This window comes from Glycine soja, chromosome 6 (genome assembly GCF_004193775.1).
Source record: "Glycine soja cultivar W05 chromosome 6, ASM419377v2, whole genome shotgun sequence".
NCBI classification, from domain to species: domain Eukaryota; kingdom Viridiplantae; phylum Streptophyta; class Magnoliopsida; order Fabales; family Fabaceae; genus Glycine; species Glycine soja.
Window position 1 is genome coordinate 34018216 of NC_041007.1, and position 72089 is coordinate 34090304.

A 72089-nucleotide genomic window follows, 5' to 3' on the forward strand; every position below is an offset into this window, starting at 1 on the left:
GGTGAACTCTAGAGGTGATGGCGGTGCGTTTGTTGCCCGCTGCTGGCCATCCCCAGGCTGCTGTTTTATTTCGCCCTGCGCCTGCCTGGAGACGCAGTACTTCTTGATGAAAGCTCGATTAGTAGGGGCCTGATGCCCTTGCTGGAGGTGACAGGCACTTCGTAGAACTGACAGAGACCCGTAATTAGAGCTTGACAATTCTAAGACCCTGTTGGACTTCTTCGGGTCCACTTGGTGTTTTGCAGGCACGATCCCTGCAAACAATAGATGAAATCAGAAATCAGTCAAGCGATGTGCATACTTACCTATGATGACGTGACCTTGCCGGGGGGAACGGGCACCCTGTAGGACTACAGAGGCCCGTAACCAGAGCTGGAAACCCCAGGGCCCTGTTGGACTTCTCCGGGTCCACTGGGTGTCTTTGTGGGTGCGATTCCTGCAAACAATAGATGGTATCAGAAATCAGTTGAACCATTTGTATACTTACCTATGTCACGATGGCATGGCCTCGCTGGGGGAACGGGCACCCTGTAGGACTGAGAGGGGCCCGTAACCAGAGCTGGAAACCCCAGGGCCCTGTTGGACTTCTTCGGGCCCATTGGGCTTGTGAGCGCGATCCCTGCAAACAATAGATGACATCAGAAATCAATTGAACCATGTGCATACTTACCTATGTCATGACGGCCCAGACCAACCGATACATCTGCAGGGGGAGATTGGCATTGTGGTCGTCGGGTAGAATGTTACTAAATAGCAATGTCATCCATATCCATGTAAAAGTGGTCATGTTGGTGCGCATGATCCACACTCGTCTTTTTGCAGCGGCACGGGTGAAATCTTGCCCCAGTATGCATAGTAGATGCGTGATAGCCTCCCTCTCTGGATGTGCTCGCACAGTTGGTCGCCCTCTAATATCAGGGGGTGGCCCAGGAACTGATAAAAGGAAACTACTGGCCCCTTAACCGGGAGCGCAAGTCTCGGTTAAGCATCTAAGGGCAAAGGACCTTATATTCTCTTAAGGTGTGGATATGGAGCACACTGAAAATGAGGACGCGTAGCCCTCTAAAGGCGAGGGCGTACAGCCTTCTGCAGACGAGGACATATAGTCCTCTAAAGGTGATAGGTACTAGTACCCAAGGGTCCACCTTTATGAGAAAATAAGAGGTCGGCCCATCGAGAGGGCCGGTCATCCAACAAGATTGGACACGAGATGTAGGAAATCTATGCAGTTAACATGATTTTTAGGGATGCAGACGCATGCAACCTTTGTTGTGAAATTTGGTAATGCTGACCGCACATGAAACAATGCAATGCAATGGAAAGTTGTACAATGTTCAGGACATTCTTTCCCTATTTTGTGATTTTGATTTTGATTTAATTTTTTTTTTTTTGGAAAACACAGATTGACTGTCCTTTTGAAAAAGGTGATAATTCATGCAACCTTATCCTATCTTTTGCAAATCTTTTCGGGAACTCCCTCAGAGTGTATGTTCTGTTTGATTTAGTCACTTGACCATTTTGGAGTGACGGCAATGGAGCCGTTTGACGTTTAATCAATCTATTGAAATTCCAGGATTTGTCTCCCCCCTTTTTTTTCTTGTTTAAAAACATCGACGGGTGAGAACTTTTGATTTGCCCCTATGTTCACTTGAGGCTCATGCACGATGTCACTCATTGCCCCAGTGTAAGGCTTTGAGGTACCAATTGTTATCTTTCGTCATGACCTTGTAGCTGGGAACCTATTGGGTGAAAACTTCTAATCTGCCCCTAGGTTCGCTTGAGGTTTTTGCATGGTGCCTTTCATTGCCCCAGTGTAAGGCTTTGAGGTACAATCGTTGTCTTTCATCATGACCTTGTAGCAAGGAACCTATGAGAACTTCTAATCTGCCCCTAGGTTCGTTTGAGGTTTATGCATGGTGCCTTTCATTGCCCCAGTGTAGGGCTTAGAGGTACCAATTGTTGTCTTTCATCATGACCTTGTAGCAAGGAACCTATGAGAACTTCTAATCTGCCCCTAGGTTCGTTTGAGGTTTATGCATGGTGCCTTTCATTGCCCCAGTGTAAGGCTTAGAGGTACCAATTGTTGTCTTGTTTTCACAACCTCATAGTGAGGAAGAATGAAAGAAGCAGTTGATTCTTGCAAAAAGAATTTTCCAAGGACGAGAAATAGTTGAAGGATTTTTCAGTTGATGGATTAAGTCAAATGACTCCTATGTAGAAGCAAGATGTTTTGATGTCTTGATGATGCTAAAGGATCAAGTGCTTCTAAGTTTTATTCAAGACAAGAATCCAAGAAAATCAAGATATATGATCAAGTTGATCTCTAGAATCTTTAGGAAGAAGTTTCCAAATTGAAAATACAAAAGGTTTGACCAAAGAATTCTATCATTTCAAATTGAGATTTTCTCTCTGGTAATCGATTACCAGCAGCTGAAAAATGTTTATAACAGTCACTAGAAATTTGAATTCAAAATTTATAACGTGTAATCGATTACACAAGTCTTGTAATTGATTACCAGAGGGAATTTTCAGAAAATAATTGCCAAGAGTCACACCTATTCAAATTTTTTATGAATGACCATCAAAGGTGACTTGGAAACACGAACTTAAAGGGAGTTTTCATTGCCCAAGAAGTTTTATCCTCTTAAAAGATTAAGAGTTTTTCTGATCTGAAATATTTTATCCTCTCAAAAAGATTCCTTGGTCAACCACTTGCATATTCAATAAGGAATTTTGATTGATCTTCATTGTACAAGCTATCTCTTTTAAGAGAGATCTCTTCCTCTCTTCTTCTTATTTCTGAAAAGGGTTTAAGAGACCGTGGGTCTCTTGTTGTAGAGGATTCCTGAACACAAGGGAAGGGTTGTCCCTGTGTGCATTGTTAATCCGAAAAGAGAGAGTGAAATTTTAATTGGGGCATAGTCTTTGTATCTTAATTCAACCCCCTTTTTCTTAAGGTAACTGAGGCCATTTGTCCAACATCCTATTCTTGATAACTCACTTCTCTCTAAAAGACAGACTTTCCGGAATGATAAAATGAGGTCACATGAACATCTTGAAAACACAGTCAATCAAATGCTTTTTTTTTTTTATTTTGAAACTTATTTGTTTTGAACTTTACACGTTGTTTTACGGAAGCCCCACCAACGTGCAAGACGAGTAATCTCTGATTGAATGGTCTTGGAAGTCCAAACTCAGGAGCACAGGTCGCTTGAGCAAACAGACCAATGGCTTGCACCCACATTCCAGTGAAAGTTGAATAAGCAAATATGCGTTTGTGAGAGGACGAGGGACAAAGATATCAACTTTATCCATTTCATTTTAGATTGTAACTGTGGTTTACAATAATGGTACAAACTTGAAAATCCTGATGAGTCATTAGAGACATCTAACAACAACTTTCAAAATTGCCCCATGTGTGGCATCTCTTGTCAATGTCAGGATTTACACACGATTCTCCTCAAATTTCAGCCAGCCCGCATCAATTAGACCTTGCACCTTACGCTTCAGGCCCCTACAATGCTCAATGGAACGCCCCGGGGCTTCTCCATGACGAGCACACGTTGCGTTCGAGTCGTATCCTCGAAAAAATGGAGATTGAGGAAACATAGCAGGGTTTATGGCTACCACTGCATTATCGAGTGGACATGGGAGCAAGTCAACATAGGACACCGGAATTTGGGTGAATTCTACAGGTTTTTTTTTTTCGCTGCAAAACTCATTTCTTGGCGAGTGTTTTTGGATTGTGCTAAAGGTGATGTTCGTCATTGGAAGTGCGGTAGACATACTTTGTGGTTGATTTAGGGATGGCCTTTGTCGATAACTGGGCGGTGGGTAAGGAGAAGGTTGGTTTATTGGCTGAGTAATGACATTGTTGGGTTGGTGGGAAACTTGGCTGTATAGGAATGGCAGTCACAGCATAGGCTTCTCCCACATTTTCACCCTCTTCATTTGCCCTAGTTTTTTTTTTTTTTTGCATTTATCAAAGCATGATGATCAGATTTGCCTCTTTTTAGACCCACTTTGATCCTTTCTTCGGTGAAGACCATATCATCAAAGCTTGAAGGTGTGTAGCCCACCATCTTTTCATAGTAGAATACTGGTAATGTGTCTACTATCATTGTCATCATTTTTTTCTCCGTCATTGAGGTGCCTCTTGAGCTGCCAGGTCTCTCCACCTTTGGGCGTATTCTTTTGAAAGATTCGTGCCCCCTTTTTGCACATGTCCTGTAGTTGCATCCTATCCGAAGACATTATACTGACACTGCCTAACGAAGGCAACCACTAGGTCCTTCCAAGAATGGACTCGGGAAGGTTCCAAGTTAGTGTACCAGGTAACAGCTACCCTAGTAAGACTTTCTTGGAAGGAATGTATCAGCAATTCCTCATCTTTTGCGTATGCCCCCATCTTCCGATAATACATCTTTAGATGATTCTTGGGGCAAGTAGTCCCCTTGTACTTGTCAAAGTCCAGCACCTCGAACTTGGGAGGGGTGATGATATTGGGTACTAGGAACAACTCTCCTAGGTTAGCAAAGGCATAATCTTCACCTCCTTCAATGGCCCTGAGCCTTTCCTCTAGATGATCCAACTTTCCCATTTCTGCCATAACATGAGGGTTTTTACTTGTCGTGGAATGCAAGAGGTGTAGCTGGGGATGATACTGAGGGCCTTCCAAAGTGTTTTCAAGGGGTATACCACCAACTGCTTGCCCTTCAATGGCATATTCGAACCAAGGCTCGAAGTCGGCTAGATTGTGATGGGGAATTTCATGTGTCTCCCCTACGGTTTAAGAGAAATGTGCATGATTAGTTCGGGGTTGTTGGCTCTCAATGGGTATAGGAGTGGAGTTATTGACATTCTTATTGGGAGTGTACACCACATTGGGTGGCGTATAGTTGAGAGGCAATCCATATGGCGGGAAGGCGTTCTCGTTTTGAATTTGCACATCATGGGGGCCGCCCGTACTTCCCAAATCTTTGCCTACCATATCTGAGGTTGGATGATTCATTTGGTTGATGTCGAATGGGGACGTCGGGTTCACCTTAGCAACAGTGCTGGTAGCGGCAATTGTAACCGCATTGACTTCCATTATCTTCTTCATGCTCATCATGGCCTCCATCATTGTGGCCATTTTCTCTTTCATGGCCTCCATGTCAGCCTTCACCTACTCTTGTACCTCCTCTGCTTTACCCATTACTCTAGCTCTAGCACGGGTTCGGTAAGGGCACCGTAAAGCATGTTTTTTTTTTATAACAATGATTAAGTTCTATTTTTTATTTTATTTTTCAAGGAAAGAATGTAATGAGCAATGCAACCAATGAAAAGTATGGATGTACGCGAATGATGCATAGTTGAAGTATTGCGAATTTTTACGCAGGACATGGGGTTGAATCAATTTAGATTTTCAACATGGTCCATGACATCTTTGTCAAAGTGAAGCTGGAAGTAACAAGGATATCAACAATCCTAAACGTGTTTGGCAGTAGACGAAGCAATGATGTAACACGATCCATCTTTTGCCCCAATTTTTGCAAGATGGTTACTTCCATGCTTCAACTTGACTCGATGAACCTTTCCGTAAAAGCGCGAGCTCGGTTCAACCCCATAACCCAAGGAATGGCAATTTTGATCGCCAATACTTCAACAACATTTCATAGGGATGAAAGACTCGAGAATATGCATGCTATGCATGAAAAATGTAATTATGAGATTGAGATGCCTGGAGAGACACCCTTTCTTAATTAACCACGCATTAGGTACCATGCTCAATCATTTTGTTTTGTTGTTTGTGTTTTTTTTTTAATTTTAGAAATGGGTTTATGATCCCAACATGGTTGGCTCATGGTACCTAACACATGCAACTAAGAATGCATCATGAATTTTCATTCTTTTTGTTTTTGTTTTGTAGAGGAAAATACAAGGATCATGTATGAGCAAACATGTAGAACAAAAAGTATGTTGAACGCATATGCATGATGATGCAATGACTCATGCAAAATGGGAATGTGATAACAGACAAATGTAGGAACGATATGTTCATTATGATGCTGAAGAGATGTTTATGCGGTACATGATATGAATGCATTTACAGACATGAGAGCCCAGAAAATTATCTCTCCTTATTGCGCATTTGGGGGGCGCAGTGCCCCATGTGTGCAGTTAAGAAGACGATATGGATCTTCCGGCTTCCCATGACAAAAGACGAGACCCACATACAACGCATGTGTGACGGTATGATGTAGATGCGCATGCATGAAACGGAAAGAAAACAACACAAAGGGGTAATTCACACATACGAGACTGCAGAGATCCAACTTTAATGCTACGTTTTGGGCATGATGGCGCCTCAACGTAGTATTAAAATGGTTACGAATTACTCTAAAGAAACCAAACATCACTAGCAAAACTATAAACTAGTGCTATTTACCAAAAAATGCATGAGAACGAATGGCACGGAGCGTGTTTGCTCTTTGCCCCTATTTGGGAACATATAGGACAATATCTAGGGGTCTCTAATAACTACTCCCCAACAATTCATAACTCACACGGCTGTTTTCTAGAGGTATCATCACTCAAGATAATAATATTGTGGCGGTATGGAATACCAGCGACAACACATTATAAAGAGAGAAAGCTCTAGATGAGGTTTCACTATTATCAAGCAAGTCGGAGACCTAGCATGATGATAGATTCACCTCCACTCCTTAAATTCCCATGAACCCGGGTATAGGGCCCATTTTTTACTCAAACCCGTGGGTGCTTAGAATGCAGTGTAAAGAATGCGAAATATACAACAATTATTTACATTTTACACAGTTCAACAAATGCACACACGAAGTTTCACAAATCCACAATTCCTTAAAATAGGCCTAACTCACAAAAATAGTCCCCAGTGGAGTCGCCAACTGTCGCAACGTGCCCTTCGCGGGCGAGCGAGGGCGAGGCTCTCGGGTGCGCTTTCCAAAGGAGGAAAGATGCGCGGAGTCGCCACCAACGTTTATTTGTGGAAAACGTCGGGAAAACCGAAGGAAACCGATCAAAATGAAAATTCTAAGTTCGGGAGTTGTATTTACGCTTGAGGAAGGTATTAGCACCTCTTACGTTTGTCTCGAAGGACAACAGCCTATTTTTTAGAATTGTGAAATTGTGTTATCTTAATTTTTATTTCTTTTTATTTTTGAGGTCGACAAAAGCGAGGCTCTTGCTCCTACGTACCCTCCACCAAAGAGGAAATCAGACCTACGTAGTTCTTTCTTATGCGTGAATCAAGTGATTCTTTTTACTTGAAGGGTGATCATTTTAAGGCGTTGGACCTTAAAAATGATCCATTTTACTTAGTAAGAAACTAAGAATGATAAACTTTCAAAACCCTATTTTTTGTGGACGAGCTTGACTAGGCGAGTTGATTTTAGCCGTAGTTTCACTTTAGTTGTTAGTCAATTCAATTAAGAATGAGAAATCCCAAAGAGAAAACGTCTGATTGATTTTTCGCTTCATTTTACTAAAAGGGTATTTTTGATTATTATATTATTATTTTACCTCTTTTTTGATTTCCAACGTGGTTACGGCACGACCGAACGGTCGGAATTCATTTTAACCAAAATTAACGGATGATACAATTCAAATGATCGGTGAAAATTTATTTTATTTTTAGATTAGGCGAGAAATGACTTAAATAAATGACTTAAGCACGTCAAAAGGAGGTATAAAAAGCAAATGAAAACGAGAATAAAAATACATGAAACAAAATGTGGACCACCACGGGTACATAGAATGAATTGAAAAGCTCGGTTTGAGGTACTTACCCGTTGAAGACTGAAGAAAACGAAGAACGAACGATGAATCTTGAAGAACGATCGAGAATCTTCGCGTAATTACTCACGAAAACTTTACGGAAGCGCCTCGGCTTGGATTTTCTTCGCGGAAATAATTTTCCTCAGCAATTTCGAGAGAGAGAGAGGTGCTAAGAAGGCTGAACCCCTTTCTTCTTCACTCCTCCCCCTATTTATAGCAAAATAGGGGAGGAGCTTGCCACCCAGCTCGCCCAGGCGAGCTCAGCTCACCCAGGCAAGCAAAGTTGCTTCCTCCAGAAGCAACAGCCTTCTGGAGGAAGGATCTGGAAGGCCCACGTGGGCCTGATTTCTATTTGTACCCCCCCTTTTTACTAAATGCACCCCCCTTCTATTTTTTGGTAATTCTTTTTCCGTAACGTTACGAAACTTCACGAATTTCGTAACGATACTTATTTTTCTTCTGCAAGGTTACGAATCCTTACGGATTATGTATTTACTCTTTTTTAGCTTTCGAAGAAGTTACGGAAACTTATGGATTGCGCAAAAACACCTCTTTTCGATTTCCGCCACATTACGGAATTTCACGGATTGCGCAAGCCTGCTTCCTTTTGATTTCCGACACGTCTCGGGACTTCAATCATTGTGCAACAAAGGACGCCAAGTGTCTCGAAGCGGCCAATCAAAGGTTGTATATCATCAAATAATAATCCCCGGACGAAATTAGGGTATGACATGGTGCATTTTGTTGTACAAATTGCAAGAAATCTTCAACTCCCTTTTGATAATCTTTGGTTATGCGAGGTGCTTTAATCCTACTTCGATCCATGTTCTTTGTTCTATGATATCGGGTACGTTATCCTATATGCATGATAAAAAGGTGTGGTCCTTTCCCATTCAGGAACTCCCTTTTTTTACGTCATTTATATGTACAAGTTAAGTACGTTAAGGTAAATTTGATTAAATTTCGGCAGCATTTCGCATTGGTCTCTAAGTGCACGAAATGAAACTGGTCACATGAATTGACCACGTTCAAGTATGCACCCGGAGAACAAAGCAATATGCAGTAAATCAAAATGTAATCAAATATAACAGAAGATACTTAACCTATAACTATGAATGAAGTAAAAAAAAACGAGTATTCCCAAATTGTCCAAACAGACAATTCAAGATCCAATACAACGATTAATCCAAACTGTCTATATTAATCACTGTATTGAATCTTGAACGGGAAACTAAGGGTCACTCAGGATGCACATAATTTTAATATTAAAGAATTTACATATATGACAAAATGTAATATCCCCATAAGTGTGATAATGACATACATACCTAGAAAGATACTTCTAACAATAACTTTGACTGCGGTGATGACAGGGAAAATTGTATGAATTTATGTTTATTCAACCAAGAACAACATAAAACCGCCTTAACTTCTTATGGCAGTGAAATAGTAGTACCTACAACCAATCCCAAATGCTATAAGTAGGTGAGATAGTAAAGCAGTGACATAAAAATTGTCCATGCATGTTATTAACAAAAATGAATACAACCTGCAAGAAAGTCAATTATGGCCTTGAGGCACGACATCTCAACTAACTAATGCTGACCATCTCACATAACAATCTATAATCTCTTGACCTCTACATAAATAAATAAGAAGGGTTTGCTAATTTTGATGTACATATTTGCACCTACTGGACAAAACTCCAAGTATTTGAACATGCATGAATGCAAACTAAGGAGACATAGTTAGACCTACATGATTCTGTAATTTGGTTTCTTCTTCTAGGAACTGATCAACTCAATTGTAATTGGTATTAAAAGAACATTTTTATTTGTTTAATTGTTTTTCACTTTGGTAAATTCTGTAACTCCCTTTAAAGGTGTCTTGATTTCTTTTACTACCAAGGTATGACTAACTGCTATACTTCCAATATTTAGCAAACTCTTATATAGTCAATTAATCAACTGTACGTTTATTTTCTACATTGCCACAGTAACTACCTTGGCACAAGTGTTTGGTTGTTTTTGTTATCATTAATTTAATGTTTAGTTAAAATTTATTTTCTTCCTCTTGTGTGAAAGCAGTAGACTACTTGATTACTTATCTAAGGTCAGGTTGTAATCCAAGTATACGGCTGATAGATCAGTCTTGTCATCATCAATTGACACAACTGTGAAAGGAATATTTGACAACCCTCACTTCCTTCTAGCTTTTTATTGCCTAAAATAAAAATCTTAATAACCCAGGACTAAGCAAAGATTCTTCATATGTCAACATTTGTTTTTAAAAGGTGAAATAAAAAATCCATTCTTTTAGTATTCTTTTCAAGATAATCCTTTAATTGTTTGACAAATATTCCTTCCATTTTGGGTGGTTTCATGATCTTCCAAATACAAATATGTCAAATATAAAAATGCCTGGAAAGGGTTCAGACACTATACTTCTAAAGCTTTTTTATATATTATCATTAATTTCTCTCACAAATATGGTGACAAATAATGTAGCAGGATCCACGGAGAACAACTCGCGATGTAGAGGCTGCAAAGTTGTGTTTAAAAAACTGTAAGTTTCGCTATAAAAATACAAGAAATGAGGTAGAAAAGACCAGGGAAAGAGTGCTATTAATTATCATACTTCACATTAGAAATATAAACACAATGTTTTAAGATTAATATTATTTCCTTTGAATGGATGTGTTAGAAGATATGATAATATATTCTGATGTTATATAGTTGTTATATCTATTAGATTTATCTTTAATCATATCTTTAGCTATTAGGTTTATCTTCAGTTTTATAGTTGTTATATCTATTAGATTTATCTTTAGCCATATCTTTAGCTTATATATCTTTAGCTTGTAATCTTGTATATAAGCGAATGATGCTTAATGAATTATTCAAGGAAACAATTTCTTTCATGGTATCAGATTGCTTAGGGAAATATTTTTGAACCTTCCTTAGCCTTCCACACACATGCCCTAGCGCTGTTCAACCCCTTTCTTCTTCTTTTTCTCCCCTTCTTCTCCATCACCATGCCTGACTCAAAACCTACCCTTCACCCTGCTCTTGCTGTATCCAATATCAAGAATCATGTCCCAATCATTCTTGAGATGGAAAATGTCCAATACGTGACATGGGCTGAACTTTTCAAAATTCACGCATGATCTCATAGATGCCAATACGCGACATGGCAAGCAAAAGGCGCCACCAACGGAGGAGGAGACAAAACTCTGGTTGACACTAGACGCCACCGTTCTACAATGGATTTATGCCACCATTTCTCATGATCTTTTACATACTATTCTTGAACCCAACACCACGAAAATGGAGGCTTGGAATAGGTTGCGTGATATATTCCAAGATAACAAACACTCTCGTGCCGTTACACTTGAGTATGATTTCACCCACACAACCATGGAGGCCTTTTCAAGTGTCTCTGCTTACTGTCAACATCTCAATTCACTATCGGATCAGCTCAAGAACATCGGCTTTCCGGTCGATAACAGTAGGTTGGTTCTGCAATTGGTGTCCGGTCTCACTGAACCTTACAAGGGAGTGGCCACACTCATCTGTCAAAGTGATCCCTTGCCTCAGTTTTATCAAGCACAGTCAATGCTTGTTCTCGAAGAATTCGATCTCAAGAAGGCGACTCAGACCTCATCCTCTGCCATGGTGGCTCGTGACTCGGGTGAATCTCAAGAGATGTCTGATCATTCATTAGCATGCCGCACAAATAATGGTGGAAAACGGTATTCAAACCATGGCAATTCTAGAAAGAATCGCAACAACACTGGTGGTCATGATAACTTAGGCACTAGTAAGGGAGGCTCTGGTGGAGGGGGTAAAGGTGGCAGTGGCAGCAATCGCGGGGGTGGACAGTAGCAGCCCCAGAACAACCCCTGGCATGCAGGACAGCAATGGCCTTAGCCATGGATGCAGTGGGCTGTTCCTCCTTGTCCTTACCCAGTTGCTCCATGGGCCAAGCTCAATTATCAGCAACCTCCGTGCCAACAGCCCGGTATTCTTGGGTCCAAACCTCAGCAAGCATACACAACCACATCTCCTACTCCAATAGACATTGAGGATGCAATGCACACCCTCGGTATTACTTCTCCGGATCCGAATTGGTATATGGACACCGGTGCCACCTCTCATATGATGTCCACCTAAGATAATCTCACGTCTTATTTTAATATGAGCAATCATCGTGGTATCACTGTTGGTAATGGTCAATCAATTCCTATTCGTGGTTATGGTCAAACTAACTTGCCTTCCCCGCATCCTCCTTTAGCCTTAAAAAATGTCCTTCATGCTCCTAAACAAATCAAAAACTTAGTGTCGGTTAGAAAATTTACCACTGATAACTATGACTATTGAATTTGATCCCTTTGGGTTTTCTGTGAAGAATTTTCAGACAGGGATGCCTCTAATGAGGTGTGAGAGTTGGGGCATGCTTTATCCTATCACCGAGTCCACCACTCCAGCCACTTCTTCCTCTACTTTTGCTTCCTTAGCTCCTTCTCTTTGGCATGAGCGGTTGGGACACCCGGGAGTATCTATCTTGCATTCTCTTAGGAAGAATAAATTTATTGAATGTAATCAAATTAGAGATTCTCGTATTTGTCATTCATGTTCTCTTGGAAAACATATTAAGTTACCTTTTGTTTTGTCACATTCTCATACTCTTATGCCATTTGATATTGTTCACACTGATCTTTGGACATCACTTGTTTTTGAGTTCCTCAGGGCACCGATATTATATCTTGTTGTTAGATGATTATTCTAAATTTTTGTGGACTTTTCCTTTGTCAAACAAATCAGATGCTTATTCCACATTCATAAATTTTAGAACTTTCATCCGAACTCAATTTGAATGGGAAGTAAAGAATATACAATGTGATAATGGTAAAGAGTTTGATAATAAACCTTTTTGGGATTTTTGTAAAGTGAATGGTATTTCTTTTCGATTGTCTTGTCCTCATACTTTTCCTCAAAATAGGAAATCCGAAAGGACAATTCATACAATTAACAATATTGTTCGTACTTCACTTGCCCATGTGTCATTACCTCCTTCCTTTTGGGACAGTTAAGCTATTTTTTGGGCATTGCTATAACTCATCATGTAGGTGGTTTGTCTTTATCTCAAAAGAAATATGCCATAGAGATTATTGATCGTGCTGGCATGTCTTCTTGTAAGTCATCACCTACCCCTGTTGATACTAAACCAAAGCTTAGTGCTACATCAAGCACTCCATTTGAGGATCTGACTCTCTACAGGATCCTTGCTAGGGTTCTACAATACCTAACTTTTACCAGACCTGACATTACATATGCAGTGCAACAGGTGTGCTTATTCATGCATGACCCAAAAGATGAGCAATTGCATGCCCTCAAGAGCATATTGCACTACATTCAGGGTACTATAGACCATGGTCTTCATCTTTATCCATCATCTACATCCACTCTTGTTTCTTATACGGATGCTGATTGGGGTGAATGCCCGAATACGAGACGGTCTACTTCTGGGTATTGTGTATTTCTTGGTGATAATTTGATCTCTTGGTCAGCTAAACGACAGGCTACTTTGTCCAGGTCTAGTGCAGAGGATAAATACCGAGGGGTTGCCAATGTAGTTTCAGAGTCATGTTGGTTGCAAAATCTGCTTTTGGAGCTTCATTGTCCGATCCAGAAGGCTACATTGGTTTATTGTGATAATGTGAGTGCGATATATCTTGCGGGTAATCCGGTTCAACATCAATGCACTAAACACATTGAGATGGATATACATTTTGTTCATGAAAAGGTTTCTCGTGGTCAAGTTCGAGTTTTACATGTCCCGTCTCGTTATTAGATTGCAGACATATTTACCAAAGGACTTCCTTTGGTGTTATTTGAGGATTTTCGAGACAGTCTCAGTGTCCGTCGTCCTCCCACTTCGACTGCGGCGGTGTGTTAGAAGATATGATAATATATTCTGATGTTATATAGTTGTTATATCTATTAGATTTATCTTTAATCATATCTTTAGCTATTAGGTTTATTTTCAGTTTTATAGTTGTTATATCTATTAGATTTATCTTTAGCCATATCTTTAGCTTATATATCTTTAGCTTATAACCTTGGGAAAAATGTAAATTATATTAAATCCAAAATGATACAACAATAAATGGGGCATACCCCGCAGCTAGTGAAAATCAAAAACCTCCCTAATACAAGAAGGCCTATATCAAGATGCTAAAACAAATGCAACAGGTGCGCTTGTCTATACAAAAGAAACTTAATCTTGCTAATAACCTCTACTACAGAAAATTGATAATCTTCAAAAATCAGCTTGTTCCTAGACAGCCAGATGCAGTAGACTGTAATTGCTATAGCCAGGCAACGAAATTTTCCTTGAACACCTGATGTGGATCTACCCCTAATTAAAGAGTCAGTAATGCGCTGCAAAGAAGTGAAGCACCTGTGCAAAGGAGCCAAATCACGAATGTGAGCCCAAACTTGGAGAGATTTCCTGCAAGAAAAGAATAAATGAGCATTTGACTCAGCCTCATTTGAACATAAAGGGCAGAGGGAACCCTTGTTCAAAAAAGCAGCTTTGTCAAGAGTAAGCAGTCGGTTCCTTTTAGCAAGCCATAGAATGAAAGACATCTTTAGCTTGTAATCTTGTATATAAGCGAATGGTGCTTAATGAATTATTCAAGGAAACAATTTCTTTTAGGATGTTCAACACCTTTTCAACAACAACAACACAAATAAAGGAGATTTAATGACTATTATATTTATTTTTGTACAAACTTGAATGGATTTCAACAAGTAATAATCAACCTATATCTAGATATTCTTTAAACTACAGGCTCCCTAATGTGTTGCATTAAGGGGGTGGCATGACATCAAGGGCTGGGGGAAGCGGCCAAGTCTCTAGCCATGGAAAGTGATAAGTGTTCATTAGATCATTCATATGCTGACATTTTCTATTTACTATTTTTATAGGAATCCTTACACTGGGAAGAATTGCATCTTATCAATGGCAAGCATATACAGCAAGAGAAATGTTAATCTCAATATCACTAGATAAAAAATATAGGATTGAAATTTTTATTTTGGTTCAGGGCCATGTAATCAATCCCAAATGGTAGCATGGAGCGGATGGCACCAAAAACATCATAGTGGGTAGCAAGAAGGCTGTCATTCCAAGGATTATAAATAATTTATACAATATATATGAACAAAAAATAAAAATATAAAAACTTCAAACACAATTTGATTATTAAAAAAGAAAAAGGGAACACTAGGTATTGAGTGGCAGAACAGAGGGTAAAACAAAGGAATAAGAATTGCAAGCTGGATAGAGGTATGTGGACAGAGTAAGCGTGTATGGTAGAGGTTGAGTAACAGGGATCAATGGCAACAAGTGGGTGACAGTAAATGCCAGGAATGGCTCGAAATAATCAGTGGCGATCAGTGAGCTCAAGCTCATGAGAACAAGGAGATAAGAGGCTTTCTTCAAAGTGAATAATGATTGGAAATGAACTAAGGAGAATAAACAATTTTCTAATAAAAAACATATGTTGAGGAAATGATGAGACATTATATAATTAGGGTTAGAAGAGGTGAAAAATGAGGCTTTAGCCATCATGAGGCAATAATGCTGTAAACAACATTGGATGGACACTGTACATGATTGATAACATTGGTTTAGGGTGTTCTATATCTCGAGTACTCAAGATCTGCTAACATTAAATGTTGTCTAAATCAGGAAGTTGGATTCATCATTAGATTTAGCCATTACAATTTATTATATATGCTTTTTTTTTATTTAAGAGCATGATTTATGAGGCACTCTTTCTCTCTTCCTCCCAGTCTTGTGGAAATCATTCTTTTCGGCTCAACATTAATTTCAGGCCAAAATAGTAGCCAAGATGAATTGTCAAACAAGTTAATGTTCAGTTACCACAAACCTGATAATTTGCTATTATCCTCTCTCTATATTCTTTATGCTTTTGTGCTTGCCAAAATAACATAGAAACTATCATATAGTAAAATAATAAAAAGCCACAAGAGTGTGGTAATAATAATGATAACAAAGATTATTTTTTCAGAAATAATCACTTATTTTTTAAAAAAATTGTTAGACAGCTAGCAAAAGTATGCATTTTTTTTAAAAATAAGTTGAACCAAATATATAGTTATTAACAGAAATGGAAAATTTTCCAAAGGCACTTTAACATCCCAGTCCATAAATATAAGAAAAGGAAAGTTACTAAACCACTACAGCATGGAAATGTTATTAAAACTTCTCATTCTCAGAATCATCCTAACCTCAATAATATTCAAATTTTCATTTTGTTTTTCACTAACATAGAACTAGAAGAGTATCTAAAACATTGATTTCATCCCCAACATTGGAAATTTGGCAGGGTTTTACACTTCGTAAAGCCATGTCCAGCTCAATAACCAGACATGGATCATTCGGTGACACTAAAGAAAAAATTACAACCAAACTGTCACAGAATAACACAAATATTTTTACTCCCCCTGAAGCTGCCTGTCTCAAACTATTTCCAGCACACAAGAATTAGAATTCCAAGCCTAAGGAACCAATAGTTGTTAACAAAAAAAATATAGAGAATTTTTATAATCATGTGATTAATATAAGAAAAAATTAACCTGATTAGAGATATTTATAATAATTAAATAAGTAGTCCAATAAGGGAACCCAAATGAATAGAATAAGTAGTCCAATAAGGGAGACAATAAACCAGCCCATTTGCTTGTGAAATCTTAAAAGACTAATGCATAGGGTTAACTTTTACTTATGTAAAAAAAAAGGCTCCATCCACAACGCTCACCAGCTTCGCATTTCCCTTTCTATTTTCACTTTCTTCCTTTCACATCTCCCTGTCTTTTCCTATTTTCACCATCTCCCTTCCATTGTTCCTCACTGTTGCTAGCAGTCAAGTCATTTACAGAGAGAAAACATGCATTATTAGAGTTTATTGTCTTCTCTATCTATTTTCAGTGTCTCCCTCCTGTACATGTTTCTTTTCTTCCTCTATCGTAGCTCTCTATGTGGCGGCAAACTTCCAACGAGGAAGTGCACGCCCTGTGTGTACCTTGAGTTATATGATATTTACCTTTTCCAAGTACTGAACCATTATCCAATATGACTCCCTGTATGTTCCATCTAAAGCAATATGGTCACTCCCATTTTAAAGATCAATGTGGAAAAAATTCTAGTGTAGTCATTTGTTCTTTTATATTTTAATTTATTAGGCAATAACTTGGTATTATGATTTGATGCTTCAAAACCAGGTGGAACCTGACAGCTAGTGGACCAACACCAAATCCTCAAGGATCATACCACTGTGGATTGATCAAACTGAGTTGAACCATCATGCTCGCAAACTCTGGCCCTTATATCAATGGCAAGCAGAGGTATGCTGTCAATGGTGTCTCCTACAATGCACCACATACCCCATTGCAACTTGCTGACTACTTCAACATCCCAGGATTTTTGTAGGTTGGAAGCATTCCTACCTATCCTAATGGGGGCAATAATGCATATCTCCAACTACATCAACATTGACAACTTTCAAAGTCGTAAAAACCTACCAACGATCTACCTATATAGGTGTTGGGTATGAAAATACAAAATCATGTAATAAATAAATTGGTCTTAAACTCACTTCCCAATTTCATTGCAGAGACAAACAAGGTGGACCATAAAGGACCTTCGGCCAGTACCAATTGTTTGCAAACATTAACCAAGTTCACTACTTACAGCAAACGAGCCATACTAATAGTAAAAAACGTGTGCACACTCCATGAAGGTACAAGGTTATAGGAAAAAATTAAAAGGGGCATGCACACCTTCGATAGAAGGGCAGGGCATGCCGGGGCGTGCGCGGCACAGGAACCACCTTTGAGATTGTGCGGCTGACTTCGGCGGGGTGGCATGGCCACGATCTCATTGACGGCACACGGCGGAGGCAGCACGGCACACGATCTCACCTTTGAGCTTGTGAGCTTCGTCTTCGAATTCAAGAACGCGTAGGCTAATGCTCAAAGGCAGTCTAACAGTGCATGCAAACAACACACGAAATTAATATTATAAAACAAAAAACATTTACAAATTAAATTATACGTACAACTTATTTTTTTCTTATTTTTCTTAATTAACAATGACGGTTTGCTTCTATAACCCATCTTTAATGAAGTCTTCAATTTACAAAAGTGTCATCGCGTCCTACCTACAAAGACGGGTGTGAGAGACCGTCGTAGTTATATTTACATTAATTACACAAATGCCACCAAGTCACATTGTAAGACAATTCCCTAGAACACCTTCTTAGAATGTGCGTCGTAAAAAAAATGTTTTTTTTAGTAGTGTCTAGATTCAATTTGAGATCATTTATATTGTAAGATATAGTAGAATAAAATACTATTGAATGAAATGTGAAAATATTTCTTGAATATTAAATTTTAATTAACGATTTTTGCACAAAAAAAATGGAAGAATAAAATGAAAATAGATAAAAGTCACCTACAAAATTTGCTTAAGGCTAAAAAATATATAGGCACGGCCCTTGACCAAAGTCATGCAAAAGTAGACAATATAAGTTGATTTCATTAAAATAAAGTGTATGCTTAAAATGTGTATACAATAAAAGTAAAATACAAAAACTACTTCCATTTCAATTAATAATTTTTTAGTATTTAAAAAATTACAATGATGGACCTTCCAATTATAAATAAATATTAAAAAATTTATTCTAATTTTATTCCTTTCAATGTTGGGTCCAAGCACATAACAAGGTTCAAAACAAACACAAACATTAGAGAACTTATTTGAATTGCCCTTGCTACCACCCATTATAAAGCAGACTACAGAGTAACTTAATATGCTTTCCAGTCAAACAAACATAGTGTCATGTGCTCCCTGTCCTTCACGCATTATAAGGCATAGTTAACTTTTTTTGCTTCAAATTGAATGCACTATCTCTGTCTTGTAGGTTTTGCTTGGTTTCTACCAGTAAATTACTACAATTGTTCTAATGGATTGTTAAATTACTTCTCATCCTAATATATGTTTTATATTCTTCTCAAGCATTTCAATGCCAACAGGGAAAACCATATCTCTTCAATAATGTGTGATTAATTTCCAATTCCAATCCATTATTGACAAATGAGTATTGAATTTCAAGTTATGATGGCGATGTATAGTAACAAAATAGCCTTGTCACTTAAGTTCTTTAGTGTTTTCATAAGCATAATTTCATACTGTTAGAAATCTGCAAATTATGATGTTCATATCTTGCAAGTTAAACCAGTTAACCAAATTGCATTTTTACATTTATTTGTAATTGTTTTTATAGGAGTATCAGATTGAGGCATTTCAACCTTTTGTACTACATATATAGAATGACAACTCTACTTCCTTGTAGTATTGCTGATTTTATGAATATATGGAAGCCATGCATGAAATACAGGGAGCACATTCCTAGAAAGATAAAAAAACCTGGTTTGAAATGATTATATATTAACAGTTCAAATAATGGGTGGTAGCAAATTTTCCCAAATTTCATGTTTTATTGCTGTGAATTCTACAACTTTAGCAACGCTTGTCTAATCATTAAGCTGAAATTTTGGGAGAAAGAAACACACACGGCCATGGACACATTAACCATCATTAGAATAGAAAATTTAAAGATCGAACACAAAAGGGAACGAACCAACATCTACGCAGCTGATGTGCCATCATTTTCTTCTATTTTCTAAACCCTTTTTGCACCATTTTATTTATTGATTGGTCTTAATTGTCAATTAATTAGGCAGTTTTATTATTTGGGCTCATTTAGCTAATTTGATGTTTTTAATCTAATTTCAGGAATTAATGAAACATTGGGCTTAATCCGGATTTTGGTTGTGGACTTGAAGAGGGCAAATAAAGTAGCGCTTATCTTAGTTAATTTCTAATTAGGAAATTTCGCAATTTTATTTTATGTTGTTCAGTGTTTATTTCGTTTTGGGCCAGAGTATTGTAATAGGGCCCAGTGACTTTGAGTGACTCTTTTTAAATAGCTGCCTTGGGATTCGTGCAGGGCATTCTATTCTGTTATGCTATTCATTATTCAGAGCTTTGTTTTAGGGTTTTCATTTTTCTGTTTTGATGCTTCTGAGTTCGTAATGCAATTTTACGTTTTCTGCTTCTAATTACAATTTCGTTCTTGCTTCTTCTTCTACTCTCATTTACGTTTCTGTTCCATTTTACATTTCTGTTCGTTTACGTTTCTGTTCATTTAGGTTTCCGTTCATTTACGTTTCTGCTTCATGTTTCAATTGCGTTTTCTGTTTGAATCCATGGAAGGCTAGATTTTCTGGTGTTGTTTCCTTTTGAGGACGAAGCCCAACTCTCTTTGAGGTTTCGCTTGTAATGTGGTTTCCTGGCAGTTCTCCCTTCACCAGTATCCCAAATTCGTGAATATTAATCAATGCACGCTTCGTGTTCGATTAATTGCCTCTGAGCCTAACTTGCGTTCATGCTTAATGGACGAAGGGCTAACTGGTGTATGTGGTGCCTAATCACGTATTGAAAACCCTAAGTTGATTTTCGCTTAGTAAATTGAAATAGGGTTGGATTAAGTGGTTGACTGTTAGGGACGAATTCTCCATAACCCAGGATAAGAGAATGGCTTCTGAATCAGAGGAAACAACCCGTTTTTAATATTAGTAGTTTCGTATTCCAGTTTACTTGTTCTGCTCTTTAATCACAAAACAAACAAACCCCCCCCCCCATCATTACTGTTACTGCAAGTATATTATGAACATTTGGCTTGTCACTGCTCGTTGGGAAACGACCTAGGATCACTTCCTAGTTACTGCATTTTCATGTTTATTTGATTCGGGTACGGCCTCGATCAAATTTGGCGTCGTTGCTGGGGAGCAGTGCCCAAAGGTTCATAATAGATAGCTAGTGTTGTGTGTTTAATCCTTTCGTGTTTTATGTTTAATTGTTAGTATTGTGTTAGTATGTGTGTTAGTGTTGTTTAGTGTCCTGGTATTTTGTTTAATGTGTGTTCTGTTTCAGTTTTCCCATTAAGCGTTTCCCCTGTTTCAGTCTTGTGTGTTTTGCTGTGAAGATTGTGCTTGAAAATAGAGTAGTAGTAGAAATCAGCTTGCGGCAAAAACAGAGTAGTAGTAGAAATCAATTAGAGACGGATTTTAGCGACCACCCATGCAGAATTATTTGAGATTTTTTGTTTTAGTAGCTAGGGTTGTTATTTTTGGCTGAATTTTTTTGTGGTAACTTCTTTTAATCCATATTTTGTGGGGAAAATAGCTAGAGCCTTTAGTTTGGTCAGATTTGAAAGTTCCAAAAAACTAGCAAATTTTGTGTTTGTCAAAACTTCAAACGGCCATAACTTTTGCTCCGGTTATCAGAATCGCAATTATTATATATGCATTTGGGGTAGAAAAAAATTTCCTATGCCATGGCAGAAGTTTTTTATTTTTCAAGTTTTATTCACTTATTTTTCTTAACTTACCATTTTTAGCTTTCATAGTTAGACTTTGAATTTTTGTCTGAAATTTTTTGTGCTATCTTCTCATCATTTTATAAGGTTGCTCACAAAATTTCAAGTCATTTGGATGTCATTTGAGGGTAGCTGTAGTTCAAACCTACACCTTTATTTACATGACAAGGCAACTAGTTGTGTGCATGCTGAATGTAGTGTATGACTAGAGGCAATCCATCTGACTTACAACCCTTTGATCCTGAGATAGATAGGACATTTCATAGATTAGTTAGGCATCATTTTATACCTTTTGATCATTCTGAGCATTCCATTACTGGTGAATCTGTGCATTCTGTTATTGGTGATTTTGAACATCCTGATCTTGAGCATTATAATTTTGAGCATTCTGATTTTGAGCATTCTGATTTTGCACATTCTGAGAACATGGCACAACCTCCACCCCGTGAGAGGACTCTAAGGGAAATGGCTGCACCTGATTTCACCTACGAAAGCTTGTGCATCCAATACCCTGATGAGGATGTCCCATATGTTCTTAAAACTGGACTGATTCATTTGCTTCCAAAGTTTCATGGCCTTGCAGGTGAAGACCCGCACAAACATTTGAAAGAATTTCACATTGTCTGCTCCACCATGAAACCCCCAGATGTCCAAGAGGATCACATATTTCTGAAGGCTTTTCCTCATTCATTAGAGGGAGTGGCAAAGGACTGGCTGTATTACCTTGCTCCAAGGTCCATCACGAGTTGGGATGACCTTAAAAGAGTATTCTTAGAAAAAATTTTCCCTGCTTCCAGGACCACAACCATCAGGAAGGATATCTCAGGTATTAGACAACTCAGTGGAGAGAGCCTGTATGAGTACTGGGAGAGATTTAAGAAACTATGTGCCAGTTGCCCCCACCATCAGATTTCAGAACAGCTTCTTCTCCAATATTTTTATGAAGGACTCAGTAATATGGAGAGAAGTATGATAGATGCTGCCAGTGGTGGAGCCCTTGGAGACATAACTCCTGCTGAAGCCAGAAATTTAATTGAGAAGATGGCTTCCAACTCCCAGCAGTTTAGCGCCAGAAATGATGCCATAGTCATTAGAGGAGTGCATGAGGTAGCTACAAACCTATCTGCATCATCTGAAACTAAGAAGCTTGAAGGCAAACTGGATGCATTGGTTAACTTGGTAACCCAGCTGGCCTTGAATCAGAAATCTGTACCTGTTGCAAGGGTTTGTGGTTTGTGCTCCTCTGTTGACCACCATACAGACCTTTGCCCTTCCATGCAGCAACCTGGAGCAATTGAGCAGCCTGAAGCTTATGCTGCAAATATTTACAATAGACCTCCTCAACCTCAGCAGCAAAATCAACCACAGCAGAACAATTATGACCTTTCCAGCAACAGATACAACCCTGGATGGAGGAATCACCCTAACCTCAGATGGTCCAGCCCTCAGCAACAACAACAGCAGCCTGCTCCTTCCTTCCAAAATGCTGCTGGCCCAAGCAGACCATACATTCCTCCACCAATCCAACAACAACAACAACCCCAGAAACAGCCAACAGTTGAGGCCCCTCCACAACCTTCCCTCGAAGAACTTGTGAGGCGAATGACTATGCAGAACATGCAGTTTCAACAAGAGACCAGAGCCTCCATTCAGAGCTTAACCAATCAGATGGGACAATTAGCTACCCAATTGAATCAACAACAGTCCCAGAATTCTGACAAGCTGCCTTCTCAAGCTGTCCAAAATCCCAAAAATGTCAGTGCCATTTCATTGAGGTCGGGAAAGCAGTGTCAAGGACCTCAACCCGTAGCACCTTCCTCATCTGCAAATGAACCTGCCAAACTTCACTCTATTCCAGAAAAAGGTGATGACAAAAATTTACCTAACAATTTCTGTGCAGGTGAATCTTCTTCCACAGGTAATTCTGATTTGCAGAAGCAGCACATTCCCCCTCTTCCATTCCCTCCAAGAGCAGTTTCCAACAAAAAAATGGAAGAGGCAGAGAAAGAGATCTTGGAAACGTTTAGAAAAGTAGAGGTAAACATACCTCTGTTGGATGCAATAAAGCAAATTCCAAGATATGCCAAATTCTTGAAGGAGCTGTGCACTAATAAGCGGAAGCTTAAAGGAAGTGAACGAATTAGCATGGGCAGAAATGTCTCCGCATTGATTGGTAAACTGATTTTGCCTGTTGATTTTTATATTTTGAATATGGAAGATGGATTTTCTCAAGGATCAGTTCCCATCATTCTAGGCAGACCCTTTATGAAAACTGCTAGAACTAAGATAGATGTTTATGCAGGCACACTGTCTATGGAATTTGGTGACATAACTGTTCATTTTAATTATCTGGATGCTATGAAATACCCATCTGAAGATCTTTCTGTATTTCGTGCTGAAATAATTGACCATGTTGTTGATGAATACATGACTGATCTTTATTGTAATTTGCATGCCTCTCACTCTTCATGCATTGAGTCTGAAATTGTACTTGATCATATGTCTGAATTTGATGCTGAGAGTGAATCTGAGAGTGATATTGATTGCATGCCTGGTGGTGGTGTTTTACCTCTTGAGATTGATTTTATAGAGTCAGATAGGACTAACCATGTTTCAGGAAGTACACATACCTCTGACTTTCTTTATGAGGTAAAGGCTGAGAAACCATCTCCTTCTACCACTGTCCAGCCGACCACACCAGAATTGAAGCCTCTGCCATCAAATTTAAAATACGCTTACTTGGATGATAGCAAGAGTTTTCCAGTGATTATATCTGCCTCCCTTGCTGATGAGCAAGAGGAGAAGTTGTTGTCAGTTCTCAAGAAGCATAAGAAGGCTATAGGCTGGACCCTGGCGGACATTCCTGGTATTAGCCCATCCACATGTATGCATCGAATAAATTTAGAGGATGGAGCTAAACCAGTAAGACAACCACAGAGAAGACTCAACCCGGTGATTCTTGATGTAGTAAAGAAGGAGATAACCAAGCTTTTGCAAGCTGGAATCATTTATCCTATCTCCGATAGCCAATGGGTGGGTCCCGTCCAGGTAGTCCCGAAGAAGACTGGCCTCACAGTGATCAGAAATGAGAAGGAGGAGTTGATTCCTACTCGGGTGCAGAACAGTTGGAGAGTCTGCATTGACTATAGGAGGCTGAACCAGGTTACCAAAAAGGACCATCTTCCCCTGCCATTCATTGACCAGATGCTTGAACGCCTGGCAGGTAAATCCCACTACTGTTTCCTTGATGGTTTTTCTGGTTATATGCAAATTACTATTGCTCCTGAGGATCAGGAAAAGACCACATTCACCTGCCCCTTCGGCACTTTTGCTTATAGGAGGATGCCTTTCGGCCTGTGCAATGCCCCTGGTATCTTCCAGCAGTGCATGATTAGTATTTTCAGTGATTTTTTAGAAAATTGCATAGAGGTGTTTATGGATGATTTCACTGTATATGGATCCTCTTTTGATGGTTGTTTGAATAGTTTGGAAAAAGTTTTGAATAGATGCATTGAAACTAACCTTGTTCTAAATTTTGAAAAATGTCATTTTATGGTTGAGCAAGGTATAGTTTTAGGCCACATTATTTCCAATAAGGGTATTGAAGTAGATCCTGCAAAAATTTCTGTTATTTCACAATTGCCTTACCCCTCTTGTGTGCGAGAGGTGCGATCTTTTCTTGGTCATGCAGGATTCTACAAGCGCTTTATAAGGGATTTTAGCAAAGTAGCCCTTCCACTGTCCAACTTGTTGCAAAAGGAGGTGGAGTTTGACTTTAATGACAGATGCAAAGAGGCTTTTGATTGCCTCAAAAGAGCGTTGACTACCACCCCCATCATCCAGGCACCTGATTGGACAGTCCCTTTTGAGCTTATGTGTGATGCATCAAATTATGCATTGGGGGCTGTCCTTGCTCAGAAAATTGATAAATTGCCCAGGGTGATATATTATGCTTCTAGGACTTTAGATGCTGCCCAAGCAAATTATACTACTACTGAGAAAGAGCTTCTAGCCATAGTTTTTGCTCTTGAAAAATTTCGATCTTATTTGCTTAGTACTCGCATTATTGTTTATACTGACCATGCAGCTCTAAAGTACTTGTTGAAGAAGGCTGATTCTAAGCCTAGGTTGATCCGATGGATGCTCTGGCTCCAAGAGTTTGACTTGGAGATCTGTGATAGGAGCGGAGCACAAAATCTAGTTGCTGATCATTTGAGTCGGATCGAACGTGTCTCTGATGCAGATTCACCTATTCGGGATGATTTCCCGGATGATCATTTGTATATATTGTATAGTATTTCTGACTCTCTTTCTACTCCCTGGTTTGCTAACATTGTCAATTATTTAGTTGCCTCTGTTTTTCCTCCTTTAGCATCTAAGGCCCAAAAAGATAAGATTAAAAGTGATGCTAAGCATTTTATTTGGGATGACCCCTACTTGTGGAAATTGTGCAGTGATCAGGTCATTTGACGGTGCATTCCAGATCATGAGACTGACTCAGTCCTGCAGTTCTGTCATTCTTCCGCACCGGGAGGTCATCTTGGTGTTCAAAGGACAGCTCGCAAAGTGCTTGATTGTGGTTTTTATTGGCCCACCATCTTTAAAGATGCGTGGAAGATCTACAGCACTTGTGAGCAGTGTCAGAGAGCAGGAAATACACTTACATGGCGACAACAAATGCCTCAGCAACCTATGCTATTCTGTGAGGTGTTTGATGTCTGGAGTATAGATTTCATGGGTCCTTTTCCTGTCTCTTTTGGTTATGTTTACATTCTCCTTGCAGTTGATTATGTTTCAAAATGGGTGGAAGCCAAGCCCACTAGAACTAATGATGCTAAAGTTGTCGCAGACTTTGTCAGGTCTAATCTGTTTTGCAGGTTTGGAGTACCTAAAGCAATTGTTAGTGATCAAGGAACCCATTTTTGCAACAGGACAATGCATGCCCTGCTTAAAAAGTATGGGGTGGTACACAGGGTATCCACACCATACCACCCCCAAACTAATGGACAGGCAGAAATTTCTAACAGGGAAATCAAGAGAATTCTATAGAAGATTGTGCAGCCAAGCAGGAAAGATTGGAGTACCAGGCTTGATGATGCTCTCTGGGCACATCGGACTGCCTACAAAGCACCCATAGGAATGTCTCCTTATCGGGTTGTCTTTGGAAAGGCATGTCATCTTCCAGTGGAAATTGAGCACAAAGCATACTGGGCACTGAAGACTTGCAACTTCTCTATGGATCAAGCTGGCGAGGAAAGGAAGTTGCAACTGAGTGAGTTAGATGAAATCCGCCTAGAAGCCTACGAGAATGCCAAGTTCTACAAAGAAAAGACCAAGAAGTTCCATGATAGCATGATAGTTAAAAAAGACTTCGTGGTTGGGCAAAAAGTGTTATTGTATAATTCTAGGCTTGGACTCATGAGTGGTAAGTTGAGGTCTAAGTGGATTGGTCCTTTTGTTGTTACTAATGTTTTTCCTTATGGTACAGTTGAGATCAAAAGCGACTCCACAAACAAGAGCTTCAAGGTCAACGGACATCGACTTAAGCCATTCCTCACGAACCCTTCTTTAGTGGACGTAGTGGTGGAAGAGACTTCCTTACTCCACCCTACTCTTCCTCCACCATGACTTAGGGAGTTTTTCTTTTCCTATCCCCTTCTTTGCTTTTATTACACTTGTCCGATTCTCTTTGATGATTTAATTGTTTTTAATCTTTTAATTGTGCTACATTGAGGACAATGTGTTTTTTAAGTATGGGGGGGAGTGTTCTTTGGTTTTGCTAGTTTTGTTGGTTTTGTTAATTTGTTAGTTGTGTTAATTTGTTAATGTTGTTAGTTTCGTCGGATTTTTAGTTTAATATTTTGGGTCAATTTTGTGTGCACGTACGACTTTGCATGTTTTTCTTTGAATTATAGGATATGTTCAAGAAATGGGTAATTGTTTTGAAAATAAAAGTTCTTGACATTTTGTGACTTGAAATCCTTGATTCTTCTCTACATGTCATGATAGTTTTGAAAGCTCAATTTGAAAGTGATGATTTTACCTTTGTGAGAATCTGAGCCATCCATCATTATAATCATTTGGTGTGTTTTGCCCCATTGATTGCTTGCACAATAGCCTTGGCTTGATTCTTGTTGATGCGTCCTAATTCACATGCATATTTGGAAATGATTAAGGCAATTTTGTTCTTATAAGCTTCTAGCCAAATGGACTTACCTTGAATTAATTCCTTTGATAGCCCTTTTGAGCCTTGTGTCCCTTTCCTTGTTTTGAAGCTCACTACAAGCCTTAAGTGAAAAACCATGATATTACCATATCCTTAAGGAATTTTGGAGCTTTGGAATTGTTTTGGGAATAAGTGTGGGGGGTTTTTGTTTCATTGGACAACTTGTTTTGTTGGCTATGCTTCATGATGTATTTTGGGCCATACTTGATGTACATTGTATATTGGTTAAATGTTGGACATGTTGAATGAAATGTTGTTTCTCAAAGGCTAAAGAGTAAAAAAAAAAAAAGAGAAAAAAAAAATTCGAAAAAAGAAAAAGAAAAGCAATAAAGTTGAGTGAATAAGATCTTAAATGGCACAAGAATGATGAAACTCTTGGTTCTACTCTTCATGTTTAATTTTTATCTTTACTTCTTTTTATTTTTTTCTTAATATGCACTTATTCCCCTTTGCTCCTCTATTCCTTTGGGATTTAGCCACTTATTCCATATTTCTCCATACCTTGTCCTTGGCCCCATTACAACCTTAAAAGACCTTTTGATCCTCATGTGCTTGTGTTTATGGGTTGATTGTCAATTTTAGAATTTTGCCAAGTTTATGTGGTGTTTGCTTTCATGGGTGCTTTGAGGGTAAATAGTAGCCTAGACACTTGAGAGATAGAGTGTATATCTTGTGAGGCTTTATCACTTTTCATTCTTGAGCTGATTAACTATTTTGCCATGATTGGGTTGCTTGGATGATTTTCATGAATGTCTTGACTTTTTGGATCTCCTTATGTTAGATGTTACCCATTCCTTTCATTCCCTGATGTTCATTGAGAAATATGTGAATGTTTTTGTTTGTCTCCCTCTGATATCCTTGGATTTTGTTCTTTGTTTCATTTTGCCCAGGAGTGCAAAAGGCTAAGTATGGGGGGTTTTGATGTGCCATCATTTTCTTCTATTTTCTAAACCCTTTTTGCACCATTTTAATTATTGATTGGTCTTAATTGTCAATTAATTAGGCAGTTTTATTATTTGGGCTCATTTAGCTAATTTGATGTTTTTAATCTAATTTCAGGAATTAATGAAACATTGGGCTTAATCCGGATTTTGGTTGTGGACTTGAAGAGGGCAAATAAAGCAGCGCTTATCTTAGTTAATTTCTAATTAGGAAATTTCGCAATTTTATTTTATGTTGTTCAGTGTTTATTTCGTTTTGGGCCAGAGTATTGTAATAGGGCCCAGTGACTTTGAGTGACTCTTTTTAAATAGCTGCCTTGGGATTCGTGCAGGGCATTCTATTCTGTTATGCTATTCATTATTCAGAGCTTTGTTTTAGGGTTTTCGTTTTTCTGTTTTGATGCTTCTGAGTTCGTACTGCAATTTTACGTTTTTCTGTTTTGCAATTTTATGAGAAGATATGAGAATTATAAAAGATTGAAAAATTATATAGCATCATTCGTTGCAGTTAGTTTTACAATGACTAGTTTTGTAATGGCTAGTTTTGCAACGATGACTTTTATGAATGACTAGTTCCATAATGAGACCAAGGTCAAAGTCAAGGACAGGTAATACATAACAACTAAATTTAAAATAAAAATACAACAATGACCTACATAACTAAAATTAACTAACAAAAGCCACAATAGCATAGACAACTGAAATTAAATAATAACAAAACCACATTGGCCTATTCATTCAAAATCCTCATTTCTGCCTAAGACAGTCACAATACTTTTCGTGGTCTTGGCATTGCTTCTCAGACATGCTAGTGTGTTGTTCACAAGGATTTCATACTCCATACGCCTTTCTTGTGCCTCATTTAACTCAATAAGTTTATCGTATTTGATGTTATTCTCCTTCATTGCACTTTCTATGCCAAACAAATCGAGATTGGGATTAAGGCTTGCAACTCCTTTTCCTTTGATCTTCCTTTTTGCTTCCTTTTGTCCTATTGGGCAGGATAGTGGTGATGTTGTGTCATATTCATCAGCTTCAATGGGCATCTCCAGGTTAGAAGATGAAGAGTATGCACCTAAAGCAAAAAGCTTGCTTCTTTTTTAAAAGTTATCCATAAATTTTACATGCCATTTTGGTTCATCTTTCAACAACAACCAAGCATGCTCAACTTCAATTTTTTTACTTGTATCCTACATGAAAATCTTACGTGCAAAATCCATAACATTCTTCTCTAAACTCCCACTTCTCTTTTGGCTGATTGCTTATTTGTAGTAGTCGATAAACTTCTGAATTATAGGGTGGATTGATTCCATTGAGGTTTTAATGATGTATCTCTCCCCTCTGAAAATTGGACATGCTTATGGTCGTTGTTATATGCCTCTTTAATTTTGGCCAATATTGGGCTAATAACAGGTTAACTCCTATGATTGCATCCTTTGACACATTAAGCCATGGTCGAATAAGAATTATGTCCTCTTGCACTGAGAATGGTTTACAACATTTTTTTCGAGTCAAATTTTCTCCTCCTTCATCTAGTTGAATAGTATATAGACCGATTGGTGATTTAGGTTCATTGTTAGGGGGCTTCACATTGGATGAAGGAGGCCTATAACACATGTTTGGGTTGGTTGGAGGTGGTGGATACATAAAAATGATGGATTTTAAGAATTTTTACCAGTAGGGGGCTCCTCATTGGATGAAGGTGGCCTATACCACATGTTGGGATTAGTTGGAAAAGGTGGATACATATAATGTTGGGGATTTTGAGAATTGCCACCGGTAGGGGGTGGTTGGTTTTGCAAAATATTGTAATAATATTAAAGATTAAGATCCATTCCAAAGATAATTTAGGGCTTAATATGAACAAGAAATAGAAGTAGGAGTTGAGTTGTAAAATGATATGAATTGAACCTACATTTATAGTGATTTTCACATGACGGTAATTTTTTTCCTTACTCTCAACGACACCAAGACATGACCATCAATACATGTTATACATCTTTTCATAGTTTCAAATGGTTGTTTGGATGGGCAATGTAACGGCCCACCTCATCACTACGATATCAAAAATTAAGAAACACAACATTTTTAGTTTTTAAGTGAAAACTCCTTTAATTTGATTATGAAAAACAAGGGTAAATTTTATTTTTCACAATATACATTCACTAAACAACGCACAAATACTTAAATAAATACACACACACACACACGCATACATATATGTATATACTAAACCATTATAATTATTCACATGACATAAAGTAATTTAGTTTATACATGTATCTAAGCATGTGATTTACATGTCCAAATTAAAAAGAATCAAGGAACAAACAATAGAGGAGTTGATAACAAAACACATCTCTCTCCTAAAATAATCATAATGTCATCATGTCGGCTTGGCAGCTCTAACAAAAGAATCTCCCTCCTCATCATCCATTGTTGTTCCTCCGCTCCCATGAACAAAGGTTCGCAATCACCACAGGTACCAACCACATGATACAAAATTGCAAGGGCTAGTTTATCATAAAAAAATCAGCAAGCATTAGATGCCAATGATCAGTAGGAAAACAATAACAATAACCATAATCATTCTCAATAATCCATCGGTTCAACATACACTTAAAAAAATAGTCATCAATTTTTCCATAATTCAAATCAATCATGCTCATAATGAGGCATGCACCTGACTCAACTCTCAAATGTAATGTGGTACCATTCGTTTGTAAATAGCCTAAGTGTGCCCACATGATACTCCCACTTAGGAAAACTAGGTAGCAAGTGTCGAGATCACCTTGTCATGCACAGGACACTTCCCCCATGGTGATTAGTCTGAGTCCCAATGAAGTTCCAAACCAAGTGACATGCCCCCAAGTACAAGTATTTTTCCTCATGAAAAACTACAAGTACTTACTAACAAAGTTTATACTATTTCCATGCAATATGAAGTATGAAACATGAGCACCATCAATGCACTAACCATGGATAGTTAAAGATTCTAAGCAATCTCTTTCCTTCTCTAGGGATGCTTAAAATTCTTAAACCACTCTATTTCTCCCTTCAGGGATATCAAACTTGGTCAGTGCACCCCCCATGTACATACACAACATACATCCATCACAATGACATTATCATCCACACCAGTATCATTTCATATCAACATTATCATGAACATCAACATCATCTCAAATCAACATTATCATAAACATCAACATCATCTCAAATCAACATTATCATAAACATCAACATCATCTCATCTATATGTCATCAATATCATAAGTAATCACATTCCACATATATACATATAAATTTCATGTCTTGGATTCACATTTCCTTAATATTTAGACAACACCAGTCTCATACAACAACAAATATCATTCACAATTTCATTCCTTAATAACTAATATATCACATCCCATTAGACAAAAACTCAGTTTTTCTTGAAAATAGCATGCACAGGGACAAACATACATCCCTATAGTTGGGTTCCCTGACCCCAACTACGGCATCAAAAGCAATAAACCAAAAATAAACTTCTCTCACTTATTGATATCTCTCTGTCAACTCCTCTCCGTGTTGCTCGGAGGTCTCTCACGTTCACATCTGTCGGTCCAATCACAGAGTTCTATATACCAAATCGAAGACAGTTTAGTATAGATTTCAAGGAAAAAGTTAATATCAACATTTGGGATCAGATACCCATTGAAATTAAAAAGGGGCTAAGGGGTGTTTCGGGGTCTACATGAAAGAGACGTCATTTTGAAATTCTGATCACACCAATGTGATCAGGGTTTAGCGAAGGTCACAAAAACAACATCAATTTTATAAAAGGATAAATTTTACAATGTCTCATTTTCTAAGGTTTTCCAAAGGAAGTATAAAACATCCTATTACGATGCCCAAGTTAAAAGAGATACTGAGAGAAGCTCAAACTAACTAAGAGAAGGCAAGGAAGTCATGGTTGCCTCGAAGAAACCACAAAGGAAGGGTTGGGAGCTCTGTTCTCTACCAAATTCTTGAGGTGGATTCTGAAGATTCCACTCCGATTAAAGTGTTCCTCTCCATGTGGTGGTCCGGTAGCAAGCAACAACAGCTCGTGATGGCCATCGGTGGTTGTGGGTGGTGGTGGAGGAGGTGTTAGGGTTTTTGGATGTAAGTTGAGAAAGAGAGATGAAAATCGTATTTTTCATGTTGAAGAACATATTTATAATATGTAGATCTTGCTTAATGAGCTTGTCTCGCTAAGTGAAACTCCGCTTTTAGCACTTAACCAACATTTCGCGCCGAGAGAATTACCTCCTCGGGTTGGAATTGTGCTTAGTGTGCTTGTCTCACTAAACAAGTTGTCTAAAGGTGTTATTTGGAAAATCCCAATGATCAAAATGTCCAGACATTAGTCATGAACCTACAATTCAAGTTTGAAGGTGATCCAACGGTTAACGAGTCCGAGATCATGGTCTTACTGAAGCAGGTTTTTGGGTCGAACTTGACATCTCACGAATCCAACACAGGTCAAACAAACTCCACATAATCTAACATCCACACCAAGCAACCATACATAGATAATTCATACAACATCTGAGCTCATCCAAATTAATCAAATAATGCAAGGAATACATCTAACATCTATTTTCAATTATCAAAATTTCAGGGCGTTACAAACAACGATTAAAAATTAGGTCAATATTGAATGAATAATTTGTATCAAATGGATGAATAATCTATCAAGGGTTAAATGCTTTTCTTCAAGAAACATGTTTTCTCGGGTTACGTTGATTTTTTTTAAAAAAAACAAAACAAAAAACCCCTCTTTGATTAAATCGTCTCCTTCTCTTTTCTCTCTCCCTTTATCACCTCCTCATCCTCTTGTTTTCTCTCTTACTTCATACCTCTCCATCTCATTTTCTCCCTCTCTTCAAAGCTCTAATTTCCTCCAAATCTCCTCGCCTCCCTCTGTCACACACTCTATTTTTCACCCAAAATTCCATTTTCATCTCCCTTTCAGTGGTTTTCCTAGATTTGCGACGGAGGTTCAATGATGAGGTGAGGTGCGACGTGGTGTGTTAGAGGTGCGACGAAGGTGAGACGACAAGGCATTATGTGTTGACGTTGTTGCTGATGCTGAATGATATGTTGTGTTGATGTTCTTCTACTTCCATTTCTATTTTTCCCTCTCTTTTTTGGGCAGCTTGTTTATTGTACTTCTAAGTAAAAAATAATCTTTTTTTTTGTCTAGGAACGGTTTCTTGCTGAAGGAACGAATCATGTGATGATGGAACTTTGGATACCACGTAGGTTTTCCCCAATGGTGAAGAAACTACAATATATGATTTCTTCGCCCATAAAATCCTCCACGATACCGTTGATCGAGTTGCTCTAAAGATCTTGGCTCAAGGTCATTATCTTGGCCATTGGAACTTTACTACTTGATATTGTACACTTAGAGCATCTCCAACCGGATGTGCTATGTGGGTTTCTTAGCCTAGGGAACGATTTCTTCTGAGTTCTTCGGCGTTAGAGCAAAGTGACATGGCATAATCGGTTTTTTCAACGAATGGTGCATTCCTTATATTAGGAACCGTTTCTTACCAATAAAAAACCATTATTTTCATAGAATTTATACTCCCTAACCATTAACTGAATTGAGAGGATAAATTTGTAGAAATGAAGCAAAGGAAAAAGATGAACAGTTCCAACAAACCAAATTAAATAGATGAAGCATATGTAGAGATGAATTTTCACAAAAAAATTTTCATTTTTTCCAAACAAATCAAATCACCCAAATGCAATCTCAGCTCAGAATAAAATACAAATCAAATTAAAGAGTATGAACAATTATCATGAATGGAGTACTTCCTCCATCGTCACCGACGGTGGTTGGGCAAGAGAGCGGCAACGGTGGCTTAAGGAGTTGTCGTGGTTGTGAGGGAGCGTCACTGGTGGATTGAGGAGTGACGACGGTTGCACTAGGGAGTGGGGTTGTCGCGGTTGCGAGGGAGTAGCACTAGTTGCTCATGAGGTAGTCATGGTTGCACGAGGGAGTGACGTTGGTGGCTCATGGGGTGGCAAGGAAAGGTGGTTGCCAAACAAGAAGAAGGAAAAGGAAGAAGAAGAAGAAGGAAACAGAGGAAGAAAAAGAAGCCAAAGGAATAAAAAAATGACGGAGCTAGGGAGTGAAAATGGAAAAGGAAGAAGAAGGAATGAAAGATGTGGAGTTTTTTTTTATGAGGGTGGGTGATTTTTTTTGTTTTTGAAACAAACATGAAGTTGCAACGTTGGAAAAGGGGAAGGAAGGTTCTGGAATTGGGTGATGTTTTTTGTTTTTAAAGATGGTAGGTGGTGGGTGGAAAATAATAATTTTTTTTAAAATATAAATTAATTATTTTATTTGAACAATAATTAATTTATAATAAAAGATATATAAATGTGTGGATTTTTTAAATTTCTTGTTGTTTCTTAGCATTGGAGTAAAATTTTATATGAATTTCTTAGGAGTGACATGACACTGTGAAAATCACAAAAAATATTGCATGGACCACAAAAAGATGATTAAGAAACTCATATAAAAAATTTATATTAAAGATGTCCCTATTTCCGGGTTGGCTTGGATTCTCTCATGTAACATTGTTTTAATGTGAAATCCTAATCTTTAATAAAAAAAGATAAAAAAAATTTTAAATCTAAAAACAAGGAGGACATATGGTTTTGATGGTGAAAATTTTTACTTGTAAGAATATAGGTGAAAATCCTCGTGCGAGGATCCATTCTCCTCTAGTCCCAAAGTAAATTTACGAAACTGATGTAAATTTCCACATCATTATTAAATAAGTGATGTAGAAAATCCAATGTAGTATCCATCTTTGCAATATTGGATTTTGATCATTAGGAAATGACTTCTTAATTATTTATGTATTTATGCAGTAAAAAAAAATATTTAGGTATTTATTTGTAGTGAAACAAGCCAAAAACTAAAATCTAATCCGCAAAACTTTTAGAATTGAATTGGTTCAAATTTAATATTATTTTTAGTTTGACCCAAACCAAATTGTAAGTTATTTTTCATAACCAAATTAAATATATCTACTATATCATTATTATGAATTTTCAAAGTTCACAATAACAATTTTTTTAAAAACAATGACTAATAACAATTTAACGAGATACTTGTCAGTGTCGTGCATATATCTTCCCCGAAATTTCCATAATAAACCCGTCTCGAATTCTCAGGAACAAACCAAGAAAATATTAAAGGAAATGAATATAAAATAAAAGATTCTCAGTAGAAACTTTAGTACATTTTTGTTGTAAAATATTAAAGGAAAGGAATATAAAATAAAAGATTCTCAGTAGAAACTTTCAAAGTAGTACATTTTTGTTGTTTATCAGTGGACATGTATGTATATATTTATATGTTTATTGTTGTTGAAAGGGAAAGGGCCTAGCCCCGACCTATGTATATCTTACCATCACAACTAAATTTTAAACTCGTGCCATGTCCAAGTTCGTTAAAATTATATACATATATATATATATATATATAGAGAGAGAGAGAGAGAGAGAGAGAGAATTTTATACGTACATAAATAATATTTAATTTTAAATATTTTGTAGCATTTTAGATATATATTATATGATTACATTAAAATTAAGAAGTTTATATTAATTGTATTTTTAATTGAGTAAATGTTGTATACACAAATTAATTAGTGGTCTTGAGGCATATCAATTTCAATTAATTATATTTATTACATCAAAATATTAAATATGCACAGACAATGGACATACACAAATTAGTCCTAATACTTTTTTACTATACTTGTTTATCCTAATTAATAATTTTAGTGCTAATTTGTGTAAACATATGTACTTTAAAAAAGAATATATTATTTTTACATTTAACAGAATTATTTGAACATATTTATTAAACCAAAAAAATGAATAAAATAACAATTTAAAAAATTTAAACATAAAAATATTTTGTATCCTTAATAAATATATAATTTTTGTATTTACTTTCTAATAGACATTCGGACAAGATGAGATAATACAAAAATAACAAAAATGAAAGAGAAAAAACTAATCACATATGCTCGCGATACTAAACTTATCAAACATACCCATTGTTGAAATCATCAAAATAACAAATCAAATATTCCTGAGACAAAATGTGCTTAGTAATGAAACTTAAACCTAAAGAGACAAACAAAAAAGATTCCATTTGTTTTAAGGTAAAAAAAATTTGTGTGCAGCAAAATGAAAAAGATTTCAATGTTATCAAAATAGAGAATATAGAAATTATAAAAGAAAAAAAATATAAACGATGAGCATGAAAGGAAATGATCGTATCACTATGGAAGAAGACAAAAATTTGAGAATGCCATAGATGAAGCTTTAGTGATGCATTATTGAATAGAGAAAATAATGTAAACTTTGAAGAGTGTCAGATTTTAAATGGAGAGTATGAGTGTTACGCAATATTAAAGTTACTAATTGAATTTAAAAGTATCATATATATTGAATACCATCTAATGCAGTTTTTGTTTAAAGAATACCATCTAATACAAGTGTGATGAAAAACACTTTTTAGCGCACACCCCGATACTATTTATTAATTGCTTTCAAATTGTACATTCACAAACTTTCCATTATCCTACAACTATGAATTAAATTAAAATTAAAAAGTATTGAATTCTATTCCTTATCTATGTATGAACATACGTTTGTCTAGTACTCACAACAAAATAATTCAACTTACGTTCCTTTTAATAAGAAAAACATACGCAACAGTGTATATATATATATATATATATATATATATATATATATATATATATATATATATATATATATATATATATATATATATATATATATATTAGCATTAAAATGATTTAATTCAAATTAATACTTTTTTCAAAGAATGATTTAATTAATATTATATGTTATTAATCAAATTAATTAAATTAAAATATTTGATACAAAACCGAAATTGACAGCCTCTAATCTTGACTACTAACCCCAGTTTTTTCTTAATTGTGGTTACTAATATATATGAATCGGAAATTTTGAAATTTCACACTACATTTTAAAACATTGTTATTATTTTAAAAATTAATCATCAAAAAGAAAAAGTAAAATGTTATTTTATAAAATTAATACTATGCTACTTTTTTTATCTCATTATTTTTCTCTATTTTAATTTAATTAATAAATAAAAGATAATAATTATATAAATAGTAACATTATTTTAAAAAATATATAATCATAAGAAAAATAAAACATAAATAAAATAGATGAAATTTTTCACTAAGTTTTGAAAAATAATAATAATAATAATAATAATAAAGATTAATCATATAAGAAAGTAAAAGTAAAAAATATATATTGAAAAAAATAAATTTTAATTTTTTAATTAATACTGCATATGTCTTATTTTATTAGACTTCTCTATTTTTATTTAATAAATATATGGTTTTATTAAATTAATTTTTCATATTTTTTTTAATACACTTACTATTGAATCATATAAATCATATGAACCACTCTAAAATTTATAGTTTCAATATGAAGGCTCTAAAATGTTAAAGGAAATGTTATATAATTAAATCAAATCAATGATTATTTAAAAGTTAAAGTTTTGGTTTAACGACTCTAAAAAGTTCAAGTAAAATCATACATTTAAATTTTGTATAATTGTTAGATTTTTTTCAAATGATACTTTGATTATTTGATTTTTTTAGTTATTAGATTATGAGTTTAATTTCTATAAATTATTAGTATAGAAAATTTTAAGCTATCAATTAATTAAAAATCCTTGTTAATAAATATGACTTTTAAAATAATACAAAAATCAACAAACTTAATTTGACAAAATTATTCTTTTGGTCCTTCTTATTAGAAAAATTGGACATATGGAAAAAATATTTTCTTAAATTGGACAGACTTAAATTGGCTAAATTTGATTCCACGTCAGTTGCATCTTGCATGTAGTTAAGATTTTGTCCTGAACCTTTTTGCTTAGCAAATCATAAGATCCAACGACTTCAACAAGTCTTATATCGACTGAAGTCAAATATTTGGATCATTCGACATCATTGATCTTGATTTAAAAATAAAATAAAACCCTATGGTCTCAAAAAAACAAAATTATATTTGTAATGCAGACTATTCCTATACATCGCTGTTTCTAATTACTTATATCAAATTTCTTGGAAACTTTTGCTTGAATCTTGGACTTTGACCCTTTAAAACTAAAAGTAGCATATGGTCAAGGAGAATATACTAGCTAACTAGTATGAAAGATTGACTTGGACCAAAAGAGAAAGCACGCGTTCTTGATTTGAAAAGTGTTCCTTAAGCAATTCAGTATTTGTATTTATATATAATGCAAGAGTGCCTGCACTAGAAATATTCTACAATAGTAAAAATGCACAAGTTCTCTTTTTTGCTTTGGTTTAGTAACATTCATGTAATTATACTTGGGATCACTGCAGCTAATGAGAGTTCTGAGGTTGAGGGCATAATAGGAGCTATTTTAGATAGTAGTTCCCGCATTGGCCAAGAGCATTCAGTGGCTATAAATCTGGCATTGGAAGACTTTAATATAAAAAACAATCTGAGTTTTGCTCTGCATGTAAGAAACTCTCAAGGAGATCCTCTTTTGGCAGCTATTGCAGGTCTATCTCTCATTCTTTTTCTCTGCAACTTATTTAAATAATGCATGATATGTCCATGCATAATCACATATGTCTCTTAAGCATATTGTTGAAATTAATGCCACTTTAATTGTGATTACCAATATTGATTGTGGCCTCTTTTGGGGCTGCCTTGGTTGCAATCTCAAGGGTGGTGTTTAATCCTGTACCGGCTAGAGATATAGGCATATATAGCTTACATAGAGTTTATAAAGATTTAGTCCCTAAAAGCCCAAATTCTAAGAAATACAATAATTTGATGAGCTTTCAAAATCATATAAGCTATTGAGTTTATCATAAAATCCATATTGCTACTGTTGAAAAGCCGTCACCTTCTCAGTCCATCATCTCTTTTAATCTTTTTCACATTTTGTCATATCTACTCTTCTCTGGTGCGATCTAGGTGCACCCACTACCACCATGTCTCCTTCCAGCGAGTCTAACCATGTAGTCATCCACCATCACCGCCACGTGGAGATTTCAATGTTTGACTGTTTTTGGCTCTTTTCACCTGCAAATTCCATTTCTGCTATCCTCCTGTTGGGTCTCCACAATTGGTTCTAAAGCTTCCAAATCTTGATTTTAAGAAGATCAGAACTTGCTTTGAACCTTCTGAGTCTGATGTGTTTTCTTGCTCTCTCTTTTTTAAGCAATATTCCCCAATTTCACCAAGATTTCTGACTTGTCTTCAAAATATTGGTTTGAAACTTCCCAATGTTGGTTTTAAGAAAGTTGGAATTTGCTTTTCTTTGGCTTATGGATATTCCAACTCTCTCTTTCTAGCAATATTCTCCGAATTCACCAACATCCCTGAGTGGTCTTTCAAACTATTGTCTTTTTCAGTGGAACTGAGTTTTATGTTTTTTATTGGGAATGAAATTTTCTTGTAATAAGCTGAGAGTTTAGTAAGCTTCAGCTTGAGGGGGGAGTGTTAAGAATCTGAAAGATATTCTAAATGATATTGTAATAAATGTAGTTTGTAGGCATATAATCCCTGATTTACAGGAAACCAAATATCCTGTATTTATGTGTAATCAATGCTATAAGCCTATATAAACATACACCTGCTGTGTACTCTAAAACAAACGGTTTCCACTCCAAATATCCCTCATTTTACAGTTCATTATTTTAGTTCCTATTGAGAACTGCAACCTTTGTTGTTCTTACCAATATTATGAATTATGAAACAAGAAAACATTGCTTAGATATGATTTTACTCATCTCGATTCTTCTTAAAATGGAATGTACTGTTTGGCAGCTAGAGATCTAATTGATAATCAGAAGGTGCAAGCAATCATTGGACCACAAACATGGGCAGAGACATCTTTAGTGGCTGAAGTATGTACCCAAAAGAGTATACCTCTGCTTTCTCAAGCAGATGCAACTCCAGAATGGGCAATGAAGAAGTGGCCCTTCCTGCTGCAATCCTCACCTAGCCAAATTATGCAGATGAAAGCTATTGCTGAAATTGTGAAGTCTTGGAAACTCTATAATATTACCATGATATGTGAAGATGGAGACTCATCATCTATTGAAGTTTTGTCTCAGCTCTCTGGAGCTCTTAAAGAAGTTGGGACAGAATTAAGCAATGTTATAGCAATTCTGCCTCTAGTTTCTTCTTCGTTGTCTCAACAACTTGAGAAGCTAAGAGAAGGACAATGCAGAGTCCTTATTGTCCATTTGTCCTTTCCTTTGGCACTACACCTGTTTGAAACTGCAAAAAGAATGGATATGATGGGGGAAGGTAATGTATGGATTACTACTGGTACCTTTACAAGCCTTGTTTATTCCTTGAATGCATCCACTATCTCCAATATGCAAGGGATTATTGGAGTCAAGAGCTATATCCAAAGTCTCTGGTACCAAAATGCAAACTTCTACCATAGATTTCGGAAAAATTTTAGCTCAGAGAATTTTGAAGAGTTTAATTATGAGCCTGGGATCTTTGCAGCCCAGGCTTATGATGTTGCATGGATTGTTGTTGATGCAATGAGGAAAACCAACCAAAAAGGGGGTCAACTTTTGCTAGATAAGATATTACTTAGTAATTTTACTGGCTTAAGTGGAACAATTCAGTTCACTGACAATAAATTAACTCCAGCACATACTTTTCAAATAATTAATGTGATAGGGAGGAGCTACAGGGAAATTGGGTTCTGGTCAGATGGACTTGGTTTCTCAAAATCTTTGGAACAAAATGCCTTTTACAGTTCAACAGTGAAGGAATTAGGAAAAGTAGTCAATCCAACATGTGCCATACGACTAAGAATTGGTGTCCCCTCCACATCAACATTCAAACAGTATGTCAATGTTATTCAAGAAGATTCTGGAAATGACACTTCCTTCAAGTTCGAGGGATTTGCTATAGATCTTTTCGAGGAAACAGTAAAAAAATTGCAAGGGATTTACCATGTGGAATATGACTATTTACCCTTTAATGGCACCACATATGATGAACTGGTGAAGAAAGTTTATTGGAAGGTAAGTGATTTATATATTACCCTTTTATGCTGTTTCTCACTTCATTCTTGCAAATCATTGATAATATACCGTTAAGAAGGAAAGACACTTTTAAATATGATGTAGCAGTGTTTGATATGTATCTATGAGACTATGTCAGCATTTATGTGCCACTTTGAATACTTCTAGCTGCATTTCTAAAAGGTTTAATTAATCATTTGGTTCTTATACCTGTACGGCTGTACAAACTTTTCATTTTAATTCCTATACCTAAAAATTTTACATTTTAGTCCCTATACAATCAATTTTTTTACATTTTAGTCATTACGTGGAGGTTTTACACTGCCAAAAAACTAACAGAGACTAAAACATAAAATATTGCTTGTACAGGGACTAAAACATAGAGCTTTTAGCTATAGGAACTATATAAAGAAGTTGACGTTGGTATATGAATCAAATGATTAATTAAACTTTTTTATAATTTTTTGTATTTCTACTTTTTAAACTTGTCTACCCATACAAATTAGAATACTGTAGTATTTAAAAATTAAATTAACTTCAATGATTTTTTGCGCATACAATAACTCAATCTTATACATTGTATTATAAAACTTTGATGTCCCTGTGATGTTAAAAATTTGTTGTATTCTTGTGTATGTGTCCTATCTTATCTGTATCCAGTATCGTATCCAACACTTGTGCCTCCAAGGACCTGGTTATACTGATACACAACCTAAGATAATAACCTTCGTGAGCTATTTTCTGTAACAGCTAATTTTAATATGGCTTAAATAACTTTTAGATCCATGATATATACTCGATTTCTGTTTTGAGTCCATCATAATTTTTTTCGTTGTTCTGAATCTCTAATATATAACTATTTTATTTCATGTCTTTGTCGCTAGTTAAGTGATAACGAGTTAAGTGATGACGTGACATCATCCTAATGATTGATACATATTGAAAAAGTCCATTAGATAATGTCACATCATCACTTAACACATGGACTCAAAATAAAAGATTTAATTTAATATATAACGGACTCAAAATAACAAAAGAATTTATCAAAAACTCAAAACAAAAATTGAATATATATTAGGAATCTCAAACTTATTTAAACCTTTCAATATTTTATCTTTTACACCATAGCTCTACCTTCATTCCCAAATATATTATATGGTGTGAATCTATCTGGTCCATGTCTACCATGCAGTAAATGGTAGCGCCTAGAAACTTATTAGTCTAATCACATTTGCGTTGCACATCTGGAATGATCTATACTTGATGCAGGAATATGATGCAGTTGTTGGTGATGTCGCAATAGTGTCCACGCGTTATGAATATGTTTCATTCACTCAGCCCTATACTGATCCAGGAGTGGTGATGATTGTTCCTGTTAAATCAAAAACAGGCAACAGAGCATGGCTATTTTTGAAGCCTTTCACGAAGCTCATGTGGGTTCTAATATTGGTCATCATTGTCTACAATGGTTTTGTTGTATGGTTGATTGAAAGAAACCACTGCGCTGAACTTAAGGGCCCTATTCTGCACCAAACCACAACTATGTTGTGGTTGGCTTTCTGTTCTTTGTTCTCTGTGAATGGTAGGTAATTTCTTTCTGCCTTATTCATCTGCTACATCCATCTCATTTCAATATTTTAGGGTCTCTCTCTAAGTTCTATTTGCAATTCAGTTGAGACTTGAAACATGATGTAGCTAATATTACTTAACAAGAACTAACTATTCCGAAAGTCCTAGAAGGTGAGAAGGGTTTTTACAAAGATCATTTAAACTCATAAAAATAACAACTTAAATATGTTGAAGATCCTTAAAATATACCTGAATTTCACAACTAATCCCTAAATATTTTTTGTTTCTCATTGGGTCCATGAAACTTTAAAAATTTTCTGGGAGATCCCTGTCGTTAGTCTCCGTCCAAAATGTGATGTGTGTCTGTTAGTTGGACACGTTTGCAATACACATATGAAGCCACATCAGATGTCCAAACGTGTGAACTGCATCGTCATCTACGATGATAACACGCGTTTTGGATGAAGACATGTCCAACTAACAACAAGTTACCACGTGTTTTGGATGAAGACTAATGACAGGGATCTCTCACAAAACTTTTGAAATTTCAAGGATTCAACGATAAGTAAAAAAATTTCAGGAATCAACTGCGAATTTCAAGTATATTTTAGGGATCTCCAACATATTTAAGCCAAAAATAACTTTGGATTTTCGATGTTTTTTAACATTTTTTTTTTAATAAGCTGCATAAGATACTTGGTAAAATAAGTCTTTTTTTTTTAACTTATTTCAATAAGTTTCGCTCTTGAACTTATGAATAACCTCTCAAGTGTTTAACTAAGTTGTATGCCCAAATGTAGCATTGATTCATATCATGTTGCCTCACACAAGTCATTTGAGCTTAAAGCATCCAAAGAAAACTAGTCAGCACTATATTGTGTGCTAAAATTCAATTTAAATAAGCTATTGCCTATTAGCAATGGGCAAGGGATTATTGAATTGGGTAATCTGCAGAAAGTCATAGATTCAAACCTTTATGAAATAATTTTATCAAGGAAAATATCAATTGAATTAAGAATAGGGACAACAATAATCAAATTTCTGAGAATTTGGTGATTGTGATTAACTAACAAACAAGTAACACTAACAACTATCTCCAGTAACATAGTTTTTGCTTAATCTGCTGACACAGGGGACAGATTACATAGCAATTTATCAAGGGTGGCAACGGTGGTCTGGCTTTTTGTGGCTCTAATCATTACACAGACTTACACTGCTAGCCTTGCCAGCATGTTGACTGTTGAACAGTTTGAACCAACTGTAGACAGCATTCAGCAGCTAAAGAACAGCAATGCCATGGTAGGATATGATAGAGGATCCTACTTGAAAATATATCTCCAGGATGTATTGGGCATCAAAGCTGAAAACATAAAACAATTTGACTCACAGAAGAGCTATGCTGATGCCCTAAGAAACAAAGAAATAGCAGCTGCCTTCCTTGATATCCCTGAGGCCAAAATTTTCCTTGCAAAGAACTGTAAAGGGTTTGTTCAAGCAGGACCTACATACAAAATTGGAGGATATGGATTTGTATTGCTTCAACATTTCTTTCACTTTTTCCCTGTATTTGTTGCTGAGTAATTCTATTGCTATATGCACAACCAGACAAAAGATTAAGATAACATCAAAATAATTTCACCAAGAACATCAGCACAAAACTTTTAGGACAAAACTTAATTCCCATTCCTTAGATGATTTGGGTCCTATTCTCTAATCAAAATTGGTAGTTTTACCTCCGTAATATGCAAAATAAAGATTTACAATACAGATCAGTATAAATTATCAAAGGTGAAACTTCAATTCTAATTGAAGAGCAACACCAAAAGCACCTAAGGAAGTGTATCTCAGTTTTGTCCATTATTAACATGTTATCTTGAGTTTTTAATTGGTTGTTTCTGTAGGCATTGTGTCATGCAAGGACTAGTCGCATTTTCTAGCCCCTCAACTAGAACCATGTTTATGCTTACTCAGTTGCAATATCTTTGCAGGTATTTCCAAAGGGTTCTCCGTTGCTTCATAGTGTAAACCAAGCCCTACTGAACATATCTGAAAATGGCACACTACGTAATCTAGAAAACAATATGCTTGCATCAGAGGAATGTGAAGACATAACTGACCCAAATGTAGAAACTACTAGTCTTAGCCCAGCAAGCTTCATGGTACTCTTCATCTTAACTGGAGGCACTTCAACAATTGTTCTATTAATTTACATATTCTCTGTAAATCATATATACCCTGGACAGAGAACAATGTGGAGTCTAATGATGGCTGTGATTCAAAGTTGGAGATCTCAAAAGAGACTGTTTTCAAGAAGAGTTCACAATGTTGCAGAAAGTCCTTTAAACTCTTCCAACATTTCTAATTTGCCAGCTTTAGCTTAAACGAGAGGGTTAAGTAGCATTGTACAGCTAGGAATTAGAGCAACAAATAACTGAAATAAGTAAGTGTTGGACATTTTAGTGTAATTGATCTCTTTATTATGTTAAAATAAGAGTGCACGCTTGTTTTAATGTAATAACGAGATGTTCGGTTTAGGCAAAGGTTGGAATTTACATGGAAGTTACTAAAACTTCCATCAACGGTTGGAAGTTACATGGAAGTTACTAAAACTTCCATTAACGGCAATTTTTAAAAATAAATAACTTTCATCAACCGCCAAAAACCACCTGTTCTTTGATTATAAATAATCATCCTGGTTCAGAAAGCATAACATGTGAAAAACTCACAAGACCAAAACAAAACTCTTGAATTATAATCTTCTGATTTTATCCGATTGAACAATTTTGGTTGAACCCCGAAATTTGATTCAATCTGAAAGTGTTTATACACGACTTCAGATTTATCCAGGATTATCTCGATTTTCAAAATTAACCAACAAAAGATTGAATCAAATCTTTCGAGATGACGAACGATAGTTCGAAGATGACAAGCAAGTTTGCGAAGTTGGACAAGTTTGAAGGGCAGGATTTCAGAAGATGGCAGAAGAAGATGCACTTTCTCTTGACAACATTGAATGTGGTGTATGTGCTGAGTACACCAATGCCGGTGTATATGGAAGGCGAAACTCTGGATCAAACAAGGAAGCGTTCGAAATGGGAGAACGACGATTACATTTGTCGTGGACACATTCTGAACGGTATGTCTGACTCTCTCTTTGATATTTATCAAAATGTTGAGTCTGCTAAGGAATTATGGGACTCTCTTGAATCCAAGTATATGGCAGAAGATGCCTCAAGTAACAAATTCTTAGTTAGTAATTTCTTTAATTACAAAATGATTGATTCGAGGCCTGTTATGGAGCAATATAATGAACTGCTGTGGATTTTGGGTCAGTTTACTCAACATGATTTGAAAATGGATGAATCCATTGCAGTTTCATCTATAATTGATAAACTGCCTTCTTCTTGGAAAGACTTCAAGCATACCTTGAAACATAAGAAGGAAGAGTTGACTCTGGTTCAACTCGGTAGTCATTTCATGATTGAGGAGTCGCTGAGGGCTTAGGAAATTGACAAAGTCAATGATAAAATCGTAGCAGGTTCCTCTTCCGTTAATATGGTAGAGGAAAGTGGAACAGTTAAGCAAAATTACAATGCTAAAGGTAACAAACGAAAATTTCAAGGAAATAAGAACAAAGGTCCAAACAAACAGACAAAATTGTCATGTTGGAAGTGTGGGAAACCTGGTCATTTAAAGAGGGATTGTCGGGTGTTCAAAGGAAAGAACAAGGCTGGTCCAAGTGGGTCTAATGATCCTGAAAAGCAACAAGGTCAGATTGTTGTGAATAATTTTAATTCGAATACGAATTCAAATTATGTATCACTAATATCTGATGCATTCTATGTGCAGGATGATGACGTTGCTTGGTGGTTTGATTCGGGAGCAACAAGTCATGTGTGCAAAGATCGTCGTTGGTTCAAGGAATTTAGACCAATCGATGATGGCTCTATTGTGAAGATGGGCAATGTTGCAACTGAACCAATCCTAGGATTAGGTTGTGTGAATTTAGTTTTTACTTCTGGAAAAAGTTTGTATTTGGATAATGTCTTATTTGTACCTGGTATTCGTAAGAACTTATTGTCTGGTATGGTTTTAAATAATTGTGGTTTCAAGCAAGTACTTGAAAGTGACAAGTACATCTTGTCAAGACATGGTTCATTTGTTGGATTTGGTTATCGTTGTAATGGAATGTTTAAATTAAACATTGATGTTCCTTTTGTTCATGAATCTGTTTGTATGGCCTCGTGTAGTTCTATAACTAATATGACAAAATCAGAAATTTGGCATGCTAGATTAGGACATGTTCATTACAAAAGATTAAAAGATATGTCAAAAACAAGTATGATTCCTCCTTTTGATATGAACATTGAAAAATGCAAAACTTGCATGTTGACCAAGATCACTAGGAAACCTTTTAAGGATGTTAAAAGTGAGACTAAAGTCTTAGACCTTATTCATAGTGATTTGTGTGATTTGCATGCTACTCCATCATTAGGTCATAAAAAATATCTTGTTACTTTTATTGATGATGCATCAAGGTATTGTTATGTATATTTATTAAATACAAAAGATGAAGCTCTTGATAAATTTAAAATTTATAAGAAAGAGGTAGAACTTCATCAAAATGGGCTAATCAAAACTCTTCGTACGGATAGGGGAGGTGAGTATTATGATCCGGTTTATTTTCAATCTACTGGAATAATACATCAAACTACAGCTCCCTATACACCACAACAGAATGGTGTAGCCGAAAGGAAGAATAGAACCTTGAAAGAAATGGTGAATTCCATGTTATCCTATTCGGGTTTAAGTGAAGGATTTTGGGGTGAGGCTATGTTGACAGCCTGTTACTTGTTGAACCGAATTCCTAACAAAAGGAATAAGGTTACCCCATATGAACTTTGGCACAAAAAGACACCAAATTTGAGTTATCTCAAAATTTGGGGATGTAGGGCTGTAGTCAGGCTTACAGAACCTAAAAGGAAAACCATAGGTGAAAGAGGTATAGATTGCATATTTATTGGATATGCTGAACATTCTAAAGTATATAGATTCTATGTGCTAGAATCTAATGATTCTGTTGCTGTGAACTCGGTTATAGAGTCACGGGATGCTATCTTTGATGAACAAAGGTTTACATCTATACCTAGGCCAAAGGACATGAATTCCATGTCGAAAGTCTTAGTTAATATTGAGGATATACCTTTAACTAGTACTGAAACTAGAAAGAGTACGAGAGTAAGAAAAGCTAAGTCATTTGGTGATGACTTTCAACTCTATTTGGTTGAAGGGTCAAGGAATGATATTGAATTTCAATATCAATATTGCCTTAATGTTGAGGAAGACCCAAAGACTTTTAGTGAAGCAATGGCTTCAAGGGATGCTGTATTCTGGAAAGAAGCAATCCAAAGTGAGATGGATTCCATCATGCAAAATAATACATGGAAATTGGTTGACTTACCTCCTGGATGTAAGCCATTAGGATGTAAGATGATCTTTAGGAGAAAGATGAAAGTGGATGGTACTGTTGACAAGTACAAAGCCAGATTGGTTATCCAAGGCTTTAGGCAAAAGGAGGGTATTGATTTTTTCGATACATATGCTCCTGTTGCTAGGATATCCACTATTAGACTGTTGTTAGCACTTGCTGCTATCCACAATCTGATGATTCACCAAATGGATGTGAAAACTGCATTCTTAAATGGTGAATTGGATGAAGAGATATACATGAAACAACCTGAAGGGTTTGTTATGCCAGGAAATGAAAATAAGGTGTGTAAACTGATGAAATCTCTTTATGGCTTGAAACAAGCGCCTAAGCAATGGCATCAAAAATTTGATGAGGTTGTGTTGTCTAGTGGTTTTGTTATAAACCAAGCAGATAAATGTCTATACAGCAAGTTTGATACTCATGGCAAAGGAGTTATCATTTGTCTGTATGTAGACGACATGTTGATCTTTGGTACCGACCAAGATCAAGTTGATGAAACTAAGGCATTTTTGTCTTCTAAGTTTGATATGAAAGATATGGGGGAGGCGGATGTGATCTTAGGAATAAAGATCAAACGTGGAAACAATGGCATTTCCATCTCTCAATCACATTATATTGAGAAGATTTTGGAGAAATTTAATTTTAAAGATTGTTCTCTGGTAAGTACTCCCATTGATCCTAACCTGAAGCTATTACCTAATAAAGGTGTAGCAGTGTCTCAACTTGAATACTCAAGGGCGATAGGATCACTCATGTATGCAATGATTAGTACTAGGCCTGATATAGCTTATGTTGTTGCTAAACTCAGTAGGTTTACAAGTAATCCTAGTTCTCATCATTGGCAAGCTATGAATAGAGTATTCAAGTACTTAAAGGGAACCATTGACTATGGTTTGACATATACTGGATTTCCTTCGGTTATTGAAGGTTACTCTGATGCAAGTTGGATAACCAATATGGAGGATTATTCATCCACAAGTGGTTGGGTATTCCTCCTTGGAGGAGGTGCTATCTCTTGGGCATCCAAGAAACAGACCTGCATTACAAATTCAACAATGGAATCTGAATTTGTAGCTTTAGCAGCAGCTGGTAAAGAAGCTGAGTGGCTAAGAAATCTGATCTATGAGATTCCATTGTGGCCCAAACCTATACCTCCCATGTCTATCAGGTGTGATAGTCAGGCAACTTTGGCTAAGGCATATAGTCAAGTGTATAATGGGAAGTCTAGACACTTGGGTGTTAGACACAACATGGTTCGGGAGTTAATCATCCATGGTGTGATATCAGTGGAGTTTGTGAGAACTCAGCATAATTTGGCCGATCATTTAACCAAAGGGTTAAGTAGAGATCTCGTAAAAAGGTCGGCAGTGGGATTAGGATTAAAGTCCATCTGAAATCTCTTATGTTAAGATACCCAATTCCCATCTAATATGACATTAGGTGCTGAATTCAATGTGGAAAGCTTAACATGTAGAGATTGGAACACATCATCGAAAGTATCCCAAAAGGAATGTGTTCGGTTCTGTAAGTTAAGGAGGTTGAAGTATAACTTCTCAATGGTTCTTTTGAAAAATTGCATTTGCAGGTGCAAGAAAGAAAAGGACTACCTATATAAGCATGAAGTTTAGCCGCTTCAAGAAGCTGGGACTTGGCTTTGATATGCTTATGAAGGATAGGGACACAGGCTAGTAAAACTAGTGTCAAGCAAGAGTAATGTTATAAACTATTGTGCAGATTATCTTCATGTATTCATTATGAATAGAAAGGGTTCAATCCTTAGTGACACCCTGATATTTGAATATTTGAAACGTGTAATTTGCTAAGATGAAATTCAATCGTCACGATATTTCATCTATGCAGTAGTTTGTGGTATGTTATGACTTTGGTGATTTGATCGGTAATTACACTAAAATGGGGGAGGTTTGTTGGACATTTTAGTGTAATTGATCTCTTTATTATGTTAAAATAAGAGTGCACGCTTGTTTTAATGTAATAACGAGATGTTCGGTTTAGGCAAAGGTTGGAATTTACATGGAAGTTACTAAAACTTCCATCAACGGTTGGAAGTTACATGGAAGTTACTAAAACTTCCATTAACGGCAATTTTTAAAAATAAATAACTTTCATCAACCGCCAAAAACCACCTGTTCTTTGATTATAAATAATCATCCTGGTTCAGAAAGCATAACATGTGAAAAACTCACAAGACCAAAACAAAACTCTTGAATTATAATCTTCTGATTTTATCCGATTGAACAATTTTGGTTGAACCCCGAAATTTGATTCAATCTGAAAGTGTTTATACACGACTTCAGATTTATCCAGGATTATCTCGATTTTCAAAATTAACCAACAGTAAGTAGTCAACACTGCTTTAACTGCATAACTTTCATTGCTAGTGTGTTCCTATATACAAGGTTCTTTAACAAAGCATTGTAAATCTTGTAACCTTTACTGTGTTATCTCATGTAGAAAAGACATAATTATTAACGAATGATACATCGACACCGTCGAAAGCTACTGATGGAGATAGTAACATTGATTCCACAACATGACCATGTGTCATGCAAAGAGTCAAAGAAACTTTTACCTCATATGTATGGAATAACAAATCAAAAGCTAAAGCAAACTGAGAAGATATGAAAAGGCAGGAAAATATAAGACTAAAATTTTATAATTGCAAGCACACAAATTACAGGAATGTTACTGCTCCTTATGCAGAGCTAAAGCATAACTGACAATAAAAAAGAAACATATTAAAGATCTATTAAAAGTAATAATGAAAGAATATTTAGTTGAGGTAACAATTTCTAATTAGAGAACAGAGAGAGGTTTCACAAAAAAAAACAAAAAAAGGAGGATAGAGAACAATACGGGGAAATCATGAACACGGCTATACTCTTTAATTGAATGGGTATATTCTATACAGTTGAATATTCAGCTCTGCATACTTTTTTTTTAAGCAAGCATTCAACTCTTTATATTAAAAAAATTACAAATTAAATAATAGGGGTAGTTCTGATGAATTTTTTAAAATAAAAGGTTTTTCTTCAAAACTTACAATAAAGATGTATTAAAAATTATAGTATAAATACTTTAATAACACTTCATAGAAAAACACTTAATTTTCCAACTAATGTCAATCCAGGTTACTTTTTTTTAAAAAAATCAATGCAGGTTAGTATTTACCGTTAAAATAATATGATAAAATATAACTTTTTTTCTCTTTGATTTTAACTATTCACATTGGTTATTGATTTTTTATCAACAAATATTAGTTGTTAATTCTTGTTAGTAAAAAGATTCAATCCCACAACTTATTCCTCCCTCCCTACCAACCTTATATCTCCCTATTCACATCCTGACCGTTTGAGTTTCACTTAACTTCACGAAGAACAAGTGGGACAAACTAAAATACATCCTTTTATGAATTTATATGCATCATAAACTTCACGTGCCATGTGAGGATGCCAGCTTCACATAGTAAGGAACACGATATGTGAAGCTTTGAATGTTGTAAAATTCAAGTTCAAGGTTCTTGTATTGCAACTTGCAAGGTTCTTGTCTTTATAAATACCAAACATACAAATCAATAGGTATTAAATAGAACTTGTTGCCTTCTAGCCGATAGCTGATAGCCGATTTGAGCGTAATTACTTCCAATAAAAAATATTTGTGATCTATAAAAAGAGAAATAATTCTTGTCATTATTGCATACCCTTCTTTCTCATTTAGCCGTGTATGTGAGGTACAGTTTGAAATTTGAATAATAATAATTGTTTTATCCGTAAGAATTGAATCCAATACCAAATGAGTCTAACTCAATTGGTTGAACAATATGCGAAAGTGTTATAAACTTTCTGATACCATATTCAATACATTTAAAATCCACAATTTTGGGTCTTGCATTTTAAAATAAAGACATTTAATCATCATATTTTTTAAAATTCATAATTTTAATCCCTTATTTTAAAATAAAGATATTTGGTTCTTCAATTTTGTAAAATCTATCGTTTTGATACTTTCAACAAATTTGACAAGTGTTGATTGATAAGAAATAAACCTGGTGTAACCCAAATTTAGTACATGATACAAGATTATTTGTTTGATTTACATCATTGTCAATGCTAATGTCTTAACAATCAGCGCTACCAATTTGATAAAATGACCAAAATCACAATTTTTACAAAAGTGAGGGACTAAATATTTTTATTGTAAAATAAAGGGGATAAAATTATGGGTTTTAAAAATTTAAAATAAAGAGATCAAAATTAATTGTAAATTTTGAAATAAAGAAGTACTAAGATTACATTTCAGCTTATTAATAATAATAGAAATAGTCAAATAGCCAAGTCTTCCTTAGTTTCGTCTAAGCCTTACTCTCCATCCCGCCCCGAAATTTCCACAATGAATCAGTCTACTCAGGATGAGTTGAAAACAAAGGAAGCGAATATACTGTAAAAAGAAAAGTATCGTAACTTCGAATTCAAATAAAGTATTCTTGGAAGAAACTTTCTAAAGTGAAATAGTAAGTGATTAGCAGAGTAAGTGCGTGCATGTTGCATAGCATAACATGTATTCAAGTCTAGTGGTCATCAAGTTAATTTTCAAAATACGAATGTGTACATTAATATTTTCAAGTCGGAGGTCTTTAGTTTGATTCCTGTAAAGAAAACAATACTTGTGGAGGGGTGAACCAGTACCAGCCTTTGCAGGAGGGATCCAAAATATGAAAATCTTACCATGGCATTCCAATACCCATATCTGAAATTCACTTTTAATATAATTGTTATATTTTTTTTCCCAAATGTTATTTTTCCAATTTTAAATAGTTATTAGAATTTTTCCAAATGTTACTTTGGAAACAAGCTAACCCCATGACATTAGCACCGTCATTTACTAATATAAGTTGAAATCAAGCTAATCCCATGCTTTGAAGACAACTATTTTTATACTTATTTTTCCTATTTACAAAATTCAAACCAAAATCAAGTATTTATTTATTGCCATCAAGAGTCAATTATAGATCGACAAGCCAAAAGAGCTGAGAAATGGAATTGCTTTGAAACTTTTGCTAGAATCTTGGTGTTTGACACATTAAAACATAAAATTCCTAATAAACAAAATGTTGAAGTAGAATATCTATACAAGTAACCAGTATGAAGCTTGACTTCAACCCAAAGAAAACCACACATTCTTGGTTTGAGAAGTGTTCCTATAGCATTATAATATTGGTGTTTATATAATGGCTAGAGTGTGCCTACAATGTTAATATTCTACTACAGTAAAAATGCACAAGTTCGCTTTTCTGCTTTGGTTTATCAACATGCATGTAATTATACATGGGAACACTGCAGATAATGAGAGTTCAGATGTTAAGGGCATAATAGGAGCTATTTTAGATAGCAGTTCTCGCATTGGCCAAGAGCATGCAGTGGCTATAAATCTGGCATTGGAGGACTTTCATCAAAAAAACAATCTGAGTTTTGCTCTGCATGTAAGAAACTCTCAAGGAGATCCTCTTTTGGCAGCTACCGCAGGTCTATCTCTCATTCTTTGTCTCTGCCACTGACTTAACATTCATAACTGTGCATAATCCCATGTCTCTTAAGCATACCGTTGGAAAGCCACCTTAATTGTATTTACCCCTACTAAGTACTGACCCTAATTGTGGCCTCTTTGGGAGCTGCCTTGATTCAGTTTGAAGGGTAGTGTTTAGTCTCCTATGGACTAGAGATATGACTAAAGCAAAACTTATAAAGATCGAGTTAGGCCCTAAAGCCAAATTCTAAGAAATACAATGATAAAACCTTTCGAAGCTCAGTTTTAGTTCTTCTCTCTATAATGTGCTATCTAAATTACTTGAAGGATCAAAAGTGGTGCATTTCAAAAATTAGCGACACCAAAACTGAACAAAAATAAAATTAGAGGAACTAAACTGAATTTCTAAAATTTAATGGGCTTAGAACATAGTTTATCTTAAATTCAGTATAGCTATGTCCCTAGTAGGTGATCATTCAACAACAGCTTAATGAATAAAGTAAATTTGAAGTCATCATTGCTTCATGATTTACACTTTTATCAGCATCTCATAGTAAAAAGTGACAATTTGACTGTCAAAATTTTTATTTTTTATTTTTTAAATTATGGCCAATTTACTGTCTTATGTTTGAATAGACACTAGAGGGGTAAAAATAGACAAATTGATTAAATAAATTAATTAAAATAAATAAGTTGTCCTATAATGTTGTCTTATGGCTCATTGATTCATTTCCTATTGAGAACTGCAATCTTTGCTTATCAATTTTATCAAATATGAAACAACAAAACACTGTTTAGATGTGATTTGACTCTTTTTTATTCTTCTTACAATGGAATATATATTTTTGGCAGCTAGAGATCTCATCGATAATCAAAAGGTGCAAGCCATCATTGGACCACAAACATGGGCAGAGACATCTTTAGTTGCTGAAGTTTGTACCCAAAAGAGCATACCTTTCCTTTCTCTAGCGGATGCAACTCCAGAATGGGCAATGAAGAAGTGGCCCTTCCTGCTGCAATCCTCTCCTAGGCAAATTATGCAGATGAAAGCTATTGCTGAAATTGTAAAGTCTTGGAAACTCTATAATGTCAGCATGATATATGAAGATGGAGACTCGTCATCCACTGAAGTTTTATCTCGGCTCTCTGAAGCTCTTACATCAGTTGGCACAGAATTAAGCAATGTTCTAACAGTTCCACCTCTAGTTTCTTCTTCATTGTCTCAACAACTTGAGAAGCTAAGAGAAGGACAATGCAGAGTCCTTATTGTCCATTTGTCCTTTCCTTTGGCACTACACCTGTTTGAAACTGCAAAAAGAATGGATATGATGGGGGAAGGTAATGTATGGATTACTACTGGTACCTTTACAAGCCTTGTTCATTCCTTGAATGCATCCACTATCTCCAATATGCAAGGGGTTATTGGAGTCAAGAGCTATATCCCAAAACTATGGCACCAGTATGGAAACTTCTACCATAGATTTCGGAAAAAATTTAGCTCGGAGAATTTTGAAGAGTTTAATTATGAGCCTGGAATCTTTGCCACCGAAGCTTATGATGCTGCAACGATTGTGGTTGATTCAATGAGGAAAACCAACAAAAAAGGGGGTCAATTTTTGCTGGATAAGATTTTACGTAGTAATTTTACTGGCTTAAGTGGACAAATTCAGTTCAATGGACATGAAAGAGCTCCAAAACATACTTTTCAAATCATTAATGTGATTGGGAGTAGCTACAGGGAAATTGGGTTCTGGTCAGATGGACTTGGTTTCTCAAAATCTTTGGATCCTAATGCTTCTTACAGTTCTTCAGTGAAGGAATTAGGAAAGGTAGTTAATCCAACATGTGACATACGACTAAGGATTGGTGTCCCCTCCATGTCAATCTTCAAACAGTATGCCAATGTTATTCAAGATCACTCAGAAAATGTTACTTCCTTCAAGGGATTTGCCATAGATCTTTTCTATGAAACAGTAAAAAAATTGCCATACCATCTGGAATATGATTATTTTGCGTTTAATGGCACATATGATGAGCTGGTGAAGCAAGTTTATCTGAAGGTAAGATTTATTACCCCTGTGTGTTGTAGCTCACTCCATTATTGAAAGACACTTATAATTGATAACCATGTCATGTTGCAACTGTGTCAGAAACATGCCTATGTTAGCTGTTTTATGCACTTTGATTACAATTAGTTGCTTTTTTATAATTTCTGTTATTTTTATACCAATACAAGTTAGAATACCATAGCATTTAGATAAACTTAAATGTTTTATTGTGCCTAAAAGAACTCAATCTTATACATTGAATTATAACTCTATCATGTCCTTTGCAATTTAAAATTTGTTGTATTCTGGTGTTCCTGATGTATCATATATGTATCCAGTATTGCATCCGTATTTGTGCTTCTTAGGACCTAGATATACAGGTTTGAATCTCATTAGAATGATTTTTTTTCCTTTATATTATTAGAATTCAGCCAAAACTATTTAGTTCATTAAATACTGATTCTAATATGGAAAACATTTTCTCCTATTTTATTGATTTTCTTTCATCTATATTTGGATACCCTTATTTAGCATACAACCTAAGATGAAGAATAACCTCAAGTGAGCATTTTTGTTTGACAACTAATTTCAATATTTTAACTTTTACTCCCTAGCCATACCTTTATTCTCAAATTTATTTGGTGTGAAATAATCTGGTCCTCTTCTAACATGCAGTATATGGTAGCCCCTTGAAACTTTTTAGCCTAATCACATTTTCTTTGTACATCTTGAATGATCCGTGCTTGATGCAGAACTATGATGCAGTTGTTGGTGATGTAACAATAGTGTCCACGCGTTATGAATATGCATCATTCACTCAACCCTTTACTGATACGGGACTGGTGATGGTTGTTCCTGTAAAATCAAAAACAGGTGGTAGAACGTGGCTATTCATGAAGCCTTTCACAAAGCTCATGTGGATTCTAATATTGGTCATCATTTTCTACAATGGCTTTGTTGTATGGATGATTGAAAGAAACCACTGCCCTGAACTGAAGGGCCCTATTCTGCATCAAACCACAACTATGCTGTGGTTGGCTTTCTGTTCTCTGTTCTCTTTGAATGGTAATTTGTTCTGCTTTGTTCATCTGTTGTATCCATCTCATTTTAATATCTAGGGGTCTCTATGTTCTATTACAGCTTTAGTTGAGGTTCATGGTTTAGCTAATATTACTTGACAATAACTAACTATTTCAAAAGCGTACATTCTTCAAAGCAACTTCTTTGTAACTTTTGGCAGTGTGCTTGGACAGGTGCCTGAATTTTTTTTTTCCAAACAAGCTATTAATTGTTTGTTGAAGACTAGTTTTAGGAGTTTTTGCAAAGATTATTTGTGCTTATAAAGATGACTGAATAAATTTTTAAGTTCCTTTTAACCTATTTCAACAAGTTTCACAGTGAAACTTATTATAATAAGCCTTTTTTCTTAAAAAAAATAACCTAGAATAAATATTTAATCAAATTTTACTAAATACACCCCTAATTCATATAATGTTGCCTCACAAAAGTCAACATCACCCTGCTTAATCTGCTGACACAGGGGACAGGTTGCATAGCAATTTATCAAGGGTGGCAATGGTAGTATGGTTTTTTGTGGCTCTAATCATTACGCAGATTTACACTGCTAGCCTTGCCAGCATGTTGATTGTTGAACAGTTTGAACCAACTGTAGACAGCATTCAGCAGCTAAAGAACAACAATGCCATTGTAGGATGTGATAGAGGATCCTACTTGCAAAGATATCTGCAGGATGCATTGGGCATCAATGCTGAAAACATCAAGCAGTTTGACTCACAAGAGAGCCATGCTAATGCCCTAAGAAACAAAAAAATAGCAGCTGTCTTCCTTGATGTTCCTGGGGCCAAAATTTTCCTTGCAAAGTACTGTAAAGGGTTTGTTCAAGCAGGGCCTATATACAAACTTGGAGGATATGGATTTGTATTGCTTCAAAAATTTCTCTTATTTCCTGTATTCATTTCTGAGTAATTTTATTGCCATATGCATAACTAATCAAAAGATTAAGATAACTTTAAACAATTTCTTCAGCATGGACATCAACACAATGTTTATTACTCCATCCATCCCATTTTGTTTGACATTTAAGATTTTGATAAACGTAATTAATATTTTAGATTTCATAAAAAAATTTATATAATTTTTAATATATCCCTTGTCTTTCTTATTAATTAGATTCTCTCATCTATATTTCTCTTTTAAAATGGAACAATAATTTTTCCTAGAACATCAAACAAAATAGGATGGAAGGACTATTATTCTAGGATAAGACTTAGATGCAACTTCTTAGGTGTTTTTTGTGTTATTCTCCAATCAAAATTGGAGTTTCATTCGGGTAATAAGCATAATAGAGGCCTACACTAAACATCAGCATAGGATAGGCAAGAACATCAAACAAAATAGAATGGAAGGACTATTATTCTAGGAAAAGACTTACATGCAACTTCTTAGGTGTTTTTTGTGTTTTTCTCCAATAAAAATTGGAGTTTCATCCGGGTAATATGCATGATAGAGGCTTACACTAAAGATCAGCATAGGTTAGAAGGTGAAACTCCAGTTCTGATTGGAGAACACTAAAATCACTTATGAATTTGCATCTATGTTGTCTATTATTTTCATGTCGCTTAAGTTTTTAATTGGTTGTAGCTAAAGGCAATGTATCATGTAAGAATTACTATTAATTTCTAGCCCTTCAACTAATGTCTTTGCAGGTATTTCCAAGGGGATCTCCATTGCTTCCTGGTGTAAACCAAGCCCTGCTGAACATATCTGAAAGTGGCACACTTCGTGATCTCGAAAACAGTATGCTTGCATCAGAGAAATGTAAAGACATAATTGACCCAGGTGCAGAAACTACTAGTCTTAGCCCTGCAAGCTTCATGGTGCTCTTCATCTTAACTGGAGGCACTTCAACAACTGCTCTCTTAATTTACATATTTTCTGAGAGTTATTTATGGCCTGGACAGAGAACAATGTGGAGTCTAATGATGGCTGTGATTAAACATTGGAGATCTCAAAAGAGACTGTTTTCAAGAAGAGTCCACAATGTTGCAAAAAGTCCTTTAAACTTTGCGACCTAGGAAAGGCCAATATCTGATTCAGTTGATGATCTGTTAAAAGCTGTTGCGTACTATTAGCAAAATAGTAAAAAGCCAAGTCTTCCTTGGTTTCCTGGAAGTCTTATTTTTTTCCCTGAAATTTCCACAATGAATCAGTCTACTCAGGAACAGTTGAAAACAAAGGAAGTGAATATACTATAAAAAGAAAAGAAGCGTAACTTCGAATTCAAATAATAAATTCTTGGTAGAAACTTTCCAAAGTGAAATAGTAAGTGATTAGCAGAGCACATGCATGTTGCATAGCATAACATTTATTCAAGTCTGTCTAGTCATAGAGTTAGTTTGCAAAATAAGAATGAGTACATAAATATTTTCAAGTCGGAGGTCTTTAGTTTGATTCCTGTAAAAAAACAATACTTGTGGAGGGGTGAACCAGAACCAGCTTTTGCAGGACTAACTCTGAAAGAGGGGTCCAAAAAAATCAAAAGCTTACCATTACATTCCAATACCCATATCTGAAACTCACTTTTAATACAATTGTTATATTTTTTTTGGCTAAAATATGTTTGTGATCCTGATATATATCCAAATTTTTGCTTTGATTGTTGATAAAAAATTTCTTGGCTTTTACTCCTTGATATATGAAAAGTTTTGTTTTTTATCCTTATCATTAGAATGTGGCTATTAACTTAACTCTAAAAGATCCGAAAATAAAATCTCCACGGATAAGCAATTCTAACATTTGGCCAAGGAAATGCCATCACAGATCGAGAAAAAAACGACACAGATCAAACAGATTTAACGGTCTAACAAGGTCTATTTCGGAAAAGAAAAAGAAGAGTGAGGGAAATCGAAATGCGAAAGAGAAACTGGTTAAGGAAGTAATACCGTATATTCCAATGGTTGTATTCAAGGCATAATCATCGGGATTGTTCTCCATGGGTTAACTAATTTGTTATTCCCTTATTTATTGTAAATATTAGCTAATCAAATCAAGGATATCAATGACAGATGTAAATGAGACATTATAGGCATTAGTTTAGGACACGTAAACCTCATGTAACTTGTATATATTTGGTATCTGTTCAATGGAATGATGCACACATTCTTTCCACCATATTCTTGTTATGGTATCAGAGCCATCACGGTGCTGGTGAGAACGTGTTGAAGCAGACACATTTTCCATGGCGGAGATGTCGGAAAAGACTGAAGCAGAGAAGAAAATTGATTTGGTGAAAAAGATCCCTTCACCATATGATCTGAACTCTAGTGATAATCCAGGAAACCTGATTACTAAGGTTCAGCTGAAAGGGGAAAATTATGGTGAGTGTTCTAGAGCTTTGCGTACTTCTCTTCGTGCAAGATGCAAATGGGGGTTCGTGGAAGGAAAATTCCCGCAGCCAAAGGAAGGTTCTCCTGATTTGGAAGATTGGTGGACGGTGCAATCCATGCTGGTCTCATGGGTACTGAACACAATAGAACCAAGCTTGTGTTCTACCATTTCGTATCAAGAGAACATAAAAGACCTATGGGAAGACATTAAGGAGCGGTTCTTAGTAGTGAATGGACCAAGGATTCAACAGATAAAGGCAGAACTGGCAGAGTGTCGACAAACAAAGATGAACATGGTAACATACTATGGAAAGCTGAAAAGCTTATGGGATGAATTGGCAAATTATCAGCAGATTCCTCTCTGCACTTATGGAGGATGCAAGTGTGACGTTGGGATCAAAATGGAGAAACAACGAGAAGAAGAGAAAGTTCATCAATTCTTGATGGGTCTAGATGATGTTTTGTACGGTACGGTCCGCTCTAACCTTCTTGCAACTGATCCCTTGCCTACATTAAATAGAGTGTATGCCACTTTGGTGCAAGAAGAAAGAGTGAGAACCATATCTCGGGGAAAGGAGGAACGAGGAGAGGTTGTTGGGTTCTCTGCACAGGCCCGTGGAAGAACCAAAGGACTCGCTGAATCAAAAGACAGAAATATGGTATGTTTGAACTGTAATCGAACAGGACATGAAGCTGAAAGTTGCTTCCAGTTGATTGGTTATCCTGAATGGTGGGGAGATCGGTCACGAGGTGAAGAGAAAGCCAATGGGAGAGGAAAAGGATGGCAACGAGGAGGAGCTGCACCTAGCAGAGGCAGAAACGGGGGTGTTCGAGCCAATGCAACACTCACTAATGGAGAAACCAGTGTTGCACCAACTAATGCAAACAATGCACTGACCGGGCTGAGTACTGAACAGTGGCAAACACTAGTGGATTTTTTAAATAGCCAAAAAGGGAACATAAATGACAAGATGACAGGTAAACATAGTGTGTGGATTGTTGACACAGGAGCTTCCAGTCACATGACTGGGAACTTGAAATTCTTGCATGGGCTGAGAGAAATAGCAGGATGTCCAATTGGACTTCCAGATGGAAAACAAGTGTTAGCCACCAAAGAAGGGACAACAATACTTGGTGGAGGATTGAAAATTAAGAATGTTCTTTATGTGCCAAAATTGAACTGCAATTTGATATCTATCTCTCAACTGATTGATGAAAAAAATTGTATTGTCCATTTCACTGATACCTTATGTGTTATGCAGGACCGCACTTCGAAGATGCTGATTGGAGCGGGTGAACGAAGAGATGGGCTTTATTTTTTCAAAGGTATCCGAAGTGAGAAGGCACACAAGGCTAGTGGAATTTGTCAGTTTAATCTATGGCATCAACGCATGGGACATCCATCTTTGAGGACTACTTAATTAGTTTCCAATATAAGGTGTGAAGAAAGTGAGTTGAAGAATAAAGCATGTGATGTATGTTTTAGGGCTAAACAAACCAGGGATGTTTTTCCTTTGAGTACTCATACTGCTACTAGTAGTTTTGGTTTAATTCATTGTGATCTGTGGGGACCTTATCGGACTCCCTCTTCTTGTGGTGCATCATATTTTTTGACAATAATGGATGATTTTTCTCGTGCCATATGGATTTATCTATTAGTTGATAAAAGGGAAGTGTCACGTACATTGATAAATTTCTTTGCCTTAGTAGAAAGACAGTTTGATAAAAGGGTTAAGATGATGCGTAGTGATAACGAGACTGAATTTACATGTTTGAAAAATTATTTCCATGAACATGGAATTTTGTTTCAAACTTCTTGTCCTGGAACACCGCAACAGAATGGAAGAGTAGAAAGAAAACATAGGCACATTCTTAATGTTGCCCGTGCTCTACGTTTTCAAGGTTGCCTTCCTATTTCTTTTTGGGGTGAGTGTGTCTTGACTGCTGGATATCTAATTAATCGCACACCTACTCCAATGCTGCATGGAAAAACACCGTATGAGATGTTGCATGGGCAAGCTCCCTTATATAGTCATTTGAAGGTTTTTGGATGTTTGTGTTACGCACATAACCTAGGAAAAAAAAATGATAAGTTTGCCAGTCGAAGCCGGAAATGTGTTTTTGTTGGATACCCCAATGGTAAAAAGGGTTGGAAATTATTTGACTTAGATACTCAACGTCATTTTGTGTCACATGATGTTGATTTTTTTGAGACAGAATTTCCTTTTGCTCATACAAGCAAGGAAAGGAACATTTCATCTGTGGTTTCTCCTGTAGTGTTCCCCTTGTTGGTTGGTGATAATGATAGCAGATCCCATGATCAAATTGACATAGAAGAAGAAGTAAGCCCAGACAATGGTGTTGATATGGGTCCTACCGTAAGGGGGCGTACAAATGACTCAGACAATGAGGCAAGTGAATATTCAAATCCAAATAATCCTTCTGTCGATCCTCCTACATTAGATTTGGTTGCTCACAACAATGTGGAGGAGTTGGGAAGAGGTCACCGCATTAGGATGCCTTCAGTCAAGTTGCATGACTATGTCACTCACATTGTACAGAAGTTAAGCCCATCTCCCAGTCCGCCCTCTCCACAGCATAATTCAGGTGCGCCTTATCCCTTAATACATTATGTGAATTATGACAAATTCTTTGTAAAGCATCGCAGGTTCATTGCTGCTCTCACTATGGAACATGAACCTGTCCATTTTTTTGAGGCAGTGAAAGATGCTAAGTGGAGACTTGCAATGCAACAAGAACTCGAAGCACTGGAAAGTAATGGGACCTGGACTCTGCAACCCTTGCCGGATGGGAAGAAACCTCTTGGTTGTAAATGGGTGTATAAGATGAAGCATAACTCTGATGGCACCATCGAAAGATACAAGGCAAGGTTGGTCATTCTTGGGAATCATCAGGTAGAAGGGATTGACTATACTGAGACATTTGCTCCTGTTGTTAAAATGGTCACTGTTCGTCTTGTTCTTGTCATAGCAGCAGCAAAGAAGTGGGAAATTCATCAAATGGACGTCCATAATGCTTTCCTCCATGGTGATCTTCATGAAGATGTTTACATGAAGTTGCCCCCAGGCTTTCGCACATCTCAACCAGGATTAGTTTGCAAGTTGCGCAAATCATTGTATGGCTTGAAGCAAGCCCCTCGATGTTGGTTTGCCAAACTATCATTTGCCTTCACGAATTTTGGGTTTCAACAATCATCCTCTGACCACTCGCTCTTTACTCTTCTTAATCATGGAGTGCAACTGGTAGTTTTGGTGTATGTGGATGATTTGATCGTGTGTGGGAATGACTCCACTACAATCCAAAAATTTAAAGTATATCTCAGCAAGTGCTTTCACATGAAAGATTTGGGGACCCTGAAGTATTTTCTTGGTGTAGAAGTTGCAAGGAATCCAAGTGGGATATTCTTATGCCAACGTAAATATACTTTGGACATAATTCAAGAAACGAGTTTACTTGGTGCCAAGCTTGTGTCCACACCTCTTGAGCAGAACCATCAGCTTAGTCTCGCTACTAGACATCTTCTTGATCAACCTGAACGTTATCGACGTCTAGTTGGTCGTCTCATCTATTTGTGTTTCACCAGACCAGAGCTATCTTATTGTGTTCACCTCTTGTCACAATTCATGCAACAACCTCGTGAGAAACACTGGAATGCAGCTCTTCGAATTGTTAAATACCTAAAAGGAAGTCCTGGTCAAGGCATACTTCTTAGCAGTACGGCTAAATTTCAGTTGCATGGATGGTGCGATTCTGATTGGGCAGGCTGCCCTTTAACCCGACGCTCAACCACCGGCTGGTTTGTGTTCTTGGGTCACTCTCCTATCTCTTGGAAAACCAAGAAACAACACACTGTTTCTCGTTCCTCGGCTGAAGCTGAATACCGCTCTATGGCTACCACCACCTGCGAACTTAAGTGGCTTAAGAGTTTACTATCTAAACTTGGCATCTTCTATAAAAGGTCCCATGCGCCTTAATTGTAACAATCAAGCAGCTTTGCACATAGCCCAAAATCCAGTTTTTCATGAATGCACGAAGCATATCGAAGTGGATTGTCACTTTATTCGCAATGAGGTACTTCAAGGTAATGTTCAGCCATCTTATGTCCCTACGTCCGAACAATTAGCAGACATTATGATGCAATCCTACCTTGCAAGGGCATTGGATAGAAGACTCCAAGTAGAATGGGCCAAAGATGCAAGAGAAGGCCCTAGGGTTCTTATGAGCCTTAGGGTAGATTTCGGGCCCATGGACTAAGTACGAGCCCACTTATCATTGTACATATTAGAATAAGGTTTCATTAATTTTGGGTCTTGTATTTTGGGCTCCATAATGTAGGTAGGGTACCCTAGAAATATAGGATTTTTCAGCCCTTGTATTTTAGGGCACCTAGACTAGTTTTTGTATTAGGGGTAGTTTTGTAATTTCACATGCACTAAGTGGATATTTGATGTGTGTGGTTGGAAATAAATTTAATTGAATTGGTAGAAGCCCAATTCAATTAAATTTTAGAGGGGGAGGTGAGCATTTGCTTACTACACCCCATTGCCACATCATATAGTCACACTTTGTGCATGTCCTTCATGCTTTTCATGCCTCATGACACCTAAGCACACTTAGTGGAGAATCTTGGAATTGATCTTGGATTAGTGGGCTGAACCATAACTAAAATTCACTAATCATAATTAGTGAAATTTTGGCTCTAAAGTTTGGCTCCACAAATTCAATTTCAAATTCAAGTGAAATTTGAATTTCCCTCCAATTTTGTGTGACACTTAGGCTATAAATAGAGGTCATGTGTGTGCATTTTTTTCAACTTTGATCATTTGAATATTAAAATTCAGATTTCAAAGCTCATTTAGAGCACAAAATTTCGTGTTCTTCTCTCCCTCTCCCTTCATTCATCTCCTTCTTCCTCCAAGCTTTTATCCATGGCCTCCTATGGTGGTGAGCTTCTTCTAGACTCATCTTCTCCTTGAAGTGGCGTCTCCTCTCTCTCTTCCTTTCTCCATTCCGCTGCCATTCATCTTCCAAGAAGCAAAGGAATCCATTGATGAAGAAGATCCTAGGCCTACAAGCTCCAATGGAGCTTGCATCACATTATTACCAAAGCATTAGGAAGGCATCAATTTCAGATTTTGCTTGGCAAGCTGGGCATTCGTAATCCTCATGCACCACCTTGAGGGGGGGGGGGGGGGTAATACCGTATATTCCAATGGTTGTATTCAAGGCATAATCATCGGGATTGTTCTCCATGGGTTAACTAATTTGTTATTCCCTTATTTATTGTAAATATTAGTTAATCAAATCAAGGATATCAATGACAGATGAGACATTATAGGCATTAGTTTAGGACACGTAAACCTCATGTAACTTGTATATATTTGGTATCTGTTCAATGGAATGATACACACATTCTTTCCACCATATTCTTGTTAAGGAAACTGACTGGAGAGATGAGAGGAGCCTTTGAGCTTCTTGGCGTGGCCACCGGTGGCGGCATCGTTGGGGAGCCTCCTTGACGAGGTAGAAGAAGGCGAAGCCACCTTTCCGAGCTAGCGCACAATGCGGAAACGGTTCTAGTTGATCCAAAAATAGCCTCAGTTGTTCACAAAGTCGTATAAGGCATTCAGATCGGAGAATGAGCACCCCATTTGCTTTGCTTGTTCCCTCTGTGTGTTGTTGTGTTTACAAAATCAAATATTCTGGCGTTTAATTAATAGAATGTTTGTTTCACTATTACTGTGGCTTTTGTTGTTTAGTTGATTTCCAAAAGGCTATTGTGTTGTTTGATGCGTGTGGGTGAGTCTGATAAAGGTTGGAAATGAAGGCTGGGGAGAGAAAGAGAATGGTTCATACTAAAGACTCTTCGGGTCTGAAACTTTTTTTTAGTTTTAATTGTTTCTGGCGGTTAAAAACCGCCAGCAATTCTAATTTAAAATCTATTTATAAGGTATAAAAGAGATTTTTTAATATCACGCGCTCTCACGTCAATAAAATTAATAATTTCTAGAGCATAAGTTGAGTTTTTCATTGCCACGTTATCACATCAATAAAATTGCTCATTGGAAGGAAGAAAAACCTTTATTTTATGTCACTATATTAATTAGAAGGTATATTTTAATAAAATCAATAATTTTTCATATTAATAAAATTTTAATTATTTATAACATTTAATTCTACATATTGAATTAACATGAAGTAAAAATTATTAAATAAAATAAATATAAAAGTTTACACTAATTTAATATTATTATTTTTGCATAAATTTATTTATTTTTATAATTGGTGATTTTAAAATATATTTCTAAAAAAATAATAAATTAAATTTATGACTTTAAAGTTATAAATAATATAATAAAATATGAACACAAAAAATATAAAAATTAGATATATACATATATATTTAAATATAACATTATTAATAATTATATTCAATGTTAATTATTTAAATTATAACTAATTAGATAAATGTAAATTAATGATATAAGAGTAATAGTTAATATAAATATAAAAAATTTTGCATTATTTTTATTGTAAATTTTATTTTATAAAATATTTTTTAAAAAAACTATAAATGTAATAATTAAATAATAAATATTATTGGCTTCTCTTTTATATAAAAATATTTATATATAAAAATATATGTTACAAAATTTATCGTATCATAAAGTTGACAACATTTTTTAATTTTAAATTATGTTTTCTAAAATAACTCTTTGTTTAATGATAAAAAAATTAATTATATTTTAGACTATTTTAATACAACATCAAAGTTACACAATGAATACCAATAAGATTTAATAGTTACGTATATTAAAATACTATTGAATCATATAAAACAAGATTAATAGGAAACTGTTATATATACATAAATGAGTTTTAAGATTAAATTTTATGTAAAATAAATAAATAAATCTGAACTCTAAGTTAACTTATTTGTCAAATATAATTTTCAATTAAGTTCGTCCAGAGTCATTTAAATGTATTTGTCCTAATTATATAATTTTGATACTATTTTAAATAATAATTATCACATTAATAATAAAATAAAACTATTTGACTATGCTTAATTTTATTTTTAAAAGAATAAGTTACATTAAAGTATATATGTCACAAAATTACTAAAAATATTTATAATATTATATAGTGTAAAATAATACATATATTAAAATTTTCTAAGACATTATTATTATTATATATAATAAAGTAGTAGACACTATTATTATTATATATTAAAATAGTATAATATATTATTTGTTTCTTGTTTTTCTTCACTTTGTTTTTTTATCAAAATTTACTATTATTTAAAGCTTTTAATAATGAAATCATTTTTAAAATTAATAATATTTATAACCATTGATTATAATTAAAATTATATTATCATTTTCGCGTTCATTCTCAAATTGATTGTTTCATTTTTTTATATAAACTGTACCTTAAAGGGTTGTAAATATCCACCCAATTTTTTTTTAGTGTGCTTTCTATCTTCTTTTTCTTCTTTTCATTGTTATAATATGATTTCTTTCATTCTTTTATTTTTATTTTTATGTATGAAAAAGTATACTTGAATGTGTTATTGATCATCAAAATTGACAATTTGACTCTTTTAGATCGGTAAGGTATAAGGTGGATCTATATTCATAATTGATAAAAAAAAATATATTTAAATTTTTATTTTTAGTGTTATTTATATTTATATTTTTATTTTAGGTTTAACTATTTCTTTGAATGATTTTTATGAGATTGAATAAACATTTGAATCAACATGATGTTTTTATTATAAAATTCTTATATAAATCATTTATCCAATATGTTTTGTGAAGAATAACAAGTGAAAATTAGAGACCATATTTGATAGGTATATCATTTTACTCTTTGTCTTTTATCATTATTTTTTTCTTCACAAGTATCACTCCCGTTATTTTTATTTTTTTCGGTTTATTGTTATGTTATTATATGTTTTGATATAATATCATAATTTCTTTTATTCTTCATTTTTATGTATGGAATGATACTTTGAACGTGTTATCGATCATCATCAAAAATCAAAATTTAACACTTTTAGATTAGTAAGATATAATGTGGATCTATATTCATCATTCATAAAAAAAAATTGTTTAGATTTTTATTTGTAGTATTTTTTATATTTATATTTTGATTTTATGTCTAGCTATTTCTTTAAATAATTTTTGTGAAATTGAATAAATATTTGAATCAATATCATGCTTTAATTACAAAGTTCTTACATGAATCATTTTTTTTCTTTGTCTTTCATTATTATTTTTTCTTTGCAAGAATTGCTTCTGTTATTCTTTTCTCCTTCATTTTAGTGTTATGTTATTATAAGTTTTAATTATTATTATTGTTCAAATTTTTTATATATGCTTCATGTTTTTTCTTCTATACCTATTATATTAGAAATCTTACTTTTACATTATATTAGTTCAACAAAACATGAAGATATCCAATTATTGTGACAATTTTATTTTATTTTATCAATCATATTTTGAATAATTTCATTACAAATTTTTATTTTTCCTATTCAAATCAATTATTGAATTATATGAATGATAATTTGTAACTATTAATTGGCTAATTTATTTTTTTTAAAATACACGTTATCAATGTAAATAATTTAATAATTATCATTAACACAATCAATTTAATAAAAATATTTTTAGTTTTGAAATGTATGCTTAAACTTACAATAAATAATATAAATAATTAAATGGATAATAAATATACAGCAGAAGCAGTTATTTATGAAGGTCAATCATAAGAAACTATAACTTAATATCATTATAAATTTAATTAGACCATAAAGAATAATAAACATCAATTAAATATCATTAATTTGAAATAGTTGTAACAATATAATTATTATTAAAAAAATAATAGAATGTAATAGTTAATAACATATTAAAGTTTAATAATAAATACAAATAATTGGTGGCATCTTTAATGAGTTATTAAATATGTACAAAATAATATTTAAAGTTTGAAACATATAATTATTTTTATAAGTAACTTTTGATAATTATTAAGCAATGAAAATAAAACTAAAACTAAGGGGAAATAAATAAATAATAATAATAGTATTAAATCAAGATTATTCAATTTATATTATTTCATAGTGAGGTTAATTAATTCAAACTTCAAAACTTTAAAAATATTACAAAATATTAATATATTCAAAATAAGTAAAATTATAACTTTAAAAATAATTAATGACCATATCTATTTAATAGAATTCATTCTATTTCAACAAATTAAAAAATGTTTAATTTTTATCATAAATGTACACTCAAATTTAAATAAATATTATATATATATATATATATATATATATATATATTTATATATTATTCTTTATCTTCTATGTTTCATATTGATATTGCATTAATATTATTACTTGAAGAAAAAATAAATTATAGTAAAATTTAACAGACTTAATTAGTTTAAAGAACACATATGTTCATTAAAAATATAATATTTAACATTGTTTGTAAATTTAATATTTATATACTTGTTTCACTACTAAAACTATTTAAAATGGATGATTTTATTTGTGTACATTTATTTTTCAAAAGATATTGCATCACCATTATTACTTGAATAAATAAAAAATTATAAATTTTTTTAATATACTTAATTTTTAACATAAAATTAACTCAATTAAAAATATAGTTAATCAATTTTTTCATTAATAATATAATTATGTTTAGCATAGTACAAAATATTTAAAAATGATTATTTTTATTTATATAAATTAATAAATATAAAATGATATATAATATATAATATTTTAAAAAACTCGTGCAATGCACGGTTCAAAGTCTAGTTTAAACTAAATACGGAGTTTTAAAACCGTCACAGGCACCGATAAAAAATGAAACTTTTCAAATACTAACGAACAAAAATTAAGAAAAAATTTATTAGAGATAAAAAAATAATAGTTATATATATATATATATATATATATATGAGATCACAAAAATATTTTAACTTCTTTTTTTCAAATATTTTTTTCCAATTTTAAATAGTTATTAGAATTTTTCCAAATGTTACTTTGGAATCAAGCTAACCCCATGACATTAGTACCTACTAATAGAAGTTGAAATTTAATCCCATGCTTTGAAGACCGTCATTTTCATACTTACTTTTCGTATTTACAAAATTCAAACTAAAATCAAGTATTTATTTATTGCCTTCAAGAGTCAATTATAGATCGACAAGCCAAAAGAACTGAGAAATGGAATTGCTTGGAAACTTTTGCTAGAATATTGGTGTTTGACCCATTAAAACAAAAGGAAAAGTTCCTAATAAACAATATCTTCAAGTAGAATATATATTAGTAACTAGTACGAAGATTGACTTCAACCCAAAGAAAACCACACATTCTTGGTTTGAGAAGAGTTCCGATAGTATTATAATATTTTTGTTTATATAATGGCTAGAGTGTGCCTACAATGTTAATATTCTACTACAGTAAAAATGCACAAGTTCGCTTTTCGGCTTTGGTTTATTGACATGCATGTAATTATACATGGGAACAATGCAGCTAATGAAAATTCAGATGTTAAGGGCATAATAGGAGCAATTTTAGATAGCAGTTCTCGCATTGGCCAAGAGCATGTAGTGGCTATAAATCTGGCAATGGAAGACTTTCATATAAAAACAATCTGAGTTTTGCTCTGCATGTAAGAAACTCTCAAGGAGATCCTCTTTTGGCAGCTACTGCGTGTCTATCTCTAATTCTGTCTCTGCCACTGACTTAAAATTCATAATTGTGCATAATCCCATGTCTCTTAATCCCATTGGAAAGCAGTCTTAATTGTATTTACCCCTACTAAGTACTAACCTTAATTGTGGCTTCTTTGGGAGCTGCCTGATTCAGTTTGAAGGGTAGTGTTTAGTCTCCTACGGACTAGAGACATAACTTAAGCAAAAGATTCAGTCAGACCCTAAAGTCAAATTCTAAGACATACAATGATATGACCTTTGGAAGTTCAGTTTTAGTTCTTCTAAAAAAACATCTGTTTTTTGTCCTTTTAATTTGGAAAACCACCATTTTTGTCCTCAAATTCTTCCTTCTATAAAGTGCTATCTAAATTACTTGAACAATCAAAAGTGGTGCGTTTCAATAATTAGCGAGCCCAAAAATGAAAAAAAAATAATTAGAGGAACTAAACTGAATTTCAAAAATTTAATGGACTAGGTACATATTTTATCTTAAAATCAATATAGCTACGTCCCTAGTAAGTGATCATTCAACAACAGCTTAATGAATAAAATAAATATGAAGTCATCATTGCTTTATGTTTTACACTTTTATCAACATCT

The 72089-nt window shown here is 35.2% G+C and overlaps 3 protein-coding genes and 1 non-coding gene across 4 annotated transcripts; 3 read left to right on the forward strand and 1 right to left on the reverse strand.

Moving 5' to 3' along the window:
• The first annotated feature begins 11123 nt into the window (after window positions 1–11123).
• LOC114416126 lies at window positions 11124–11681 on the forward strand. Its single transcript, XM_028380997.1, has one exon. The coding sequence runs from the start codon at window positions 11124–11126 to the stop codon at window positions 11679–11681; it is 558 nt and encodes a 185-aa protein (XP_028236798.1).
• Window positions 11682–22135: 10454 nt separating this feature from the next.
• Window positions 22136–22242, reverse strand: LOC114417579. The gene has a single exon (XR_003667839.1). It is a non-coding gene; the product is annotated as a small nucleolar RNA R71 (small nucleolar RNA).
• Window positions 22243–38921: 16679 nt separating this feature from the next.
• On the forward strand, window positions 38922–45779 carry LOC114416127 (glutamate receptor 2.9-like). The gene is made up of 5 exons (XM_028380998.1): window positions 38922–39171; window positions 40448–41670; window positions 42940–43252; window positions 44372–44769; window positions 45228–45779. Exons 1-5 carry the CDS (start codon window positions 38922–38924, stop codon window positions 45618–45620), a joined length of 2577 nt encoding a protein of 858 aa, XP_028236799.1. The 3' UTR covers window positions 45621–45779.
• An 8243-nt stretch (window positions 45780–54022) lies between these two features.
• Window positions 54023–59900, forward strand: LOC114416805 (glutamate receptor 2.8-like). The gene is made up of 5 exons (XM_028381828.1): window positions 54023–54270; window positions 55124–56331; window positions 57072–57384; window positions 57860–58257; window positions 59046–59900. The coding sequence occupies exons 1-5, from the start codon at window positions 54057–54059 to the stop codon at window positions 59412–59414; spliced, it is 2502 nt and encodes an 833-aa protein (XP_028237629.1). The 5' UTR covers window positions 54023–54056; the 3' UTR covers window positions 59415–59900.
• The last annotated feature ends 12189 nt before the right edge of the window (window positions 59901–72089 follow it).

Coding starts and splice junctions, on each gene's coding strand:
- LOC114416126 (XM_028380997.1), top strand. CDS start 11,124: ATGGAGGCTTGGAATAGGTTGCGTGATATATTCCAAGATAACAAACAC.
- LOC114416127 (XM_028380998.1), top strand. CDS start 38,922: ATGCACAAGTTCTCTTTTTTGCTTTGGTTTAGTAACATTCATGTAATT. Junction 43,253..44,371: donor TTCTTTGTTCTCTGTGAATG/GTAGGTAATTTC, acceptor CTGCTGACACAG/GGGACAGATTACATAGCAAT. Junction 44,770..45,227: donor AAATTGGAGGATATGGATTT/GTATTGCTTCAA, acceptor ATATCTTTGCAG/GTATTTCCAAAGGGTTCTCC.
- LOC114416805 (XM_028381828.1), top strand. CDS start 54,057: ATGCATGTAATTATACATGGGAACACTGCAGATAATGAGAGTTCAGAT. Junction 56,332..57,071: donor TGAAGCAAGTTTATCTGAAG/GTAAGATTTATT, acceptor TGCTTGATGCAG/AACTATGATGCAGTTGTTGG. Junction 57,385..57,859: donor TTCTCTGTTCTCTTTGAATG/GTAATTTGTTCT, acceptor CTGCTGACACAG/GGGACAGGTTGCATAGCAAT.